The sequence below is a fragment of the Halichoerus grypus genome, chromosome 15 (genome assembly GCF_964656455.1).
Source record: "Halichoerus grypus chromosome 15, mHalGry1.hap1.1, whole genome shotgun sequence".
Taxonomy (NCBI): domain Eukaryota; kingdom Metazoa; phylum Chordata; class Mammalia; order Carnivora; family Phocidae; genus Halichoerus; species Halichoerus grypus.
This window is the reverse complement of record NC_135726.1, coordinates 33,760,215-33,832,303: the sequence shown is the minus strand read 5'-3', so window position 1 is coordinate 33,832,303 and position 72,089 is coordinate 33,760,215.

Below are 72,089 nucleotides of genomic sequence, written 5' to 3'. Positions count from 1 at the left end.
AGGAGGTGGGAGGAGGTGGCTGGGCTCAACTTTGGTCTCCTTACCTCCTCACCCCATGTGCACAGATCTGCTGATATATGGTGTTTCCATTCTTCAGCCCAATCCATGTTCATAAATCTGACCAGTCCATGGAGATTCCTCCTCCCTGGGCAACTGAAGAAGAGGATGGAGAAAGGAAAGAGGTCTTGAATATTAATTAATTCAAGGCAACATATTAATTAATTACATTAAAAAACTTTCATTGCACATTTCCTGTTGGCTAAACATACCCATATTAGGACTGGGGGGCAAATATTATATATCTAATGATATAGCAGGACATAATTTTTATTTTCCTAATAAACTGTGCATATTTTCAAAATTAAATCTGCTTGGCTGCCACCCAGTAGAGTTTGTAGAAAACAGCAATGATGATGATGACTAGGACAACAGTAGGTATTGCTTATTCAGTGTTTACTGTGTACCAGTCTCAGTACTAAATGCAATGCTCCACTCAGTTCTCACAACAAAGTAGAGGATGTGAATGCTATTACACTCCCTTTTGTAGGTAAGTTCAGAGAGGTGAAGTGGCTGACTTAAAGACACACAGCAAATGACTGGCAGGTTTGAATTAGTTCTGCCTGGGCTCATAGCCGGTTTTTTCTCTTGCCTCCTCGAGAAAAACATAATTTTGAGGAACAACAATAATAGTTCAAATTTACATGAAAGAGGATTGCATTTTAAGTTTCAATAATAAAAATTTTAATAATCATTATTCCAATCATACTAATTCCACTACTAATAAAATACATACTTATGTGTCAGATGTTGTTATGAGCACTTTACATGTTCCTTTCATTGAATCTTCATAACAGCACTGTGAGGCAGGCACCATTATTATCCCTATTCTTCAGATGAAGCAACTGAGGCTTGAAGTATTATATTTAGTAAGTGGATCCTGGTTTGAATTGTACAGACTGTCTGTATAATGATGATGGCATACTCACAATTATGGCAATTATGTGCATAAATAAATAAAACTGTATGTGTGTGCATATATGTGTTTAATAATCATATACACACCTTGAAGTGAAGTTGCAGAATAATAGGGCACATTTCATGATGGGCTTCCAGAAATCTCTTTACACCTGTGGTTTGCTGCACATGACTACACACATGAATGAAAGCTGTAGGAGGCAGGCATCTTTCTTTTATTCCCTGCTATTTCTGAACTGCTAGCATGGTGCTCTTCACATGGAGGGAACTCAGTGGCTCAGCTTTCCCTGCAGTTCTTCTATGTATGTATATGGTAGTAGTTATATGGTGACAAGGGAATGAGCACTGGACTGGGAGGAAGAACTGGATATGGTAAGTCTGCCTGGACTTACCTTGCTAGTTGGGTGAACTTGGCTAGTTTCTTCAATCTCTACTGCTCCTCTCTGTCTAGGCTGCTGTAGGACTTGGTGCCAATGGGCTGTGAGAGATCTGTGTAAACTCAAAGTTACATTATTTGCACCTTAGGGTTACTTGCAAATAATGCAAGTTACAAGACCTAGCTCATTTGACTGCTTTAGTGGTAAGGAACAGAACCTATAATGATTACTGTAGCAGTGAGGTTTTTCTAAGAGGGAGATGAGACTCAGACTTGTCCCAGGAGCTATCAGACAGTCAAAGTGAGGCATAGTTCAGGGACTAGAGGGTTATTTTGGCCCTTATGTTGGAATTTGCAGATATGCCATCTTAAGGTAATGTACCATCTCCTCATATTTGCCTTTACCATTCGTGCTATTACTGATATCCTTCCCCTCTCTATTCCCTCAGTGCCACTCCCCACCCCCATGTCTCCTCTACTGATGGCTCCTGCTTCTCATAACTTCAGATCATTTGTAGCCCCTGCTGCTTCAGGGCACCCCTCTGTGTGCACCCTTAGAACTTAGGTTTTGGCCACCAAAGATTCCAGATCAAATCCCTGAGGGATAGAATCTGACAGGCTACCTTGCTTTTATTTTCTCTCTCTCTCTCTCTTTTTTTAGCAGAGCTTTTCCTTCCAGGATACCTCATGGGTCAATGTCCACCCATGGTCCAATCACCTGTGCACAGCGAGGGGATGGCACTGTGGCTTCATTGTACTCTGTGTTGGATCACTCACTCTTGGAAAAGCCAGCCTCCATGTTGTGAGGACACTCAAGCAGCCTTGTGGAGAGGTCCATGTGATGAGGAACTGATTTCCTCATCTGCTGTAACAGCTAGCAGTGATTTTCCAGCCATGAGGGTGCACCTTTTTAGAAGCAGGTCCACCAGTCCACAGTCAAGCCTTCAGATGATTTATCCTTCGTTGACATCTTGACCACAACATCATAAGAAGAATTGCTCAGTTAAGCTGCTCCTGAATTTCTGACTCACAGATACTGTGAGATGTGATAAAAGTTTATTATTGCTTTAGGCCAATAAGTTTCATAGGAATTTGTTGTGCTATAATAGTTAACTAAACATGAGTGAGTCTTGAGGAAAATAGGCATATCCTTGCAAGACAGCAGGTGAATTTTTTCAACGTCTTTAAGTAGGGGAAGATTAGTCTTCTAGATACAGGAGGAGGCACTGCTCCTTTCTGTGAAAAAGAGCCTCAGAAATACCTTAGGCTTAGGATCCTCTGCTTCATCTGGATCTACCCAGATATCCCTATTTTAAGCCCCGAGTCCCACTCCCTCCCAATCAGTGCCTTAACTTTTACATGGTACTTGGTGAAACTGAGAATTAAACCTAAGTTGTAATTCTGCAACTCACATAATTAAGTTTTTTGTTGTTGTTGTTTGTTTTTTTGAGGTGGGACCTGCATGTGCAAGAAATAAGAATTTCTTTTAGGGTTGCCATCAAAGCTCTCTGGTTCTCTGACCACGATTTAAGCTCAGCATTTAAAGTCCTTAGTTTGTCATTTTCTTTCTTAATCTCTTCAGTGCAGTTAGAAGCAACCATCCCACAGTATGGTCTTTGAAGTGATTGTCATTTCTCTAAGAGTCAATTGTAGCAGCCACTTAGTCCCAGGGCAATTGCTTCAGTAGGCACCCCATCACAATCAATTACAGGTGACAATTTGATTCATCATGATGTCACTGCCCACTATGGGTTACTATTACTAACATCCCATTTCTCAGTGAGACATCAGCACAGCATTCAAGTCCAAACACATTACCAAACCAATCCCAGGATCCCATTGTGGAGGATAAATTTCCTAGGATCTGTCCCGGTATCAAATATTGGGTCAGTCAGAGTCAAGTCAGGGGAAAAAAAGCTCACTAATTTTCTCTACATTAAGTTATCTCTTTAAATGGACTTAAAAAGCAAAAAGGGAACACTGAGGTATCAAAAGATAGTAACTGCTTTAGCATAGATTACTCTTAGGGCTTGAGAAACAAAGTTAAGATGATGTGGTTATTGAAACCTAGATCTTGGAGGAGGGGCCCTCTGGGACTGGGACTTAGACCCCTGAGAAGGTTGTGCTGCCCCCTGGTGCTGGTATATATGGGTGGGTGGGGAGGATGCAATGAGGTTATTCCTGGGAGTGCTAGAAGAAGCAGGAAAATGGGACCAACTGTTGCTCTTGGGGTGAAGGGCCATGGCTGGGGTGATGCCAACAGGAAACAGCTAAACAGGAAAGAGTAAGTCTCTTTTCCCTCCTCCAGCTTTTCAGTCTCTCTCTCATCAGCACCAAACAGGAAGCCAGTGGGCAAAGGAGAGGATAGGTTGGAGAGTCAGCCCCACATCACAGAGAAGAGTATAGATTTGGGTGTGTTGCTGAGAATAATAGCTTAATAACCTGAATACTGGCTCCTGGAGGTTATGGTATCTGAAAGGCCTGATTGGGATGCTGATGTCCTGGGATAACCCTCCAATTAAGGGAATTTTATTTAAGACTAGGGCTCCCCTAAAATATGTCCTGGAACCCAAAGACAAGAGTATAGGAGAGACTCCATGCTATTTTGTCTCCATCCTCCTCCCTCCAATGGCCTTCTCCACCTTCCTCCTGCTCCCAACCCTGGCCCTGCAGACAGTGTGAGCTCAGTTAAGGGCGGGGGCACTCGTTTGTGGTTACCTCTGCAAACACTCCAACCACTGTGCACCCCAATTAGAGCTCTGAAGAGTATACTGCGGGGGAACATTTTTGTGCTTTTGAGTAGTATGAACAGACTTCCTTTCTTTTTTTAGCGCTTAAACTTTCTTTTCTCATTACCACAGTCTTCTGGAGGGAGAGGAGGGGCAGAAGAGCTAATTAGTGAACCTGGGTGACTGCCTCATACCTCCAACCTTTCCCAAACATCTGCCCCCTCTCCCTCCCCTCTAGAGGAAGCCAGAACCTGCAGCTAGTCGACTTTCTCTTTTGAGAAACTATCAAAAAACATTTGCAAATAACTATGATTGCCTTAAAATGGAGGAAAGAAGCACATTTTCCAATTACAGCCTGGGTGATTGCTCCGGCTTGTTTAATTAATGGAGTGTGCATCTGTTTGCTGAGGCCCTTTTGAATGTGTTTTCTGGAGTTCCTTAATTAGTTACAAAAAGCTGCAGGTGTACTGGCAGGGGAGAACAGTAGATCTGGGATGTCTTCCAGAAGAGAGAATCTTTTTTAATGTAAATATTTAGTCGTATGATGATGAGGTTCATTTTAAAGTTCTCTTCCCTATTTGGTCTGCGTGCACTGGTGTTGGAAGATATATTTGGGCTCCATTTGGATTGTTGACAAAATAAATTGAAATGGAAGACACCAATTTTCATTATGACAGACACTTATATGCAGTTAGACCATTACCAGGATGACAAGTTATTCTCGTGCTGTCACTATGAGGCTGCCGCCTGGTTTTTCAGGCAAAAATGCTTGCAAGGGGAGATGAGACGTTGCATACTAATTCCGTGGATTGAATTGCAACCCTATAGATGTTATATAGGGGGGCCCACCAGGGGAGCAAGAGAGGCCTTTGTCCTCTTAGTAACTAAGGATTGTCTCGGCAATGTAAATGTGTTGGAAAGGTTTACCCTTTTGTAAACATGGCTTTCTGCCTGTTATTGTTTATGAAAAACTGGATACGTTGCCTCTTACTGCAATAATTACCACCCCTGGATCTGAGAGATGATGTTACTGTTTGAAAGGTGTTCAAGGCTAACAAATAATGCAATATATGTTAAGAAAGAAAAAAAGAAGAAGAATGTAGCAGGAGGGAAAGAATGAAGGGGGGGAAATCGGAGGGGGAGAAGAACCATGAGAGACGATGGACTCTGAAAAACAAACTGAGGGTTCTGGAGGGGAGCGGGGTGGGAGGATGGGTTAGCCTGGTGATGGGTATTGAGGAGGGCACGTTCTGCATGGAGCACTGGGTGTTATGCACAAACAATGAATCATGGAACACTATATCTAAAACTAATGATGTAATGTATGGGGATTAACATAACAATAAAAAAAAAAAGAAACCTAAAAAAAAAAAAAGAAAGGTGTTCAAGGCTGAGTTTAAAGAGACTGTGATGATAGAGTGTGCGGGTGTTGGAGGATGCACTTTGATCAACTGTAGCAGCGGTCTGCAAATTATGGCCCAGGGGGCAAATTTGGCCCACTGTTTTTTTGTTTTGTTTTGTTTTATTATGTTATATTAATCACCATACATTACATCATTAGTTTTTGATGTAGTGTTCCATGATTCATTGTTTGTGCATAACACCCAGTGCTCCATGCAGTGGAGCTATTTAATACCCATCACCAGGCTAAGCCATCCTCCCACCCCCCTCCCCTCTAGAACCCTCAGTTTGTTTTTCAGAGTCCATCATCTCTCATGGTTCATCTCCCCCTCCAATTTCCCCCCCTTGATTCTTCCCCTCCTGCTATCTTCTCTTTTTTTTTTTTCTTAACATACATTGCATTATTTGTTTCAGAGGTACACATCTGTGAGTCAACAGTCTTGCACAATTCACAGCGCTCACCACAGCACATACCCTCCCCAGTGTCTATCACCCATCCACCCCATCCCTCCCACCCCACCCCCCACTCCAGCAACCCTCAGTTTGTTTCCTCAGATTAAGAATTCCTCATATCAGTGAGGTCATATGATACATGTCTTTCTCTGTTTGGCTTATTTCGCTCAGCATAATACCCTCCAGTTCCATCCACATCGTTGCAAATGGCAAGATCTCATTCCTTTTGATGGCTGCATAATATTCCATTGTATATATATACCACCTCTTCTTTATCCATTCATCTGTCGATGGACATCTTGGCTCTTTCCACAGTTTGGCTATTGTGGATATTGCTGCTATAAACATTGGGGTGCACGTACCCCTTCGGATCCCTACATTTGTATCTTTGGGGTAAATACCCAGTAGGGCAATTGCTGGATCATAGGGTAGCTCTATTTTCAACTTTTTGAGGAACCTCCATACTGTTTTCCAGAGTGGCTGCACCAGCTTGCATTCCCACCAACAGTGTAGGAGGGTTCCCCTTTCTCCGCATCCCCGCCAACATCGTCGTTTCCTGACTTGTTAATTTTAGCCATTCTGACTGGTGTGAGGTGGTATCTCATTGAGGTTTTGATTTGGATTTCCCTGATGCCGAGCCATGTTGAGCACTTTTTCATGTGTCTGTTGGCCATTTGGATGTCTTCTTTGGAAAAATGTCTGTTCATGTCTTCTGCCCATTTCTTGATTGGATCATTTGTTCTTTGGGTGTTGAGTTTAAGAAGTTCTTTATAGATTTTGGGTACTAGCCCTTTATCTGATATGTCATTTGCAAATATCTTCTCCCATTCTGTCAGTTGTCTTTTGGTTTTGTTGACTGTTTCTTTTGCTGTGCAAAAGCTTTTTCTCTTGATGAAGTCCCAATAGTTCATTTTTCCCCTTGCTTCCCTTGCCTTTGGCGATGTTTCTAGGAAGAAGTTGCTGCGGCTGAGGTCGAAGAGGTTGCTGCCTATGTTCTCCTTTAGGATGTTGATGGACTCCTGTCTCACATTGAGGTCTTTCAACCATTTGGAGTCTATTTTTGTGTGTGGTGTAAGGAAATGGTCCAGTTTCATTCTTCTGCATGTGGCTGTCCAATTTTCCCAACACCATTTGTTGAAGAGACTGTCTTTTTTCCATTGGACATTCTTTCCTGCTTTGTCGAAGATTAGTTGACCATAGAGTTGAGGGTCCATTTCTGGGTTTTCTATTCTGTTCCATTGATCTGTGTGTCTGTTTTTGTGCCAGTACCATACTGTCTTGATGATGGCAGCTTTGTAATAGAGCTGGAAGTCCGGAATTGTGATGCCGCCAGCTTTGCTTTTCTTTTTCAACATTCCTCTGGCTATGCGGGGTCTTTTCTGGTTCCATACAAATTTTAGGATTATTTGTTCCATTTCTTTGAAAAAAGTGGACGGTATTTTGATGGGGATTGCATTGAATGTGTAGATTGCTCTAGGTAGCATTGACATCTTCACAATATTTGTTCTTCCAATCCATGAGCATGGAATGTTTTTCCATTTCTTTGTGTCTTCCTCAATTTCTTTCATGAGTATTTTATAGTTTTCTGAGTACAGATCCTTTGCCTCTTTGGTTAGATTTGTTCCTAGGTATCTTATGGTTTTGGGTGCAATTGTAAATGGGATTGACTCCTTAATTTCTCTTTCTTCTGTCTTGTTGTTGGTGTATAGGAATGCCACTGATTTCTGTGCATTGATTTTATATCCTGCCACTTGACTGAATTCCTGTCTGAGTTCTAGCAGTTTTGGGGTGGAGTCTTTTGGGTTTTCCACATAAAGTATCATATCATCTGCAAAGAGTGAGAGTTTGACTTCTTCTTTGCCAATTTGTATGCCTTTGTTTTCTTTTTGTTGTCTGATTACTGTGGCTAGGACTTCTAATACTATGTTGAATAGCAGTGGTGATAGTGGACATCCCTGCCACATTCCTGACCTTAGGGGGGAAGCTCTCAGTTTTTCCCCATTGAGAATGATATTCGCTGTAGGTTTTTCATAGGTGGCTTTTATGATATTGAGGTATGTACCCTCTATCCCTATACTCTGAAGGGTTTTGATCAAGAAAGGATGCTGTACTTTGTCAAATGCTTTTTCTGCATCTATTGAGAGGATCGTATGATTCTTGTTCTTTCTTTTGTTAATGTATTGTATCACATTGATTGATTTGTGGGTGTTGAACCAACCGTGCAGCCCAGGGATAAATCCCACTTGGTCGTGGTGAATAATCCTTTTAATGTACTGTTGGATCCTATTGGCTAGTATTTTGGTGAGAATTTTTGCATCCGTGTTCATCAAGGATATTGGTCTGTAATTCTCCTTTTTGATGGGGTCTTTGGTTTTGGGATCAAGGTAATGGTGGCCTCATAAAACGAATTTGGAAGTTTTCCTTCCATTTCTATTTTTTGAAACAGTTTCAGAAGAATAGGCATTAATTCTTCTTGAAACGTTTGGTAGAATTCCCCTGGGAAGCCATCTGGCCCTGGGCGTTTGTTTGTTGTGAGATTTTTGATGACTGCTTCAATTTCCTTAGTGGTTATAGGTCTGTTCAGGTGTTCTATTTCTTCCTGGTTCAGTTTTGGTAGTTGATACATCTCTAGGAATGCATCCAATCCTTCCAGGTTATCTAATTTGCTGGCATAGAGTTGCTCATAATATGTTCTTATAATTGTTTGTATTTCTTTGGTGTTGGTTGTGATCTCTCCTCTTTCATTCATGATTTTTTTGATTTGGGTCATTTTTCTTTTTGATAAGTCTGGCCAGGGGTTTATCAATCTTGTTAATTCTTTCAAAGAACCAGCTGCTAGTTTCGTTGATCTGTTCTACTGTTCTTTTTGCTTCTATTTCATTGATTTCTGCTCTGATCTTTATTATTTCTCTTCTCCTGCTGGGTTTAGGCTTTATTTGCTGTTCTTTCTCCAGCTCCTTTAGGTGTAGGGTTAGGTTGTGTACTTGAGACCTTTCTTGTTTCTTGAGAATGGCTTGTATTGCTATATACTTTCCTCTTAGGACTGCCTTTGTTGCATCCCAAAGATTTTGAACAGTTGTGTTTTCATTTTCATTGGTTTCCATGAATTTTTTAAATTCTTCTTTAATTTCCTGGTTGACCCATTCATTCTTTAGTAGGATGCTCTTTAGCCTCCATGTATTTGAGTTCTTTCCGACTTTCCTCTTGTGATTGAGTTCTAGTTTCAAAGCATTGTGGTCTGAAAATAGGCAGGGAATGATCCCAATCTTTTGGTACTGGTTGAGACCTGATTTATGACCTAGGATGTGATCTATTCTGGAGAATGTTCCATGGGCACTAGAGAAGAATGTGTATTCCGTTGTTTGGGATGGAATGTTCTGAATATGTCTGTGAAGTCCATTTGGTCCAGTGTGTCATTTAAAGTCTTTATTTCCTTGTTGATCTTTTGCTTAGATCATCTGTCCATTTCAGCGAGGGGGGTGTTAAAGTCCCCCACTATTATTGTGTTGTTGTCAATGTGTTTCTTTGCTTTTGTTATTAATTGCTTTATATAATTGGCTGCTCCCATGTTAGGGGCATAGATATTTACAACTGTTAGATCTTCTTGTTGGATAGACCCTTTAAGTAGGATATAGTGTCCTTCCTCATCTCTTACTACAGTCTTTGGTTTAAAATCTAATTTGTCTGATAAAAGGATTGCCACCCCAGCTTTCTTTTGGTGTCCATTAGCATGGTAAATGGTTTTCCACCCCCTCACTTTCAATCTGGGGGTCTTTGGGTCTAAAATGAGTCTCTTGCAGACAGCATATCAATGGGTCTTGTTTTTTAATCCAATCTGATAGCCTATGTCTTTTGATTGGGGCATTTAGCCCATTTACATTCAGGGTAACTATTGAAAGATAGGAATTTAGTGCCATTGTATTGCCTGTAAGGTGACTGTTATTGTATATTGTCTGTGTTCCTTTCTGGTCTATGTTGCTTTTAGGCTCTCTCTTTGCTTAGAGGACCCCTTTCAAGATTTCTTGTAGGGCTGGTTTCGTGTTTGCAAATTCCTTTAGTTTTTGTTTGTCCTGGAAGCTTTTTATCTCTCCTTCTATTTTCAATGACAGCCTAGTTGGATATAGTATTCTTGGCTGCATATTTTTCTTTTTTTTTTTTTTTTTTTTTAAGATTTTATTTATTTATTTGAGACAGAGAGAATGAGAGAGAGAGAGCACATGAGAGGGGAGGGTCAGAGGGAGAAGCAGGCTCCTTGCTGAGCAGGGAGCCCGATGTGGGACTCGATCCAGGGACTCCAGGATCATGACCTGAGCCGAAGGCAGTCGCTTAACCAACTGAGCCACCCAGGCACCCGGCTGCATATTTTTCTTGTTTAGTGCTCTGAATATATCCTGCCAGTCCTTTCTGGCCTGCCAGGTCTCTGTGGATAGATCTGTTGCCAGTCTAATGTTTCTACCATTGTAGGTTACATATCTCTTCTCCCGAGCTGCTTTCAGGATTTTCTCTTTGTCTCTGAGACTCGTAAGTTTTACTATTAGATGTTGGGGTGTTGACCTATTTTTATTGATTTTGAGAGGGGTTGTCTGTGCTTCCTGGATTTTGATGCCTGTTTCCTTCCCCAAATTAGGGAAGTTCTCTGCTATAATTTGCTCCAATATACCTTCTGCCCCTCTCTCTCTTTCTTCTTCTTCTGGGATCCCAATTATTCTAATGTTGTTTCGTCTTATGGTTTCGCTTATCTCTCGAATTCTGCCCTCGTGATCCAGTACATCATTAGTTTTTGATGTAGTGTTCCATGATTCATTGTTTGCATATAACACCCAGTGCTCCATGCAGAATGTGCCCTCCTTAATACCCATCACCAGGCTAACCCATCCCCCCAACCCCCTCCCCTCTAGAACCCTCAGTTTTTTTTTCAGAGTCCATAGTATCTCATGGTTCGTCTCCTCCTCTGATTTCCCCCCCTTCATTCTTCCCCTCCTTGGCCCACTGTTTTTTAAATAAAATTTTATTGGAACATATCCACTCCTGTGTATTCACATTTGTGGCCATTTTCACCATATTGGCAGAGCTGAATAGTTGTGACTATATGGCCTGCATAGCCTAAAATATTTACCAAATGGCTTTTTACAGAAGAAGTTTGCTGACCTCTGAATTATAGGGATTCTGTGGTCTGCTGGATAAATTCTGGAAGAGGGACTGTGACTTCTGTGGTCTTCTTTCCAGGCCTCTGTTTCCAATGTCTAAATTAGGGCTAAGGTTCCTACCCTTTGTGTCTTAGAGTGCTGTGTGAGATAAACAGTTGGAAAATTTCCCAATGAATTTTTGTATTTTCTCACTGAAAAGCACACACTCAGTAATGGAGAAAATGGAAGGTATCTTTTTATTCTTTCCTTCTTGTCCTGTGAACTAAGATTAAGATAAGTGAGTCACTGAAACAAAATATTACTTGAATCAGCCCCTGTGTTTGCCATTACCTCTCCTCTCCCACACCTTCTGTAGCATTTGCAGGACAAAGACTCTGTTCTATCCTAGGAGAAAAGATGCACACACAGGACTGTCCCAAGGGCAGTTCATTGCTTCTCCCAGGCACCTCCCATTCTACCTCCAGGGTCCTCATTATTTTATTCTAGGAAGCACAAATGGAGTATACATTCCATACTGTAAATATTAATTTTTTAATGTTCAAAACATCTCACAACACTGTTCTTAAGATTTCATAAATCAGAGTTCCGATTCTCGGCCAGGATTAAAGTTTGAAGGCAAAACTGATTTTAGCAAAGCATCTTGTGAGTGTTTAGGCATAGCTTGGTGAGCAGAATTGATGCCCTCTTTTGTTTAACTCCAGCCACATCATGGTGCCCACATACATAATTCAATTAAGCAGCTGAGATAGAGAGGCTTATAGAAACTGCTCTTAACTAGCTAGGTGACCTTCAACAACTCACCTGCCTCCTCTGGGTTTCATCTTGCCCAAATGAAGGGCTTGGGATAGATGCTAACACACAAGTCTATTTAAAAAATTCTCTGTGTGGACATGATTCCTATTATCTGGGTAGTAGAATAATAGTGTCTTCCAACACATTTTTTTCCTTTCTAATTCCGCATACCCTATTAAGTTTGGCCTTTGCCAGTAGCTCTTACATGACAAAGCAAGGTAGGATAAGCTGGCAAAAAGGGGCATGTGGTCAGGGCCCTGCTGGACAGACAACAGATGTGTAAACAACAGAAACTGACTCCTGCAAACTTGAGCAAAAGTGACACTTTGAAGAGGATAGAGGGGAGCCCATAGGATTTACAGGAAGGCTGAAGAACAGGGACCAAGGGAGGTTGGGTAGCTGAGGACATAGCCAGCATTATACCCTGGAATGGACTGCTGGTGCCCCTACCTGAATCCCTGCTCAGGACCACCACTATTCATTTGTGTGGATTAGAGAAAGGGTCCTGCTTTTGCCAATGCATACTGGGAGGATCAGCTTGGCAGAATGGACTGGACTCAGCCCTCCACATGTCCTTACCCATGCACCCTAGAGTAGTGGTCAATGGCAGCCCTGTCCCCTCTCACCACTGCTGGACCCTCAACTCCACTAATGCTGCCTCTGATGATCTCCACTTAGCCTGCATTTTCATGTCACTGTGTTTAGATGTAGAATTCTAGGCAAGAGCACTGGTTGGCTTACTTTGACTGAGACTTGTCCACATCCAAGCCGTGGGGAAGGGGAAATATGTATTTCCTTTGGTGACCATAATGGGAATTGCGGTCCTGCCTTCCTGTAGTTTGGGTTCTCCTCAAATTGGAGGGATATTTCCACGTGTGGTAGCCAAACAAAAAACAATATGCAGCTACAAACAGTGCTAAGTACAGATACGCAGGTTGTTCCCCGCCGAGCTCTAGGGGGAGCCATTCACATCGTGGTTTCAATGAATGGTGCCCACCAGGGTTCTGCAGTGCACAGCAGCTTTGTGCGGTAATGAAAACCAGTTCATATTCACCTTCTCTTTTCAGCATTCTGTGAATGCTGACCCAGCAACCCGCCTCCCCTTCTCTTTGTCTTCAGAGAACATCACATCAAATTTGGAATTACACGAACATTTTGAATACATCGAACAAGAACAAGGATTTAATTGCTGGCTCCTTGATGTGACTTGGGTGGAAAATATGCCCATTGTCATTCAAATGTTTTCACAAATACAAAATGACAAATTGATCATTTGCCCATTTTCAAGGAGTTTGCTTCACTTAGGTGATCTTTCTTAGACCCTTACAAAATTCAGTTTCCTTTGTTCAAAGGAATTTGCTCTAGAAACATCATATGGATATTATGAAAGAAGTTAATATTTAAACTTGCAGCAGACATGCTTATATTTAATGTTCAATTCTGAATGCCAAAGGGGGAAAAGAGATTTCTAGTGATTGTATCAGTAAATGTGCCTCCAACATTTGTTAAGGGTTTGAAACTAGAGTTTAAAAGGAGATTCTTTTTCCTCCAAGTGCCCTAAAAAAATCCTATACTTTGCTCTCCTTGGTTGAGCTGTTTATGTTCATTTTCCTGAGTTTAATAACAGAAAATTCTCTTTCCATTATTTTATCTAGAAGCCTATATTTTGACATAAAACCAAGAAGCATTTCCACTTCTTACATTTTAGTTTCCTCACTTCTGAAAGCAAAAGTAGTTCAATTAAATATCATCTGAGGGCTCCTTCGAGGCAGAGACCTTTGGAAATTGCTCTAACCCTTTAACATTTAGAAAAGCATATTTATAGAAGCAGAATGTCTTTGCAGTATGTGCTCACCATTCAGAGAGGGAAAAACTGCCCGACTCTACTCTGAAGAATGAAGTAATTCCATTTCAAGGCTAGCCATTAGGAGTAATGGAGAGGCTGCCCAGATGGAGCCTCGAGTGTCACAGGCCCATTAGATGGGATTCATGTTTAGGTTTTAAATTAACTACAAGGAGAGTGTCCACTTGTGTTTCCACTGGATTAAGGAGGGGAGCGTCAAGGCGGATATTTGGGCAGTGTGTGTGTGGGGGGGTAGTTTCCGAAATCACAAGAAAAAATTTCCTCCACGCCAAGAGGGAAGGAGTACCACATCCATCTTCTCATTTACCTAATTGAATGATCCACCTGTTGGTCCGTTGGTCCATCCACTCATCCAACCCTCCTAGCATTTATTTGATACATATTTATTGAGGGCTTACTATGTACTGGATCCCATATGTGAATGGTACACAGAATAGAGAAACAGAATGCCAGAGGGACAGATTCAGGAATAGAAAGGGATAAAGGTAAATAAGGGAAGGCAGAATGGCAGAATGGGACTAGGGAGGTGGTTCGGTAGCAAGAGGAAGTAGGTCAAATGTATTTTTACATTAGCATTTTAAGCTTTTTCAGGTTCGTCATGCAATAGAGCTTCATGTGGATTCTCTTCTGTGTGGAACTTCCACGACCAAGTGCATTCTCATTGGATGAATTCATTTATTCATTCAACAAACATATATTGATAAAGGGACTGTGCCAGGTCTTGGGGATACAGCAGTAGACAAAAAAAGACATGCTGCCTGGCCTTATGGAGTTTACAGTCTAGTGGGAAACACATATACATACATAAATACCTATTTTTAATTGCAAAACACGCTACAATGATGATTTATTGAACACTTACTATAAGCCAGGCACATGCTTACATGTGTTATATTTCATTTGCTCCTTAAAACAAGCCTATTTTTAAACAAGTACTTATACTATTTTTCCAGTTTTATTGAGAAATAATTGACATACATTAATGTATAAGTTTGAGGCATGCAGCATGATGGTTTGATTTACATAAGAAATAATGACCCCAAAAGGTTCAGCTAATGTCCATCTTCTCAGATGTAATCAAAAGAAAAGAAAAAAAAAAAAGAAAAGAAAAGGGAAAACATTTCCCTGTGTTGAGAAGTCTTAGGATCCACTCTCTTAACAAATTTTCTATATACCATACAACAGTGGTAGCTATAGTCTTCATGTAAAATCAGCTTATTTTTATTTCCATTTTTTACAAACGAGGAAACAAATGCAAAACAATAAGTATGAGGAGACTATATTTTTTTAAAATTTTTTATTGTTATGTTAATCACCATACATTACATCATTAGTTTTTGATGTAGTGTTCCATGATTCATTGTTTGTGTATAACACCCAGTGCTCCATGCAGAACATGCCCTCTTTAATACCCATCACCAGGCTAACCCATCCTCCCACCCCCTCCCCTCTAGAACCCTCAGTTTGTTTTTCAGAGTCCATCGAGGAGACTATATTTTGATTAGGGGGTCAGAGAAGGCCTTTTGGGGGGCACAGACATGTATAGAAGTTAGCTGGGTGAGAATGTAGTGGGCAGAGGTAACAAATAGCTGGTGTGAAGGTCCTGGGGCAGGAGAGAGCTTGGGGTGGTAGAGCAGGTCAAAGTTGGCCGATGCAGATGGGGCATGGAGAAGACTAGATGCCGAGAGCAGGGGTAGGGCGGGGAATGCAGGGCCTTGTCATCTGGGCAGGGAAGAAGAATAGGGTGGCAATGAGTTTCAGAAGGGGCTGCTATGAGAGCACAGCTCCAGGAGGAAGCCCTGATATCAACAGGTCACATATACAACCTATCATGATATTTCTGTTCATTTGTGGCTGATGACTCTCTCAGTGGTGTCCAAGATAGCCACAGAGTGATCGCTCCAACAATTCGTATGTTTTGCAGATTAGAGTTTATCGCTTTTAAAATACTTGGTATGAAAAAGTTGGCTTGAATTAAAAAACATTTACATTATTTCAAGAAATTTCAACATTCAAAAGAGCCATTAGATTTTTAAAGTATAATTTCAACAATTTTAGAATTGTATTTTTTATTTATTTTTATTTATTAATTTTTTAATTTTATTATGTTATGTTAGTCACCATACAGTAGTACATCATTAGTTTTTGATGTAGTGTAAAGATAATTTTAAAATTTCCTCACTACCCGTGCATACATGTTTTCTCATTGATGATGACTATCAAGAATTTGGTCTTTATCAGGAATTATGTGTGACCATTTCAAGCATAAAATGTAATGCAAAAAAGTTATATTTTCCAAACTAAGCCCAGGGTTTGCAATGAAAATATTACAAAGATCTTAAAGGGAGGGTTTGTCAAATTCAATAGTTAATATGTTCCCTAAAACATTGCATTTTATTTGGCATATTATCATTACATGATGTGAGGAAAATAAAATGAAGTTTTCACCAAATCCTATGTGGATATCCCCAATTTCTCTTCAGTTTACCCCTGACATGCCATACACATACTAACATTTTCTACATGTGCCATGATGTGACAAAGGCAAGGATGTGACCGACATCAGCACCAGTCTGACTACGGTTCTCAATTCCAGAAGCAGCTAAGCCTTGACTTTCCTGATGTAGCTCACAAATCCTCTTTGGATTTCAACATTCTTCCGAGTGGAAAGTTCTCCTCCCTGTGAGCTTGGATGATAAGTCAGTCATGATGAACTACGTCATGCTGCATTAATGAACAACCCCTAAATCTCAAGTTTTATTTTTCTATGTGGCCTGTATAACACATGCACACACACACACTCACTCCATCCATATATACACCATATATATAGCCTGTTAGAGCTGGGGGAACCCTGTTTATTGTAGAGAAAAGAACCCTGGAAGGTCTCACATCCATGACTTCTGCTCAAAAAGCATTGCCTGGGACTATTCACATGATCCTATCCAATCACAAGGAGCGGGGGAGAAATCGTAATCCCACTGTGTGCCTAGACAGCAGAGAGCACAACTATTTGGCAAACAGCACTCTGGACTACCACAGATGGTTTCTTTGAGTGGCCCTGGTGATGATTCAGCTCTGTCCACTCTGTGAGCTCCAGATGCCCCTTCCACAGTTGTCCAGACACTGGTTCATTGGAACATGGATTTCCCCTTCTGTAAGAAGGCGTTTTAAGGGATGATGTGTCCCTCTCACTTGCCCAAGAAGAAACTCATTTTAATGGATCTGCAACTGGGGCCTCAATCTTCTAAGCTGGAAAGTGAGCCATGCGCTTGAGATCAGGAGTGGCCAGCTAGTAAGGGAAGGGGATGGGGAGTGTCAGCACTACCCACTGCCCACCATCCTTAGAAGACCGCAGAATTGCAGGCAGAGATGCCCATTTCTGTCCCTAAGGAGGCTGCCCTGGGGCTTCACACTCTGGGCCAAAACATTCCCTCTCACTCAGTCTCTTTGTTTTGCAAACACAAATGCAGCTCTAACCCTACATGAGAAAATCTGACCCTTTGCTCCTCACAGAGATCCTCCTGCTCAGTGTGGGCCTCAGTGTGAAAACATGCGCCTGTGGGAACTCCAGTGCCCTCAGCTCTCTGAGGGCCCAGGGCAGGCTGGCTGTTCCAGTTCCTACCAGTAGGGGTCATCATTTCCCTTTTGTAAATCTTCGGAGACTAAAGCTGGTACCTTCACAGGCCTAACTATATTTTTCCTTTTTTGTTTATGGCATTAATTCTGAGGTTAGGGTCGGCCTGTGGTGAGCAATAATACGTTTAACCTTTGACTTTGTGCACTAAGAAGTAATTGATCATTTGTGGTCTCCTTTCCAAGAGCTGGGAGCCTCAGTTGAGTTTAAGATAAATGGAGACAGGAGGACCCTTGGTTGCAGTGATGAGTTGAAGAGAGCAAAGCACACATCTGACTGACTTATTTTATGAACTCCACTATCCTTCTCATCTTTATTTAAAGAGGTACAAACTTCCAGTTATAAAACAACAAAAAAATTTTTTTTTTCACTACGTGATTTGTTATTTAACGTTTTACAACCACGGTTGGATCCTGGTGAGGGTAATTTCCCTTAGAATGCACATTAGTGTCTAGTTGGTAAATAAACTTGAGGCATTTCTGCATTGGGCATAAAATAAAGATGAAAACGTTGAATTCTAAATCAATGGTAGCACAGAAATAGAGGTTCTACACAGTGCATGCTGTGTTCTTATTCTTTTGCTTATAATCTCATCGCTGTATGTCTGGATTGTGAAACAATTATCCAATGTGTTTGCATGCAAACATAAAGAACCATTTCTGGTGAATTAACAGTAACGGTGACCATTTATTGAAAGCCCCTCTACTCTCTAATGGTCACAATGTTGAAGAGTAGAAAGTAGATATCATTAGATTTGATCCAGATACCTGGAGTAGGTATCACTAGGTTTGATAGACAAAGACAGGCAAAGAGAGGATAAACAGGGAAAGCAAAATTAATAAGGGGGTAGAATGAAGATTCGAACCCAGGTTTCAGGGGCTCAAAAGGCCTCTGGTCTTACCACAATACTACTTTGGGCTCTGAATACTTGCATGAATGTCTTGCCTTTCCATCTTTCCGTCCCCCCCACCTTTTTTTCTTGTTTTCCAGCTTGAGGCTCTGGACGTATGAACTTTTCAATTCCCTAATGTGTGTCTGGACTTTAATTTGGACTGAGACTTAAGGAACATCCCTGGGGTAGTCTAGTTAGTAGCTTGCTCCTCATAAGAGGGAAACAATATGTGCTGGTATATTTTTAATCTTCTAAATGGATGCAGCAATTGAATTCTGTAGGGATTTGGTTTCTTCTATCCATGGGGCATTCTCTCCTCATCTTTGAACAATAAAACTGGCTATTGAAAAAGAACTTTGGCCCAGCAGGGTCTGAGTAAGTAAAGAGCCCCAAGTAAGGAAGTTTATCCCCTGAATGACCAGCCTGCATCAGGTGGCTGGCGGGTCCCTAGTTAGTGCCCTTGATTGGACCACCCTGATTCTGAAGAATCTGTGGGCAGGGTCTATAGATTTAATGACTGGTGTGGGGCTTTCTGCAGGGTCATCCCTGGTTTCCCAGGATGATCCTGTCTTTGGCCAGGCAGATACTAGTCCATTAACTCCTGTCCTCGTTTTGATGCCAATTTTAGGTATGTACATCTAGGTTTTGTATCCAACTATGCCCCTGGAGAGTTGCAAGATGCCATCTCTTATATCCTCCTGCCCCTTGCACACTGATGCCACAGGAGCTTCTCTATTTTTAATGAAACTCCAAGATATAAGAGTTAAATATTTCTCTTCCCTTATAGCTAACTTAAATAGCTCATGCTATAATGTCAGCCCATCTCCCATTGCTTCCTTGGTTAGAAATCTGAGGAACGTCACTGAAGTTCCTTAGGGGATGTATCTACCTAATACTTTAATAACAATAGAAAAATATAAGATCCTCAAAGGTACAGGGTGCCTTCCTGGAACCCATGAAATAGGCTTTTAGCATGGGGTAAACTGAGGCTCAGAGAAGTTAGGGGATTTGCTTAGGTCTAGTTCTAGGAAGTTAGGGGATTTGCTTAGGTCTAGCTGGGTGCTTGAACTAGACAATAGGTTCAAAAGGCCTTGGAAAGAGAAGATTTGAGAGAGGATCAGGTAAAAATCCATATATCCACTAACGTAATGAGGGTGTGAGCAGGATTCCATTGAATGATGCTTGGGAGATCTTTTCTTGTCTCTGAATAGAAACTTAGCCTCCAGGGCCCCACTCCAATATCCAGAGTCTTTCTTCATAACCCCCAGGGGGAGCAATCACTATTAGGTGTTAGTGTTATGGCACTGAGTCCACAAAAATCATTCTTAGAGTATCCAAATCACTACTGTGCTATTGTTCCCTGCATTAGCCAGGGTTCTCCAGAGAAATATATATATATTTATTTTAAGGAATTGGTCCACATGACTGTGGAGCCTTGTCAAGTCCAAAATCTGGTGGGATAGGCTGATGGGCTAGAGACTTAGGGAAAAGTTGTGGTTTGAGCCTGAAGGTTTTCTGTTGGCTGAATTCCTGTTTTTTTGTTTGTTTGTTTTTTTTTTGTTGTTGTTGTTGTTTTTAAGTAGACTTCATGCCCAATGTGGGGCTTGAACTCACAACCCTGAGATTGAGAGTTGCATGCTCTATTGACTGACTTAGCCAGGTGCCCCTAAATCTGGCAGAATTCTCTTTTGATCAAGGGAGATCAGTCTTTATTCTATTCAGGACTTCAGCTGATCGGATGAGGCCTGCCTAATTATAGAGGGCAATCTGCTTTACTCAAGTCCACTGATTTAAATGTTAATCTCATCTAAGAAAACATCTTTACAGAAACATCCAGAATAGTATTTGACCAAATAGCTGAGCACCATGGCCCAGCCACATTGACCCACAAAATTAGCCAACACATCCCCATTCCAGGGTCTATCTTAATTGCTAGATTGTGAAATCCCCAACATAGGCACTATCTTTTATCTTTCTCTCCAGCACTCTCTTAGTGATGGATATACAGTAAGTACCCAATAAATGCATATTGATTTGAAAAAACAAACAAAAACCCAAAAGTGTTTTCAAAAATAGCATTTTATTCCTACCACATCTCTTTGGGGTGGACATACTCACCCCCACTTTCCATAGGAGAAAACAGAACCTTATGAAAATATGCATAGGATCACAAACCTCGTAGTGGCAGAATCTGGGCCCCAACTATGGTCCTTGTGCACTATACTACAATGTCCTTTTATTTGACCTGAATGTCAGAGGAGGTATTCTGGGGTACTCTGAATCAGTATTTTATGGAAACTGTTATTCAAAGTCTAGCCCAACTACCACCAACAACAATGAATATTTTATTGAGGTCTACCATTTGCTTGTCAATGTCAATTAGTTATTTACTGAATAGCTATAAGCAGCTTGCCCTGACTGGAGGTGGATGATTGACCTATTTCTCTATCCATCCATTCTTCTGTCTTTCCCTTCCTCTTTCCAGCTGATACTTATGGAGCATGTGCTATGCACCAGACCCCAGGGGAGGCACTGGGAACCCAAGGATGGTTAAGACCTGGTTCTTCCCTCACGGGACTCACAGTCAAGGGGTGTCCCAGACCCACTATCCACCTGCCACGAGGGCTTGATGGCAGCATATGTCTCCAGCGGTGGGGAAGCCTGTGAGCGCCATGATGCCTGGGGTCTCAGGAGGGACTTGGAACCAGCAAGAATGCCCTCACGGGTGAGGGACAGATTGGCTATGGGCAGTGAGGCAAATCCCTGGGCTTCTCAGGCATGTCACAGGAAGGAGAAAGAATGAATAATGCTGCTCTCTCCTTCTCCTTTTTTGAAGCTGAAAAAGACCACATATTTTTGCCATGAGCAACATTGCCCCCTGACTACCTGGTCTCTTTCTTATTTTTATCATTATTATTTTCAATTATATATCAGTATGTATTATCAAATGTTCAGGGTCATCAGTTGTAGCAGGTGGTCTGGAGGTTCTGTTCCTTCCATCTTCCCCCCTCAGCTCTTTACACCAAAGCCACAGAGGAGACAGCTGCCTACTCGCTATCAAGCCCTCTTTGTAGTACTTCTTTCCTGTGGGCAGCTCTACCTGCAAAGTCTGCCAGCTGGAAGAGAGCTTTCATCCACAAGGACCTTGGGGGACCTCAGAGCCTTCTCATGTACTCCTCCATGTGCTTGGCCACTCTTCTTACATGGCTCCTCCTCATCCTTTCTTGTCCTAATTCACATGTCACCTCTTTGGCAAGACTGTCCCTGACCTCTTCCCCCACATCTGAAGTAACTCCTTTCCCATTTGCTTCTTGCTATCTCTAATTTTCTGGCTTATTTAGTTGTTGACTCCCTCCGCCACTGGAATTCAAGCTCCCTGAGGACTTGCCTGTTCTGTTCCATGTGCCTGGCACTGTGCCTCGCATGCTGTAAGTGTTCCATCACCATTTATTGAATGGATGCAAGAATCTTTGGAGACACATATCCTGTCTCTGCACAGCACAGCACCTCTGACCCTTGTCCCTGCTAGAACAGCCTCAGTCACAGGGAACTCATACCTCCCATCCCTGTTTCAGGTGTTCTGATTCAGGGCTGAATGCACGTCCGTGGTGGAAATCAGAACCTTGAGTTGAGGTGGCTCAGTTCCACTGAACCATTCCTTCTGAACCCTTATGGCACCTGCACCTTCCTTATGGGCTGTCTGGTAATGTCCCTTGACTGATTCTTGCCCATGTTCCCTGAGCTTCTCAAGGACCTGATGTGCTCTCTCATATCTCTGACAGCATTAGGTGCTAAAGAAATAACTATGGAGTATCCAGACACAATTGCTTTTAAACTCATAACCATCTAGATTTGGATAGAGCCAAGCAACTCTCTGACCATCCCAGATAGGGTTATATCCCCCTAGTAGTAGTATATATATTCTGGGAGTGGATAAGGATTAGATCTTGGGAACTGGTCAGTCTGGGTTTGAGTTCTGGCTCCAATACTGTGAGTTTAGGCAAGTTGCTTAACCTGAGACTCAATTCTTCATCTGTAAAATGGGCATTATTATATACCCACAGTTTGGAGTTCATGGATGGAGGAGCATATCTAGGGCACATCTGGAGAGCCAGAGAGGTGAGGAAGAATTCCTGTCAAGCTGTTGCTCCATTACATATGCTTATTGAACATCGTGGTTTGTTAAGAGCAGGCAGAATCTTGGGGCGCCTGGGTGGCTCAGTCATTAAGTGTCTGCCTTCGGTTCAGGTCCTGATCCCAGGGTCCTGGGATCGAGCACAGCATCAAGCTTCCCTGCGGAAAGCCTGCTTCTCCCTCTCCCATTCCCCCTGCTTGTGTTCCCTCTCTTGCTGTCAAATAAATAAATAAAATCTTAAAAAAAAAAAAAAGAGCAGGCAGAATCTTGCTGCAGGTGGATGGAAGAGGATGGTGGCAGAGAAGGGAGCAATAAGAACATGATAAAAATCACAGTAGGGACTGTGGAGGATCGCTCCGTGATACAGGGCCATACAGCATCTGGGGCTCTCAGTCACAGCCTTAGAGCTCCAGGCAAAAGGTGGACTGTGCTAAGCCACCTACTCTGTTTAAGACACAGTGACATCCATAATGTTAAAAAGATTTCCGCCAGGAATGATTAAAAAATACATATATAAACTCACAGTCACATTTTGGCATGTGAATAATAAGACCTCTAAATATGCTAGGTTTTGAATCTTTGAGGGCAAGATTGAAGGAAGCTTCATCCTGGAAACCCTGATACTTGTAGGGCAGCAGACACGGCCAGGCACTTAGGAGATATTGCTTGGATGAGTGAATGAATTTGGAATTTTGTATTTGGGAGGCCTGTCATTCCTATCCCTTCCATGGCCATGGCAGCAGCTACTCATGGTCGGGATTGGGGTGGGGTTCAACTCTGTAGAAGAATCAGCTGAGGCAGGGGCCAGAGAGGAGGTGGGCTGGGTGCCTGACTGGGCTGGATGGCCAGAAGTGTGGTCTTGCCCATGCACAGAGCCTGAGGGGAAGCAGGGTGGCTGGAGAGAGGCTGCTTAGAACCTCGGAACTGGGAGGGTCCCGCAGAGATCTGTGGTACCAGCCCTTCCTTCGACCACATGGAAATCTGAAACTGCCCAATTCCTGAGGTCTCCAAAGATAGGAAGCCACCACTTTTCTCCCTTCCTTTTTAAAAGTTACATTTCCTTGGTGACTCTTTCTTTTCTTTTTTTTAAGATTTTATTTATTTATTTGAGAGAGAGAATGAGATAGAGAGAGAGAGAGCGAGCATGAGAGGGGGGAGGGTCAGAGGGAGAAGCAGACTCCCTGCTGAGCAGGGAGCCTGATGCGGGACTCGATCCTGGGCCTCCAGGATCATGACCTGAGCCGAAGGCAGTCGCTTAACCAACTGAGCCACCCCGGCGCCCAGTGACTCTTTCTTATGACTGACCACTGACCACAGTCTTTTGCTTTATTAGGAGGCTATGTCTCATTCTTTGGGCCCTTAGGAAAATATAAAGAAGAGCTCAGCACCCTCAAATGCGTTATTGAACTGATTTACTGCAATGTTTTTTTTTTAATTTTTTATTGTTATTTTAATCACCATACATTACATCATTAGTTTTAGATGTAGTGTTCCATGATTCATTGTTTGTGCATAACACCCAGTGCTCCATGCAGAACGTGCCCTCTTTAATACCCATCACCAGGCTAACCCATCCTCCCACTCCCCTCCCCTCTAGAACCCTCAGTTTGTTTTTCAGAGTCCATCGTCTCTCATGGTTCGTCTCCCCCTCCGATTTCCCCCCTTTCATTCTTCCCCTCCTGCTATCTTCTTCTCTTTTTTTTCTTAACATATATTGCATTATTTGTTTCAGAGGTACAGATCTGAGATTCAACAGTCTTGCACAATTCACAGCGCTTACCAGAGCACATACCCTCCCCAGTGTCTATCACCCAGTCACCCCATCCCTCCCACCCCACCCCCCACTCCAGCAACCCTCAGTTTGTTTCCTGAGATTAAGAATTCCTCATATCAGTGAGGTCACATGATACATGTCTTTCTCTGTTTGACTTATTTCACTCAGCATAATACCCTCCAGTTCCATCCACGTCGTTGCAAATGGCAAGATTTGCAATGTTTTTTTAAAATACTCTAACTGGACCTGTATATGATGCCCATTGTAGGCCTTAGTAATGAAGAAGGTTCAAGTGGACAGGAAAATCATGGTATTCTGGAAGCTCAACCACCAATCTTTAAAATTCTGACTCAGTTGAAGTTGTCAGACTAGGTGGCCAAGATGAAATAACCAAATGCTCCAAAGTTGAGTGGAACATATAACCATGAGGCTCCGTACACAACTAGGCCTACTGGGTTTGGAAGGTGATCTGGTATCTTGACATCTGGGAAGCCCCAGAGTAGCTGGTGGATTAAAAGAAGGGCTCCAGGTCTGGGGGATACAGTGTGAATAGCAAGGCCTTCTGGGAAAACTATGTGGGTGATTGGATTGAACTCAGAAGAGTAATTAAATGAGGGATTTCATACAAATAGCAGTAACTGCAACCAATCGAGCTTTAATGATAAAAATAGCTATTTGTTCTATTTGTTCATTTTTCTTTACAGAAAACAGCATGTTTTCTTTCTTGTTTCCCCAGCATTATTAAGGTATGATGGACAAATAAAAATTGTACATATTTAGGTTATTCAATGGGATTTTTAAAAGAAATACAATGTGGCGATTTAATACATGTATACATTATGAAATGATTACCACAATCAACTTAATTAACACACCCATCACCTCCCATGGTAGCCTTTTGTTTTAAAAGCTCTAGTATGTATAAGGTATTCTGCTAAGTCTTCTACATTGTACTATCTTATTTACTCCTTCATATTATATTACCCATTTACATCCTTTACGTTATCTCATTTACTTCTCACACCAATCTATGAATCAGGTACCATTCTTATGCCTATTATACAGGTAAGGAGACTGAGGTACAAGGTGCAATAAACTTGCCAGGCACTGTGTTAAATACTCCATACCAATGGCTAGGGATTTTGTGCCCCCCCTTCCTCCCAGGGGACATTTGACAATGTCTGGGGATATATTTTGGTTGTCACATGATGTTGGGAGGGTTGCTACTGGCATCTAGTGGATAGAAACCAGGGATGCTGCTAAACATCCTACAGTGTACAGGACAGCACCCCCAGTCCTACCCTTGACAATTACCCAGTTTACAATGTCAGTAGTGCCCATGTTGAAAAACCCTGCTGTCTACTTTAATCCCTATAACATCCCTGGTGAGAAAATTGAGGCTCACAGGGATGAACTCAGCCACCCAAGTTCTCAACTGGTCAGGGGCAGGGCTGGAGTTTGAAGCTATATGTGTCTAATTGCTAAGCCAGTGCTCTTAAGCACACAGGTAGATTGCTCCAAAGGTATTGGTATACTACATTTCAGGGATGGAGAAGATGCTTAGGCTTGAGAAGTCAGGTACTGGAGCACTGCTATCAAGATGTAGATATCACAGTGGGTGAGCTGCAATTTGGGGTCTCACATGGGAGCATGATGTTGAGTGTGGGGGAACTGTGTTCCTGCTTGATACCAAGGGGAGGGCACATCAACACTAAGCACCTTCTGACAGGAAGAGGATATCCCATAAGAAAGTTTGAATGGATTTGGCTGCAAATTCATTCATTCACTCATTCATTCATTCATCCATTCATCCATTCTGTGTTTATTGAGCATTGACCCTGTGCTTGGTGCTGGTGATATGATGGCAAAGGAGACAGGCCAGTTTCCTGTCCCCATTGCACATATATTCAAGTGAGGAGATGGACAACATTCCAACCAATAAACAAATAGATTAAGTACATTGTGATTAGCACCTTTTGAAGAGGATAAACAAGGTGCTGTGACAAAGGATAACAGGTTGGTGGATATTTTACATGGGGAGTCAAGGAGGCCTTCCTGAGGTGGGGCCATGTAAACCATATGAAGGCTGAGAAGGACCCAGAGGAAAATAACAGGCAGTGGGAATGGCAAGGATAGAGATCATGTGGTAGTTATAAACTCAAAATGTTCTAGCAACACATAGAGAATAATATACAGGACTATTTGAAGTGCCAGTCTGTGACTCCATGCCAGAGACGTGGTAAGAAGCTTATCCCAGAGTGTGCAGTAATGCATGGCTTCATTCATTGAGAAAGTCTTACTATGATAAAATGTCAGTATACTCTAGTAGTGTGTTTTAATGATGTAGTTGTTTGACATTCTGGCCCAAGCTTCTCATCTCATCACAGACTGGTTACATTTTGTGGATGGTAGCTGGTTTGGGGACCACACTCTGACTAGTCCTGAAGTACCAGATGCTGGTGGTATTCCAACCAGATCCCCTCAGTCTATCCAGGCAGTCATGGCTTCCCATGTCTTCCTGTCTAAGAGTATTTTGTTTTGTTTTGTTTTGTTTTAAAGATTTTATTTATTTGACAGAGAGAGACAGTGAGAGAGGGAACACAAGCAGGGGAAGGGGGAGAGGGAGAAGCAGGCTTCCCGCTGAGCAGGGAGCCTGATGTGGGACTCGATCCCAGGACCCTGGGACCATGACCTGAGCCGAAGGCAGACGCTTAATGACTGAGCCATCCAGGCGTCCCCTAAGAGTATTCTTCAGCCCTGGATGGACACCTGACAGAGCACTGGGGAGTTATGTCCCTAGAATGATGCTCAACAGTGAGGGATGGGACATGGTGGATAAACTCCCCACCTTCCTCACTCTGAGCGGGATGACTCTGAGGCATGTCCACACAGAGGGCCCCCAGCAGAGCTGAGCCCCATTTGTTCACAGAGGTAATCCACTCATTAATGTGCCCTTACACTTTCCCTCTCCCTCACCATGCTTCCTGGGATCTTCTCTCAAATTATCTACTTGAACCAAAACTCTTGTCTCAAGGACTGCTTCTGGGAAAACCCTAACGGAGAGCATGGCTGAACTATAATGCACAAAGGGCAAATGATGGCAGTGGAGGTCAGATAGCTGTGCAGGGCAGATCATGCGGAACTTTGTTGACTGTGCTAAGAACTTGGACTTTAAGCTTGTGGGAGCTTTTGAAGAGCTTAAGTAGGGGAGCGATATTACATGATCTGTTTATAACTCAAAAGCTCCTCAGGTTGCAATTTGTTTAATGGATTGGATAGAGCAGGAGGAGAAGCAGGGGACCAGTTGGTAAGCTGTTTGCAGCAGTCCAGGGAGGAGCTGGAAGTAGCTAAGGGATGGTGGTACAGATAGAGGCACATGCATAAGTTTGAGATCCATTTTGGAGGATAAACCAATAGGACTTGATGGTAGATGGACTATGAGGGGGGGCAAAAGAGAGTCAAAGATGACACCTTGATTACCTGATTCCCAGTGTTGATTGAGGGAGCCGGGGGTGGGGGGTGGGGATTTTTGCCACAAAAGGCACTCAAGAAGTCAATGATTAGAAAGAGCTTCTCTGCTTTGATAGTTCCCCCAATTTAACTAAGCCATGCTAGCTGATCCAGGAATCCACAGCATGCAGTAAATAAATATAAAATGTATGTATCTGTGTAGAATCTGAGACAAGATTAAAACCACCATTACAGCCTCAAGGAGAAGCCGTTCCCTCTATTTCACCAAGCACGGGAGCATTAAACTTAACAGGCTAAAAAATGAAGTGCAGGACCAGCCCAGTGACCGCAACAGCTACTGACAAGCTCACACTGAGAGAATGCCCTCAGAGTGAAACGGGAGACACAGGAGAGGTAGAGAAGGCACCTGGGACAGGGCCCCGAGCTGCAATAGCCAGGGCTGCCAAACCATCCTCAAGGCCACCTGGAAATGCACACGTACATTTTCCAAGATCTGACTGCAGTGGGAGGGAGTAGAGACCTGGGACCATATTCTATTCAGACTGTGACCTCTGCTGCGCAGGACATCTGGAACAAACACAAACCAACAGTACCCTTGTTTCAACAAACAGACCAAGACTTATGTGCCCCAAATGAGGGTTTCTTTAGAAAGTGGTCTCCTTGGGAGATAATAGGTTTCCACAGTCAGAGATGTCCAAAGTTAGCATGGGCTGCCCCAAGGTGCAAAGAGCATCTGGCCACTGGATGGGATAAGTATTTGGCAGCATTTTGAGAGGGGCTCTGATGGAAATGTCTGATTCCAGTCCTGAAATTCAAACTGCTTTCATACTCCCAGTTGATGACACTCACAAAGCAACCAGTTTCCATACATTCTATGGCACTTGGATTTAACCACAATTATGATATCTGGATTTATACCTTGCTTTGTTCACCAGATTGATGTCTATCTATCTATCTATCTATCTATCTATCTATCTATCTATCTATCTATCTATCATCTATCTATCTATGTATCTATGTATCTATCTATCATCTATCATCTATTAACTACCTTTTCAGTGATGTTTGATTCTTACCAAAACCAAAATCATATTCATCATAAAGCCTGACCACCAATGAACATTGTTCAAAACAAAATATAGAGATTATGAACTCATGCTCTAGAATTAGATTAATGGAGTTCAAATCCCAGCTCTGTGTCTTACTTGCTGTTCAGTCTTGGGCAAGTTAGTTAGCTACTCTGTACTTCAGTTTCTTAATCTGTAGAAGGGGAAATATCTCAGCGCTGTTATGAAGATTAACTGCATTAATATACCTAAAGCCTTAGAGTAGCACCTGGTCAGCATTCAGGTCTTGGTTAAGGGTCTGTGATTATGATTGTTGTATCTTTGGGGTCTGAAGGTATATCCTGAGGAGTAACTCAGTGGAGTCTGAGCCAGTGCAGCATCCCCACCTGGAGGGGTGTGCATCCTCAGCTCTGGGTGTTCCTACCAGATGAACCTTCTAGATGCTCCTTTTGATGGCCTGTGACCCCAGAGCTCAGTGATTTCCCAGGTAAGTGTTATCTATACTCTGCTGATCTGCATGCACAGACCTTTTGGCACCTGCTGGTAAAGTTGGGACAGAGATGGGGAGGGCTTTGAAAGATACTTTATTTTTTATTATCTTTTTAAAGATTTTATTTATTTATTTGACAGAGAGATAGAGAGAGAGCACAAGTAGGCAGAGTGGCAGGCAGAAGGAGAGGGAGAAGCAGGCTCTCTGATGAGCAGGGAGCCCGATGCGGGGCTCCATCCCAGGACTCTGAGATCATGACCTGAGCCGAAGGCAGCCGCTTAACCGACTGAGCCACCCAGGTGCCCCGAAAGATACTTTAAATGTTGTTTTCTGTCACTTTATAAATAGTATTTCCATTGGTTTTGAGATGGTTACAAAAGGAAAGTATATTCTTCATGGCAAAATTGCAAAATCTCAAAATGAACAAAGAAGAAAATAAAACCACCTGTATCCCACCACCTATAGATAATTATGTTCAACAGTGTATGTAAGCCTCCTATTGTTTTTCTGGGGTCATTAGTAGCTGTAATTATTAAATATTAACTATGCAGGGGCGCCTGGGTGGCTCAGTCATTAAGCGTCTGCCTTCGGCTCAGGTCATGATCCCAGGGTCCTGGGATCGAGCCCCACATCGGGCTCCCTGCTCCGCGGGAAGCCTGTTTCTCCCTCTCCCTCTCCCCCTGCTTGTGATCCTGCTCTCACTGTGTCTCTCTCTGTCAAATAAATAAAATCTTTAAAAAAAAAATAAATATTAACTATGCATTTTATTAACCTATGTTTCTCTTACTCTGATCTCATCTTATCCTTACCACAACCTTGTGAGGCAGGTAATCATTTTTGTCATTTTATAGGTAAGAAAATTGAGGTTCAGAGAAATGTGACTTGCTCAAGGTCAAACATTGCTTCATAAACTGCCTTTTCCCTTTAACGGTGTATTGTAAGCATTTCCCCATGTAGTTAAATATACTTCTACAACATGATTCAAAATTTTAAATATTTAATTTTGTTACCAAGGAATACATTCACATGGTTAAAAAGAATACAAAAAGACTTACAGTGAAGAGCCTTCTTTCATTCCTGCACCCTATCTGACTATTCCTCTCACCAGTAACTGTCGTTCATTTCTTGGGTCTTCCACCAGAATCTCTTTATGATTATATAAGGAGATACGCATATATGTTTTTATTTTTCTGCAAAAGGTTGCACACTATAAATGTTGTTCCTATCTGGGAGAACTCTCTATATCAAGTATACAGAGAACTTTTTCATTTCTTTTTTGCCACTCTACAGTAATCCATTACTGAATATAAATATGCCACAATTTGTTTAACCAGTCACTATTGATGGACATTTGAATGTTTTTCTCAGTATTGTCTTTCAAATAATGCTAAAAGAATAACATTGCAAATGAGTCATTTTTCACTTTTTAAAGGCTGCCTAGTATTCCTGCTGAGTGACATGACACAATTTACTTAACCAATCTACTATGGATGGATGTTTAGGTTGTTTCTGGGTTTCCCTTTGATAAATAATGTCCCATTAATAGGGAGCAGCCTCTATTCAGCTCCATCAACTATGTCTATGCTGGAATGTGGGTTCTGAGGTACCAGGTCTGATTATTTTCAAGAGAAGCTAAAAATCCAGATTTTATTTGGTGAAATAGCCATTTTAAAATGTTGACAATTAGGTAAAATTTTTTAAGATTTTATTTATTTATTTGACAGAGAGAGAGAGAGTGAGAGAGCACAATCAGGGGGAGCTGCAGGCAGAGGGAGAAACAGACTCCCCGCTGAGCAAGGAGCCTGATGTGGGACTCAATCCCAGGACCCTGAGATCATGACCTGAGCTGAAGGCAGACCTGACCCACCCAGGTGCCCCGCCAATTAAGTAAAAATTAAAGAAAGAAAACCACTTTCCAGGTCAAACAAAGCATAGCTATAGGCCTGTGGCCTCAATTTAAAGACTTTGGGCTAACAGAATGAGCCTTGGAGCCAGATGAAACTAGGTCCAAATCCCAGCTCCTTTTCTTACCCACTGTGTGACATCAGGAAGGTAATCCAAGCTCTCCAGTCCTCAATTTCCTCCTTTATAAGTGGGGACAATGATAGATTACACTACATGGGACTGTAGTAAGGTGTATTTAGTACATAGCAAGCAATCAATAAGCAGTGGATATCATTATTATTGCTGCTGCTGATTACCTCCTACCTGTCAGCCTGGAGCCTGGATTTGTGGATAGAACTGGTAATGTGGAGCTCTGAGAATAGCAGTTGGTGGTTATGATTGAGTTGATTTGAAATCCTCTGAAGGTTTTGCTGTGAGGATGAATGTTATGGCCATCTTTGAGACCAACAGAGAATAACATGAGATGAGACACCTGGGCAGGTGAATAATTGACCTGCATTATCTGGAAGATCCAGGCAGCTGCTGAACAGCTGTTCAGGTCATTCATTCATTCATTCAGTATTTCCCAAGCCCCTGATGGATACTACCTTCTAAGAAATCTGCTGGGGTGCCAAAAGGAGTTCCTGCCCTGAAGAGTTCACATGTAGGCAAGGAGTACATGAAGAGAATGGCACAAAAAGAGATAATGTCAATATGTATCTGAGCTACTCACTAGCTGTGTGATGTTCTAAGAAATCTGCTGGGGTGCCAAAAGGAGTTCCTGCCCTGAAGAGTTCACATGTAGGCAAGGAGTACATGAAGAGAATGGCACAAAAAGAGATAATGTCAATATGTATCTGAGCTACTCACTAGCTGTGTGATGTTGGACAAGGTACTTGACCTTTCTTTATATCATTTTTTTTCTTATCTGCAAAATGGGGATAATTGATGCATCTACCTATGGGGCTATTATGAAGCATTGCTAGGTTAATACATGTAAAAGTGCTTAGAGGGCCAGGGACAATGTCACAGAGGGCCTGAGGGTTGAGCTGATGTTTTGGGGGGGTTCCCCAGAACAGGCTCTGAAATGAGGACCTCTGTACAAAGGGTTTATCAAGGAAGGGCACCCAAGAATGGGTAAGGGTTTGGGGAGGTAGGTCTGGGAAGGAGAAGTTGCCAAGCAAGAGTTCAATTCTAGACAAAGTCTCATGGAGGGTGGCTTCAGCCTGATGCCATAAGGGAGCCCTGGAATATAAGTTATATCTCAAAGTTGTCTTGACCACAGGGGGAGTAAGTTCTCAGAAACTCACAGCTGCCTGCCTGAGCAGACAGAACATCTCCAGTAGCCCAGGGACAGGCCTTCAAAGAAAAGGTGCAGGTGAAGGCCATCAGAGGCAGAAACATACCCAGAGTGGGGAAGAAGTACGCAGAAATGACTTGGTGGATCCGAGGGGATTTGGACATCCAACAGAGTCAGACTCAGTTGAAGAGCACAAGCATGATTCTGAACAGTAAGGGTGTTTGCTGAAAATTAGTGATTCAGAAAATTTTGTGGAGAGACTACTGAAATGACAGACTTAAGATGTCAGTTTGATCTGAGCACCAGGGAAATTCCTTGGGCAATAATAGCACAAATTGTTATTACAGAAACTAATGTTTATTGAGCACATACTGCTATGGACTGAATTGTATCCTCCCCTTCCACTCATGTTTATATGTTGAAACACTAAACCTTGTTGTGACTGTATCTGGACAAGGGTCTTTAGGAGGTAATTAAGGTTAACTAAAGTCATGAGGGTGGGTCCTTGATCCTTCCAGGTTAATGTCCTTATAAGAAGAGACATCAGAGATCTCGATCCCTCTCTCTTCACCATGCAAGCACATAGCAAGAAGGCAGTCATCTGCAAGCCAGGAAGAGAGCTCTCACTAGGAATTAAGTCCTGCTGGAACCTGTCTTGGACTTCCCAGCCTCCAGAACTGTGAGAAATAAATTTCTGTCCAATATATGGTATTTTGTTATGGTGGCTTGAGCTAAGATACATACTATAGGTACTGTTCAAATCACCATGTACATCATCTCATTGAAATCTTACAACAAATCCCAGGAGGCAGATTCTATTAATATCCCATTTTACAGATTAGAAATATAATGCCCATTTTTGAGCATTTATTATATTCCTGGCACTGTGCTTAACACTTGACATTTATTTTCTAACTCAATGCTCCGAACACACCCAGATAGTATTATTATCATCCCATTTTATAGATGAGAGCACTGAGGTTTATAGAAGAGGGAACTTGTTCAAGGCCACAGACCTGTAAGTAGTAGAGCTAGGGTTCAAATCCAGGATGTTCCAAATCCCTGCTCCATATATTGGCAGACAGATCACACAGCTAGTAAGGGGTGTGGCCACTTTGATTCCAGATCCATTGCATGAGCTTGTCTTTCCAAGACTTCTCACCTATAAAAAGGATGATCCTCCCTCCTTCCTTCCCTCTCAAGGGAATCATGGCAGTGACTCATAATTGAGAAAGGTTAGAACCAGTGATTTAGAGTTATCTTTCCAAGCCACATGCAAACCCCTCTAAAACCTCCGTGGAAAGAGCATCATTACATCTCTCCTTCGTGCTTATAGAAGAATCTCAAGGAGAAAACCTGTTTCCTTATGCACTCTTCCTTGCGCGCGTGCTCTCTCTCTAAGAAGAAAAGAATTTCCTCTCCAATAGTGAAACTAGATGAGCATGTTAAGCCCTGAATAGAAGATTATTAACACAGTCTACAGTCAGCCTTCCAGCTCACAATCTAATTAGTTGGAAGAGGCCCCTTAGAGTCTGCATCAGAGAAATCTTCTAAGGCCCCAGAATGTCATCTAATGAGAAAAGATGGAACCATAGAAGGAGAGGGAGAAACTTGTGTTTGTGTGTCTGTGGGAGGGAGGAGAGGCTCCAGCTCCTGTGTATACCTCAATAATCACTTCCATGGGTACCTCCAGCCAGAAAACTAAAAAATGTAATCACACAGCTCTCAGCTAGCACAGCTTGGATGGTTGTCGCCCTGGAGCCTGGGATAGAGGACACCTCCTAGGATTTTCCGGAGAGAGGAAGATTGGTTTTCTTTAGAGCTACTGTGAGCCCCAGGTAGCCAGCCTCTTCTTACTACTATAATAGATCAGAGAGGAAGAAACAGACTAAACAGCCTGCACCCAGAGCCCACGATTGTGTTAGGGAGTCCTCTCACATTTGGAGAGTCATAAGTGACCTGTGAAAGGGGATAGGCAGGTCAATCAAGTATTCTCTGAGTCACTGCTCTGTGCTCTGAGGACAGCAGGGAGCAGAGCTTGTCCTTGAGGACTCTACAATTATGTTGTTCAGACCAATCTCTCAACCATTCATTCACTCTCAGCAAATATTGAGTGAGCATCTCCTCTCAGGCAGGCACCGTATTAGGCGCTGGGATGTGGAATTGAATAAGCCCTTATATTCTGGAACTAGAAACAAATAACACAAGAAATACTAATGAGATAATCACAGAACATAAGAAGTGTGCCACATGGGAAAATAAAGCAGGGTTTTGTAGGACAGAGAGTGGACTAGGTTGGGTGGCATGCTACTCAGATCATTCCTTTCAGGGATAAGCATCCAGCACTTCTGGGCTCTGTGGTTCCAGGGCAGGGTGTGGGGGGTGGTGCTGCCAACAAGGAGCCATAGCAAGAATCACATATACCTTAAGCTATGGCACCACCTGGTCACTTCAGGCTCCTGGCAATTGCCTCTGATTATCATCAAGAAGTAGGCTGCTACTGCCCAATGGGAGCAGGGAAGAATGTATTGGTCACCCAGATGATCTATGGCAGCCTTTCTTGCCTGATTTATTAGTAAATGGGTAAATGAAGCAGTCATGGCCCAAGAAGGCCATGGTGACATAGCTCAGGCCCCTCACCAGGTAAGCCATGAACCAGCATGCTTGTTTTAAAGGGTGGGGAATCCAGAATGAGTAGGACTGGGGGAAGATCCTGAGGGCAGCCATGGTGGTGGGGGCTGGATTTATTCCACTAATTTTCTTCTTGTGAGTTTGCCCAAAAGAAGAGCTCAAGAATCTCCAAAGAGTTGTTCACAGAAGGGAGCAAACAAAGAAGTAGATCTCAGTAGCACAAGGGGTGGAGTATAGCACATGACATGATGGTCCTGCAAAATATCCCCCTTTAGGATACTGGCGCTCATTTTCCCCATTACTGGGACTGTTGTTGGCTGACAGCTCTGAGCTGAATCACTCTCTGAGAACTGCCTTCCATGAGAGGGTCGCCTTTCCTAAGGCAATGTCCCCTTCACATGAGCAGCCTGCACCCAGAGACTGGCCAGTGTAGGGGTACAAGGCCCAGCCCCCTTGAGTCAGAAGAGGGCAGATCTAAAGGGCCACCTCCACTCAGGGCTTCCAGTGGGATCAATTCAGTTTTTTGTTGTGAATTTATGTCAGCTTAACCCTTCACTCTGCTCACTGTTGTTTCTTTCACACTCCCTTCTCCTGCGCCTCCCCTGCAAAATGCTGGTCCTGTAAACTTTCTGCCAACAGGTCTCTTTCCTGGAGAATTCAACTCAAGACAGTGAATGACTGACGGAAGGAGAATTGATTTATATAGTGTTGTCAAGAGAAGACCTCTCTGAAAGGGTAACGTTTAAGCTGAGTTCTGAATGATGGGAGGACCCAGCTGTGAGAATACACTTGGGGAAAGTATCTCAGGAATAGGGGATGATTAGTATAAAGTCTGTGAGGTGGGAACAATCTTGGTGTATTAAAGGCCTGTGAGGCTCAAGGGTAGTGAAGGGGAAGGAAAGTAGAATAAATGGAGAGAGAGAGGATGACAAGGCCAGGTCTTGCAGGGTCTTATAGGCTGCAGTGAAGAGTCTGAGTTTTATTCTAAGGGTGATGAGAAGTCATTGGAGGGGGTCAAGCCGAGGAATGAAAGGATCCAATTTACATTTTAAAAAGATCACTCTGGCTACCGTGAATTCAATTTCATCAGGGAGACAAGACTAACTGACACGGAAAATTAGAGAATAACCTCAAAGCAATATGATTCTGTGGCAATAAAGAGCAGGCATCAGACTCTTTGACATGAGTATATCTCATGTTCATTGACTATTTGTTTAATAATAATAATAGTTAAGGATCTATCATATGCCAGACACTGTACTAGGATCTGGGATACAACAAATAAACAAATAATAGTCTGGACCTCATGGAGCTTGTATTCATACTGATAAACTTTAATAAAGTGCTCAAATGGATGGCATGGATTTTAGGCAAGTCACTGGAAAATACATAGAAGGGAAAGACTTCATGGAGAAGATGGGACTTGGGTTAAGTGGGGAAATAAGAAGGGAGCATCCATGACAGAGAGAAGAAATTGTAAGAACAGTAATATGGCAGTAGTGGTGAGCATGGTAAGAGTGACAGTGTTACCATCAATTGAGTACTTACTGCATGCCAGAGAATTTTGCATTTTTTATGTTGTATAATCTTTAGGGACACCATAAAAATGAATGTTATTTCTCTTTCATTTTATAGGTGATAAAACTGAGACTTATGGAAATATCTTGTTCAAGGTCACATACCTTGAAGGAGTTGGATCTGGATTTAATTCCATGTCTGCCTGATTCTAAAACTGAATCTCATGCCCCTAAGGGCATCTTGGTTGGGCAGAAGTGGCCCTCTGGCTGTTTAACCTTGTCCCTCTTTCCCAGGACAAGTTCTGTGGCAAGACTTCTTGTCTGCTGTTGTGTGGACATGGCTCTGGGTTCAGTCTTTACTTCTCTGCCTATGACTCTATCTTTACCACTGTCCCATCTGTCATTCAGCAGAGATTGCTAAACTGTCACACTATCAATAGTTTTCTCTTCTTTATGGCACATGGTTTAAGGATTTCCAGCATCCTTTATAGTTACATGTGGTCATATGACTGAATTCTAGCCAATGGAGCATGAGTGGGAACGGTGTGTGCCACTTCCATGTCTGGCCCCAAATCTCTCATGCACAGTCTCCACTTGTTTCTTTTTTTGGATGTCTTAGAAGCCATTGTTGAAAATGTCAGGGCCACTCTCAGCCTGTGTCTTTGAATAACTGAGAAGAGCTCAATCCTTGACCTGAATCTACCTTGGGCTGTTACATGGACTGTGATGTTTTATTTCTCAGAAATAGAATATAGTGCTTATTTCTTTTATTTAGTATAAATATAATTCTATTGCACTGAATCATTACATGATTGAATCTATGTATTCATTTAGCCAGGCCCACACTAGCTCATACACCTACTTTCTGTCATGACTCCTGAGGATCCAAATCTCCTCTCAAACATCATTCCAGACTTTGTTCAAGGTTTCTGGTAAAGCCAATGATAATTTGGACCATTCTAATAAAAATGAGCTAAGTCCCAAGGAGTCTATGATCAAAATCAAGGAGTGAGTGAATGAAAGCTTTGTGTTTGTTCTGGTTATAGTGGTAACACGTCGCAGGAGAAAGGTCATGGAAGAAGGGAGACATAAAGACAGAAGGAAGAGATCTGGAGGAAGAAAGAGAAGAGAGAACAGAGCTATGAGAGAGAAAATAGGGAAGAAAGGAGAATAAAGGGAGAGGGGAATAGGAGAGGATACAGAGAAGAAAAGAGTAAATAAAAAAGTCTGAGGGGGCAGGATTAAAAGTTCTAAGAAGATAAGGCTTTCCTGGCATGACTTCCCCAGGACCTCATCACACTCAACCTTGGTATTAAATGATGTTTCTTTCCTGGTCTGGGACTGTATATCTTGTCCATCGCCCTGTCACGCCCTCACATGGGCACACACTATGAATAGATGTGGTATTGTGCTCAGCAACCTTCGGTTCTCTGTCAAACCTGGGATTAGCCCCCAATCAAGCTCTTAAGGACACAGAATTTCCTCCTGGCATGTGAAAGAGAAGAGGGATAAAGGTTACATCAACAGGAGACAACCTTGGCTTCAGAGCTCTAGATTGCAGTGGCTGGGAGTTAATTAGGCTTGGTGGTTTTTCTACTCTCCACCGCTCCATCCTCTTTCTCCTGACTAATTAGTTTGAGAATGGGTTCCAAAGAAAATCAGTGATTCTCAGGACTGGTCAATGGGGTAACGGGGTGGTTGAAACACTTTTGCCTTCTCCGGGCTTTTAGAAGTCAGAATCTTTGTCAGAACTCTGGACAGCTCCAGACCTGCCTTGTGGGAGGGCCACAGGCGAGGCCATGGAGGTGGCTTTAATAACATGAGGCCTAGAAACTCCTGGATAGCTGGTTCCTACCGCCTGCCATCTTATTTAATTATGCAATGATCAGCAACCTTTACATTTTAATTAGGGAGTCACTGTAATGAAGCCATCCTGCTTCTACGGGGGCAGGCCCGTTCATTCTCTCATCGCTCCGGAAGGGTCTTTGGCACTAATTGGCTGTTTGGTAGCTGGATCTTGACAGTGTGAGGTAGGTAGTGATCCCCTTGCTTTCCTTCTAATGCATTCTCTGGTCTCATTGCCCTCCTCCTCTTTGATTTGCCTAATTAGTGCTAATAATTTAAAAGCTGCATGGTCCTCTTTTGATCCTGCTGTCGATGGCAGACAGAGCCATTCCATTAGCAGGTATTAAATAGTGCTAATATGTGGTGACACACGGTTGGAGCTGGCTTGCACACAGTTCCAGGCTGGGACCTCGGGGCTGACTTTGACACATGCATGCGCACACGCCTGCACGCACACATACACACACACACACCTCATCCACTTTATTCCTGGAGAAAAGTCATTCTAAGCTGCAGCAGCTTAGAGTGCTGTGTCTTAATAACTGTTTGAGGCCCCCTTTATTGTGGGCTGGCATTGAAAACCACATGATTTATTCCACATTTCAGAATTTTAATGATTAATTCATGAATGTATCTGCAAGAATGCCAAGGTCTCCAAAATAATGAAAGCCTTTTTTTTCCCTAAAGTTGTTTGTTTTCATTTCAAATCAAAGCAATCTGTCTTGAGCATTCATTTCACTCCCCCTTCACTCCCTTCACCCTGAAAAGGAAAAAAAAAAAAAAGCGGAGCTCATTTCATTGGGGTCTTGATAACATTTTGACAAGGAATAGAATTCATTTACATTTATCAAAATAAACAGGTAAGTCTTCCATCTTCTCTCTGTTGAGCTGACACACACGGGTCTCACCTCCAACAGTCATCAATGAGCTCGAGGTCATGTGCAGCGATTCAATCTGTGTGTTCCCAAATATTTGAGGACTTTTGTGGCAATGTAAAGGGGTGCTCATACTGAAGGATCCCAGATGAGCTGTCTGCAGGACCTTCCCTAGGCCCTGGGAAGGCAGACATTGCAGCTCTCAGTCTGGCCTGGGCTTGTAAACCATAAACTATCTCTTACTTATTTAAAGGCTGTAGGATTCCATGGTTAAGAATATTGGTTTTGGAATTAGGTTGACTGGGTTCTGATTCTAGCTTCATCTACTTTACTTTCCCACAAGGGGTGTGACTTTAGGCAAGTTACTTAAAATAATAGCAGCTAGATCATAGAGCTTTTAGGAGAGTTAAATGAGATAATACATACAAAGTGCTTGACACTGCACCTGGCATATAATAAGTGCTCCAAAATATTAGGAATAACAATGATGCTGATGACAATGACAATGATGATGGCGATTGAATAACCCGAGGTTCTTTTATTGAGCCTTTTCTATGCAAGAGAAGATGGCAAGTCAATTGTTGTAAAGTCCAGATAAACTCTGATGTTTTGGAGCACTGAAGTTAATTTTAATTAAAAAAAATCATGCTGTTAAGACCGTTACTGAGAGACTACCTCATTTTTAAGGATCTGTTATATTTTCCTAACATAGTCCCATTATCTTAATGCTTGTGTTTTATGGACTTAGACACAAGCAAAATAATCTGAAATTGTGCTAGAGTGGGAAATCAGAACAAGGGCCTGATTCTACATGAGGAAACAGCTCTGCAGTCATTGCATCCTGGGCCAAAGCAGACTGACCCTCTGGACCTGGGTCTCTGCACAAGGGTCTGGGTGTGTGGGAATCACAGTAAAGAGTAGCATTCAGGATCCTTAGTGTTACCAAAAGTGTTCTCTTTGTATCCCTATTAGGTTTTTAGGAATTAATGAATTTTATTTCTTATAGCATTCAAGTTTACAGCAAAATTGAGTACAAAGTACTAAGAGTTTCCATATACCTCATGTCCCTACACATGTATTACACCCTGTGCCAGAGTGGTACCTTGTTAGAATTGACACAACATTATCACCCAGAGTTCACAGTTTATATGAGGGTTCACTCTTGGTGTTGTACATTCTATGGATTGGAAATATGTATAATAATGTGTATCCACCATTATAATATTATACAGAATAGTTTCCCTGCCCTAAAAAACTTTTGTACTCTGCTTATGCATTTCTTCCTCCCTTCCCTTAAGCTTTGGCAAATGTTTTCCATAGTTTTGCCCTTTCGAGGACATCATGTAGTTGGAATCATACAGCATGTAGCCTTTTCAGACTGGCTTCTTTCACTTCACTTCTTTAACTTAAACTTCATTTAAGTTTCCTCTGTGTCTTTTCATGGCTTAATAGCTCATTTCTTTTTCAGCATTGAATAATATTCCATTGTCTGGGTGTACCATGGCTTACCTAACCATTCGCTCACTGAAGGACATCTTGGCTGCTTCCAAGTTTTGGCAATTGTAAATATAGCTGCTAGAAACTTCCATGTGCAAGTTTTTGTGTAGACATGCATTTTCAATTTATTTAGGCAAATGCCAAAGAGCATGATTGGTGGGTCTTATGGTAGGAGTATATTTAGTTTTGTAGAAAACTGTTAAACTGTCTTCTAAAGTAGATGTACCATCTTGAATTCCCACCAGCAATGAATAAGAGTTCCTGTTGCTCGACATCCATCTGGTGTTGTCAGTGTTTTGGATTTTAGTCATTCTAGTAGGTGTGCAACAGTATCTCATTGTTTTTGAAATTTTCAATTCCCTAATGACATGTGATGTTGAACATCTCTTCAAATGCTTAATTTCTATCTGTATATCTTCCTTGGTAAGATGTCTGCTAAGGTCTTTGCCTCATTTTTTAATTGGATTGTTAATTTTCTTATTATTGGGTTTTAAGAGTTCTTTATATATTGTGGATAACAGTCCTTTTTCAGATGTGTCTTTGCAAATATTTTCTCCTAGACTATACCTTGTCTTCTTTTATTTTCCTGACTTGTCTTTCACAGAGAAGTTTTTAATTTTAATAAAGTTTGGCTTTTCAATTGTTTCTTTCATGGTCTTGCCTTTGGTTTTGTATCTACAATGTCATTGCCATACTCAAGGTCATTTAGGTTTTCTCTTATGTCATCTTTTAGGAGTTTTGGTCTGTTTCCATATATTGAGGTCTATGAGCCATTTTGAGTTAATTTTTTTTGAATGGTTTAAGGTCTGTGTCTGAATTAATTTTTATGTATGGGCATGTCCAATTGTTCCAGCACTATTTGTTGGAAAGACTATATTTACTCCATTGTATTGCCTTTGCTCCTTTGTCAAAGACCAATTGACTATATTTAGGTGGGTCTATTTCTGGGATATCAATTCTGTTCCATCGACCTATTTGTCTATTCTTTTACCAGTACCTCCTGTCTTGATTACTGTAGCTTTATACTAAGTCATGAAATCAGATAGTGTCAGTCATTTGACTATGTTTTCTCCTTCAATACTAAGTTGCTCTTCTATATAAACTTTATTTTTTTTAAATTTTATTATGTTATGTTAGTCACCATACAATACATCATTAGTTTTTGATGTAGTGATCCACGATCCATTGTTTTCATATAACACCCAGTGCTCCATGCAGTACGTGCCCTCCTTAATACCCATCACCGGGCTAACCAATCCCCCCTCCCCCCTCCCCTCTAAAACCCTGTTTGTTTCTCAGGTCCATAGTCTCTCATGGTTCATCTCTCCCTCCAATTCCCCCCACCATTTTTCCCTTCCTTCTCCTAATGTCCTCCATGTTATTCCTTATGTTCCACAAATAAGTGAAACCATATGATAATTGACTTTCTCTGCTTGACTTATTTCACTTAGCATAATCTCCTCCAGTCCTATCCATGTTGATGTAAAAGTTGGGTATTCATCCTTTCTGATGGCTGAGTAATATTCCATTGTATATATGGACCACATCTTCTTTATCAATTCATCTGTTGAAGTGCATCTCGGCTCTTTCCACAGTTTGGCTATTGCGGACCTTGCTGCTATGAACATTGGGGTGCATATGGCCCTTGTTTTCACTACATCTGTGTCTTTGGGGTAAATACCCAGTAGTGCAATTGCTGGGTCATAGGGTAGCTCTATTTTTAAATTTTTGAGGAACCTCCACACTGTTTTCCAAAGTGGCTGTACCAGCTTGCGCTCCCACCAACAGTGTAAGAGGGTTCCCCTTTCTCCACAACCTCTCCAACATTTGTTGTTTCTTTCCCTGTCCATTTTTGCCATTCTAACTGGTGTAAGGTGGTATCTCAGTGTGGTTTTGATTTGGATTTCCCTGATGGCTAATGATGATGAACATTTTTTCATGTGTCTGTTAGCCATTTGTATGTCTTCTTCAGAGAAGTGTCTTTTCATATCTTCTGCCCACTTTTTGACTTGGTTATTTGTTTTTTGGGTGTTGAGTTTGAGAAGTTCTTTATAGATTTTGGATACCAGCCCTTTATCTGTAGTGTCATTTGCAAATATCTTCTCCTGTTCTGTGGGTTGCCTCTTTGTTTTGTTGACTGTTTCCTTTGCTGTGCAGAAGCTTTTTATCTTGATGAAGTCCCAAAAGTTCATTTTTGCTTTTGTTTCACTAGCTTTTGGAGATGTATCTTGAAAGAAGTTGCTGTGGGCGATGTCAAAGAGGTTACTGCCTATGTTCTCTTCTAGGATTTTGATGGATTCCTGTCTCACATTGAGGTCTTTCATCCACTTTGAGTTTATCTTTGTGAATGGTGTTAGAGAATGGTCAAGTTTCATTCTTCTGCATGTGGCTGTCCAATTTTCCCAGCACCATTTATTGAAGAGACTGTCTTTTTTCCATTGCATGTTTTTTCCTGCTTTGTCAAAGATTATTTGACCATAGAGTTGAGGGTCTATATCTGGGTTCTCTATTCTGTTCCATTGGTCTGTATGTCTGTTTTTGTGCCAGTACCATGCTGTCTTGGTGATCACAGCTTTGTAATATAGCTTGAAATAGGGCAACGTGATGCCCCCAGCTTTGTTTTTCTTTTTCAACATTTCCTTGGCGATTCGGGGTATTTTCTGATTCCATACAAATTTTAGGATTGTTTTTTCCAGCACTTTGAAAAATCTCATTGGAATTTTGATCGGGATGGCGTTGAAGGTATAGATTGCTCTGAGTAGCATAGACATTTTAACAATGTTTATTCTTCCAATCCATGAGCATGGAATATTTTTCCATCTTTTTGTGTCTTCTTCAATTTCTTTCATGAGTGTTTTGTAGTTCCTAGAGTATAGATCCTTTACCTCTTTGGTTAGGTTTATTCCGAGGTATCTTATGGGTTTTGGTGCTATTGTAAATGGAATCGTTTCTCTAATTTCTCTTTCTACAGTTGCATTGTTAGTATATAAGAAAGCAACTGATTTCTGTGCATTGATTTTGTATCCTGCCACATTACTGAATTGCTGTATGAGTTCTAGTAATTTGTGGGTGGAGTCTTTTGGGTTTTCCACATAAAGTATCATGTCGTCTGCGAAAAGAGAGAGTTTGACTTCTTCTTTGCCAATTTGAATACCTTTTATTTCTTTTTGTTGTCTGATTGCTGTGGCTAAGACTTCTAGTACTATGTTGAACAACAGTGGTGAGAGTGGGCACCCTTGACATGTTCCTGATCTTAAGGGAAAGGCTCTCACCTTTTCCCCATTGAGGATGATATTCGCTGTGGGTTTTTCATAGATGGATTTTATGAACTTGAGGAATGTTCCCTCTATCCCTATACTCTGAAGAGTTTTAATCAGGAAAGGATGTTGTATTTTGTCAAATGCTCTTTCTGCATCAATTGAGAGGACCATATGGTTCTTCTCCCTCCTCTTATTAATGTGTTCTATCACATTGATTGATTTGCGAATGTTGAACCACCCTTGCATCCTGGGGATAAATCCCACTTGGTCGGGGTGGATGATCATTTTAATGTATTGTTGGATCCTATTAGCTAGGATTTTGTTGAGGATTTTGGAATCCATATTCATCAGGGATATCGGTCTGAAATTCTCCTTTTTGATGGGGTCTTTGCCTGGTTTGGGGATTAAGGTAATGCTGGCCTCATAGAATGAGTTTGGAAGTTTTCCTTCTGTTTCTATTTTTTGAAACAACTTCAGTAGAAGAGGTATTATTTCTTCTTTGAATGTTTGGTAGAATTCCCCAGGGAATCCATCAGGCCCTGGACTCTTGTTTTTTGGGAGGTTTTTGATCACTGCTTCAATGTCATTACTGGTTATTGGCCTATTCAGGTTGTCAATTTCTTCCTGTTTCAGTCTTGGCAGCTTATAGGTTTCCAGGAAGGCCTCCATTTCATCCAGATTGCTCAGTTTATTGGCATATAGTTGTTGATAATAATTTCTAATAATTGTTTCTATTTCCTTGGTGTTAGTCGTGATCTCTCCCCTTTCATTCATAATTTTATTAATTTGGGTCCTTTCTCGTTTCTTTTGGATAAGTCTGGCCAGTGGTTTATCAATCTTATTAATTCCTTCAAAGAACCAACTTCTAGTTTCATTGATCTAATCTACTGTGTTTCTGGTTTCTAATTCATTGATTTCTGCTCTAATTGGTTGACCCAAACATTCTTGAGCAGAGTGGTCTTTAGCTTCCAAGTGTTTGAATTTCTGCCAATTTTTTTCTTGTGATTGAGTTCCAGTTTTAGAGCATTGTGGTCTGAGAATATGCAGGGAATAATCTCAATCTTTTGGTATCGGTTGAGACCTGATTTGTGACCCAGTATATGGTCTATTCTGGAGAAAGTTCCATGTGCGCTCAAGAAGAATGAGTATTCTGTTGTTTTAGGGTGGAATGTTCTGTATATATCTATGAGGTCCATCTGGTCCAATGTATCATTCAAAGCTCTTGTTTCCTTGTTGATTTTCTCCTTAGATGATCTGTCCATTGCTGAGAGTGGAGTATTGAGGTCTCCTACAATTAACATATTGTTATCAATATGACTCTTTATTTTGGTTAACAGTTGGCTTATATAGATGGCTGCTCCTATGTTGGGGGCATAGATATTTACAATTGTTAGGTCTTCTTGTTGGATAGACCCTTTAAGAATGATATAGTGTCTTTCTGTATCTCTTATTACAGACTTTAGTTTAAAATCTAAACTGTCTGATATAAGAATTGCTACCCAGCTTTCTTTTGAGGTCTGCTGGCATGGAATATGGATCTCCATCCCTTCACTTTCAGTCTGGATGTATCTTTAGGTTCAAAATTAGTCTCTTGTAGGCAGCATATGGATGGGTCCTGTCTTTTTATCCAATCTGCAACCCTGTGCCATTTTATGGGAGCATTTAGGCCATTCACGTCGAGAGTGATTATTGAAAGATATGAATTAATTGTCATCATGTTGCCTGTGAAGACGTTGTTTTAATAGATTGTCCCTGTAAATTTCTGTTGTATATCACTCTTGGGGTCTTTCTCCTTTTATAGAACCCCCCTTAATATTTCTTGCAGGGCTGGCTTAGTGGTCACATATTCTTTCAGTTTCTGTCAGTCATGGAAGCTCTGCATCTCTCCATCCATCCATTCTAAATGAAAGCCTTGCCGGATAAAGTAGCCTTGGCTGCGTGTTATTCTCATTTAGTACCCTGAATATGTCTTGCCAGGCCTTTCTGGCTTGCCAGGTCTCTGTGGATAGGTCTGATGTTATTCTGATGTTCCTCCCTCTGTACGTAAGGAATCTCTTCCCCCTAACTGCCCTTAAGATGGTTTCCTTGGTTCTAAGATTTGCAAGTTTTACTATTACATGCCGGGGTGTTGGCCTGTTTTCCTTGATCTTAGGAGGGGTCTTCTCTGCCTCTAGGACTCAAATGTTTGTTTCATTCCCCAGATTAGGGAAGTTCTCAGCTACGATTTGCTCAAATACATCTTCTAGTCCTCTCTCTTTCTCCACTCCCTCCGGGATTCCAGTTATTCTGACATTGGGACGCTTCATGGTGTCACTTATTTCTCTGATTCTATTTTCATGGATTCTGAGTTGTTTTTCCCTGGCCTCCTCTTTTCCCTTTTTATCTATTATATTGTCTTCCAGGTCGCTTATTCGTTCTTCTGCCTCACTTACCCTAGCTGTTAGATTATCTAGATTGGATTGGATCTCATTGATAGCATTTTTAAGTTCTGCCAATTCACCTTTTATTTCTGCCCTTAGAGACTCTATGTTGCCATTAATTGATTTCTCCATTCTAGCCATTGTCTTCACAATTGCTAGCCTGAATTCCATCTCCGACATCTTGGTTATATCTGCATCCATTTGTAAATCTGCAGCATAAGTCACAAACTCTGAGTCTTTTCTGTTTTGGGGGCTCCTCCTTCTAGTCATTCTGTTGATGGGTGTTTGAGGGAATGTATAGAGTCCAAATTATTGACCAGAACCCAAGCAAGATGCACCTGTTTTCTTGGGACCTTACGGTTGCTGGCCTCTTGTTTTCCCAGCCTGTCTTCTGCAGGAGGGGCCTGCCACGCTGTTAACTCAGGCAACCCTGTTCCGGCGGAGTTGCCCTGTGCCCCTGTGGCGGGGGATGGGCTCAGCGGGAATCAGTTTTTGGGGCTTTTGTTCTCTGGCACCTTTCCCTGGCGGTTTTCCATGTCTCTTCCGTGAGTCAGAGCAGAAGAGACCGTTTCCAACCCTCTGCCTCAGAGCAGAGAGACCGCAGTCTGTTCTTTAGTGAACTCTCCAGGCCACACCGTCTCCGTTTCTGTCCGTGCTGCTATAAACTGCAACGGCCTGGGTTGTGCACCCCTCTGCAGCGCTCCCAGTCCTGCCTCCAGGTCGGAGCACGTCTCTGCCCTTTGTGCTTCTAAAACCATCAGCCGCTCCCAGTTCACCTGCGCGCAACCCCGCCGCTCTGGGTTTCCGTCCTGGGGGTGCAGTTCGCAGGCGCGACCCCACCGCTCTGGATTTCCGTCCCGGGGGCTGCAGTTCCAGGACATGCGACCACTCCACTCCGGGTTTCCATCCCGGGGGCTGCCCTAAAGTCCTTTCCCTGCCGCTACCGGTCTGCGAGTCTGTGCCCGTCTGCAGTGCGCGAGGCTGTCACTCACCGGCGGTGTAGGATCCCCATGGCCAGGCACCCTCCTGCTGCCGTTTATCCTCCAATATCTGCCCACAGAATCACGGCTCTCCGCTTCGTACCTCAAAACCAACCACCTGCGATATTCTGTTTGTAGAGATCCAGATCTTCTTACATCTCAGGCTGGTTTCGTGGTGCTCAGAGTGGTCTGGTAGATATCCAGCTCAATTCCGGGGACCAGCTGAAATAGGGTCCCCTACTCCTCTGCCATCTTTCCCCTAAACTTTAGAATCAGTTTGTCAATATACACAAAGGAAGCTGCTGGGGTTTTGATTGGGATTGCATTAAATACGTAGATAAATGTAGGAACAACTGACATCTTGACAATATTGAGTCTCTTTATGAACATGGAATATTTCACCATTTATTTAGGTCTTCCTTGATTTTATTTATGAATTTTGTAGTTTTCTTCATATAGATGCATGAATATTTTGTTAGGTTTATACCTAAGTATTTTATTTTGGGGGGGTGCTAATGTAAATGACAATTTGTTTTTTTTATTTCAAAGTTCACTTGTTTATCACTGATAGATAGGAAAATGATTGACTTTTGTATGTTAACTTTGTGTCCTGCAACCTTGTTATAATTACTTATTAGTTCCAGGAGGGTTTTTTTGTCAGTTTTTGGATTTTCTACATAGATGATTGTGTCATCTGTGAACAAAGACAGTTATAGTTCTTTCTTCCCATTCTGTACACCTTCTATTTTCTTTTTCTTGTCTTATTGCATTAGATAAGAATTCTAGTACAATGTTGAAAAGCAGTTATGAGAGGGGACATCTTTGCCTCACTCCTTATTCTACTAAGGAAATTTCAGGTTTCTCACTATTTTTTTTAAAGTAAGCTCTACACTCAATGTGGGGCTTGAACTCATGACACTGAGATCAAGAGTTGCATGCTCTACTGACTGAGCCAGCCAGGCACTCCCAAGTTTCTCACCATTAAGTATGATGTTAGCTGTAGCTTTTTTGTAAATATTCTTTATCAAGTTGAAGAATTTTCACTTTATTCCTAATTTCATGAGAGTTTTTTTTTTTACCATAAATAGATATTGAATTTTGTCAGATGATTTTCTGTATCTATTGATACAATCATGTGGTTTTTCTTTTTTAATCTATTGATGTAATAGATTACATTAATTGATTTTCTGATGTTGAACCATTCTTGCATATCTGAGATAAAGCCCACTTGATTGTGGTGTATACTTATTTTTGTATATTGTTGGATTTGATTTACTAATATTTCGTTGAGGATTTTTGCATCTATGTTCATGAGAGATACTGGTCTATGGTTTTTTTTTCTCATATCATTGTCTGGTTTTGGAATTAAGGTAATCCTAGCCTTGTAGAATGAATTAGAAAGTATTCCCTCTGCTTCTGTTTTCTGGAAGCTATGTAGAGAATTGGTATAATTTCTTTCTAAATGTTTGGTAGAATTAACCAGTGAACCCATTTGGGTCTGTGCTTTAATTAATTGAAGGTTATTAATTTTTAAAAAGATTTATTTATTTATTTTAGAGAGAGAGAGAGAGCATGAGCAGGGGGAGGGGCAGAGGGAGAGGGAGACAGATTCCCCATTTAGCACGGAGCCCGATATTGGGCTTGATCTCACAACACTGAGATCGTGACCTGAGCTGAAGCAAGAGTCAGACGTTCACTGACTGAGCCACCCAGGCACCCTTAAAGGTTATTAATTATGAATTCAATTTCTCTAATAGATATAGGCCTATTCAGGTAATTTATTTCTTTATGCATGAGTTTCAGCAGATTTGTGTTTTTCAAGGAATTGACCCATTTCATCTAGGCTACCAAATTAGTGGACATAGAGTTATTAGTAATACTCTTTTATTACCCTTTAACATCCATGAGATCTGTGGTGATGTTCCCTCATTCGTTTCTGATATTAGTAAGTTGCATCCTTTCTCTCTTTTAAATTAGTCAGTCTGGCTAGAGGCTTATTGATTTTATTGATTTCTTCAAAGAAACAGCTTTTAATTTTGTTGATTTTCTCTATCGATTTCCTGTTTTCAATTTCATTGATTTCTTTTTTTACAGCATCTTTCAACTAACATGTTCTTTTTAAAATTTTTAAATTCAATTTAATTAACACATAGTGTATTATTAGTTCCAAAGGTAGAATTAGTGATTCATCAGTTGCATATAACACCCAGTGCCCATTATTTCATGTGACCTCCTTAATGCCCATCACCCAATTATCTCATCCTCATACCTAACTCCCCTCCAGAAACCCTCAAGTTTGTTTCCTATAGTTAAGAGTCTCTTATGGTTTGTCTCCGTCTCTGTTTTTATCTTGTTTTATTTTTCCTTCCCTTCCCATATGCTCATCTGTTTTGTTTCTTAAATTCCACATATGAGTGAAATCATATGGTATTTTTCTTTCTCTAACTGATTTATTTTGCTTGGCATAATACCCTCTAGTTCCCTCCATGTCATTGCAAATGGCAAGATTTCATTCTTTTTTTTTTTTTTAGTTTTGTATCCTTCATTTTTTTTTAATTATGTTATGTTAATCACCATACATTACATCATTAGTTTTTGATGTAGTGTTCCATGATTCATTGTTTGTGCATAACACCCAGTGCTCCAAGGAAAACATGCCCTCTTTAATAGCCATCATCAGGCTAACCCATCCCCCCACCCCCCTCCCCTCTAGAACCCTCAATTTGTTTCTCAGAGTCCATAGTCTCTCATGGTTCATCTCCCCCTCCAATTTCCCCCCCTTCATTTTTCCCTTCCTGCTATCTTCTTCTTCTTCTTCTTCTTTTTTTTTTTTTAACATATAATGTATTATTTGTTTCAGAGGTACAGGTCTGTGATTCAACAGTCTTACACAATTCACAGCGCTCACCATAGCACATACCCTCCCCAATGTCTATCACCCAGCCACCCCATCCCTCCCACCCCCAACCACTCCAGCAACCCTCAGTTTGTTTCCTGAGATTAAGAATTCCTCATATCAGTGAGGTCATATGACACATGTCTTTCTCTGATTGACTTATTTCACTCAGCATAATACCCTCCAGTTCCATCCACGTTGTTACAAATGGCAAGATTTCATTCCTTTTGATGGCTGCATAATATTCCATTGTATATATATACCACATCTTCTTTATCCATTCATTTGTTGCTGGACATCTGGGCTATTTCCATATATTGGTTATTGTGGACACTGCTGCTATAAACATTGTAATTTCATTGATTTCTGCTCTAATTTTTATTTTTTATTTTCTTCTGCTTACTTTGGATTTAATTTGCTCTTTTCCCCCTAATGTCCCAATGTGGAAGCCTAGATTATTGATTTTAGAGGTTTCTTCTTTTCTTTTCTTTTTTATTAACATATAATGTATTATTTCTTTCAGGGGTACAGGTCTGTGATTCATCAGTCTTATACAATTCACAGCACTCACCATAGCACATACCCTCCCCAATATCCATCACCCTGCCACCCGATTCCTCCCACCCCCCTCCACTCCAGCAATCCTCAGTTTGTTTCCTGAGATTAAGAGTCTCTTATGGTTTGTATCCCTCTCTGGTTTTGTCTTGTTTCATTTTTCCCTCCCTTCCCCTATGATCCTCTGTCTTGTTTCTCAAATTCCTCATGTCAGTGAGATCATACAATGCTTGTCTTTCTCTGATTGACTTATTTCACTTAGCATAATACCCTCCAGTTCCATCCATGTTGTTGAAAATGGCAATATTTCATTTTTTGATGGCTGCATAATATTCCATTGTATAAATATAACACGTCTTCTTTATCCATTCATCTGTTGATGGACATCTAAGCTCTCTCCATAGTTTGCCTCTTGTGGACATTGTTGCTATAAACATTGGGGTGCAGGTGCCCCTTCGGATCACTACATTTGTATCTTTGGGGTAAATACCCAGTAGGGCAATTGCTGGATCGTAGGGTAGCTCTATTTTCAACTTTTTGAGGAACCTCCATACTGTTTTCCAGAGTGGCTGCACCAGCTTGCATTCCCACCAACAGTGTAGGAGGGTTCCCCTTTCTCTGCATCCTCGCCAACATCTATCATTTCCTGACTTGTTAATTTTAGCCATTCTAACTGGTGTGAGGTGGTATCTCATTGAGGTTTTGATTTGGATTTCCCTGATGCCAAGTGATATTGAGCACTTTTTCATGTGTCTGTTGGCCATTTGGATGTCTTCTTTGCAGAAATGTCTGTTCATGTCTTCTGCCCATTTCTTGATTGGATCATTTGTTCTTTGGGTGTTGAGTTTAAGAAGTTCTTTATAGATTTTGGATACTAGCCCTTTATCTGACATGTCATTTGCAAATATCTTCTCCCATTCTGTCGGTTGTCTTTTGGTTTTGTTGACTGTTTCTTTTGCTGTGCAAAAGCTTTTTCTCTTGATGAAATCCCAACAGTTCATTTTTGCCCTTGCTTCCCTTGCCTTTGGCGATGTTTCTAGGAAGAAGTTGCTGCGGCTGAGGTCGAAGAGGTTGCTGCCTGTGTTCTCCTTTAGGATGTTGATGGACTCCTGTCTCACACTGAGGTCTTTCAACCATTTGGAGTCTATTTTTGTGTGTGGTGTAAGGAAATGGTCCAGTTTCATTCTTCTGCATGTGGCTGTCCAATTTTCCCAACACCATTTGTTGAAGAGACTGTCTTTTCCATTGGACATTCTTTCCTGCTTTGTCGAAGATTAGTTGACCATAGAGTTGAGGGTCCATTTCTGGGCTCTCTATTCTGTTCCATTGATCTATGTGTCTGTTTTTGTGCCACTACTATACTGTCTTGATGATTTGTGGATGTGGAATTGTGATGCCACCAGCTTTGCTTTTCTTTATCAACATTCCTCTGGCTATTCAGGGTCTTTTTTGGTTCCATACAAATTTTAGGATTATTTGTTCCATTTCTTTGAAAAAAGTGGATGGTATTTTGATGGGGATTGCTTTGAATGTGTAGATTGCTCTAGGTAGCATAGACATTTTCACAATATTTGTTCTTCCAGTCCATGAGCATGGAACGTTTTTCCATTTCTTTGTGTCCTCCTCAATTTCTTTCATGAGTATTCTATAGTTTTCTGAGTACAGATCCTTTGCCTCTTTGGTTGGATTTATTTCTAAGTATCTTATGGTTTTGGGTGCAGTTGTAAATGGGATCAACTCCTTAATTTTCCTTTCTTCTGTCTTGTTGTTGGTGTATGGAAATGCAACTGATGTCTGTGCATTGATTTTATATCCTGTCACTTTACTGAATTCCTGTATGAGTTCTAGCAGTTTTGGGGTGGAGTCTTTTGGGTTTTCCACATAAAGTATCATATCATCTGCAAAAAGTGAGAGTTTCACTTCTTTGTCAATTCAGATGCCTTTGATTTCTTTTTGTTGTCTGATTGCTGTGGCTAGGACTTCTAGTACTATGTTGAACAGCAGTGTTGATAGTGGAAATCTCTGCTGTGTTCCTGACCTTAGGGGTAAAGCTCTCAGTTTTTTCCCCTTGAGAATGATATTCGCTGTGGGTTTTTCATAGATGGCTTTTATGATATTGAGGTATGTATCCGCTATCCCTACACTGTGAAGAGTTTTAATCAAGAAAGGATGCTGTACTTTGTCAAATGCTTTTTCTGCATCTATTGAGAGGACCATATGGCTGTTGTTCTTTCTTTTATTAATGTATTGTATCACACTGATTGATTTGTGGATGTTGAACCAACCTTGCAGCCCAGGAATATATCCCACTTGGTCATTATGAATAATCCTTTTAATGTACTGTTGGATTCTGTCTTTCTTCTTTTCTAATGTATGCATTCAATGCTATCAATTTTCCTCTAAGCACTGTTTTTTCTGCATCTTACAAGTTTTGGTAAGTTGTACTTTCATTTTCAGGTAGTTCAAAATATTTTAAAATTTCTCATGAGATTTCTTCTTTGATCTTTGTGTTATTTAGAAAAGTTTTATCTAATGTCTTTTTTTAAACTTAATTTATTTGGAGAAGTAATATGAAGTAAAGTTCAAATGGTACAAAAAAGGGGGATATAGTGAAAAGTCAGGTTTTTTCCCCCCAATTTTGATTTACCAGTTTCCCTGTTCTCTCCAGGAGGTGGCCCCAATTATCTGGCTCTTATGTATTCTTCCAGAGATAGTAAATACAACACAAGGTGGAAGAAGCATACTCTCCTCCTTCCTTTTTCTTTCAAAAAATGGTGGTATGTTCTTTACTTTGCTCCTTGCGTTAAATAATAAAGCTTGAGAACATTCCAAATCACTATATTTCATTTCAGCCATTTCTCCCTTGATAGACATTTAGGTTGTTTCTCCTTTTTTCATTATAATGTGGTCTTAAAACAGACTAAGAAATAGAGATTCTTTGGTTGGTTTTATAGGAGACATATAATGAAAGGAGGGTGTAGCAGAGCCCTATGTTTGTCTCTACCTCCAGCATTCATTGTTTCTATTTTTTATAACAGAACCCTGGTTTTCCTTTGGGCAACAGCCCTTTACTCATTTTCTGTCCATGAGATTTGGTTGGGATAACTCTACCCTTGATTCCAAGGATGGGCATGTGACAGAAGCTCTACCAATGTAAAGCACTAAATCCCTTGGTTACCATGATTGGCTGCAGAACTGGTGAAAGACGAGTCAATAGGAATTTATTTCAGAGACGAAATAACAGGCCGTGGATACATTTTGCAGTGAAGGCAAGAAGAAGTGTGTAGAAGAGGTTGGATATAACACTGAGGGTCCTAGTGAAAAGAAATGAAGCCATCTGACTGAATGTTGATATTGAGAGGCGAAGCTTGCGGGGTGGGTGTACTATTAGCCTGTTTTTTTTTTTTTTTTTAAGCTCTCTGTCACAGGGAGCTACAGTTCCCAGGCTCCTTTGACCTCTAGTTTACAGAGCTATTGATGGAAGATTGGAGAATGGGAGGAGAGTTTTTCTTCTTCTTTCCCTGTTTCTAGTATCATATCTGGTAGTCTACATCTCAACCCTGGTTCCAATTGAAGTTAGACAGCCTCTCTTTTCATGGACTTAGCTTCAACAAACAGCTCCTGCCATGACTGTAGGGCCTCTGGAAAGCTCCAGCTTCTAGGCTCTTTTTGATATCACCTCCTCCTACTGTTCCTCTAATGCTAGGGTTGGTAGAATGTTCCTGCTGTGTTTAATCTCTGGGTTGTCTTAGTGTCCCATGTTTTGACTTCTTGGCTTTTCCATCACCTGAGTAACCAGTTGCTATTAAATTCTCTCTGTTTATATGGAAAGAGCCAAGATGTCCATCTACAGATGAATGGGTAAAGAAGATGTGGTATATATACAATGGAATATTATGCAGCCACCAAAAGGAATGAAATCCTGCCATTTGCAATGATGTGGATGGAACTGGAGGGTATCATGTTGAACGAAATAAGTCAATCAGAGAAAGACATGTATCATATGACCTCACTGATATGAGGAATTCTTAGTCTCAGGAAACAAACAGGATTGCTGGAGTGGTGGGGGGTGGGAGGGATGGGGTGGCTGGGTGATAAACATTGGGGAGGGCATGTGCTATGGTGAGTACTGTGAATTGTGTAAGACTGTTGAATCACAGACCTGTACCTCTGAAACAAATAATACATTATATGTTAAAAAAAAGAAGAAGAAGAAGAAGAAGAAGAAGAAGAAGAAGAAGAAGAAGAAGAAGAAGATAGCAGGAAGGGAAAAATGAAGGGGGGTAAATCGAAGGGGGAGACGAACCATGAGAGACTATGGACTCTGAGAAACAAACTGAGGGTTCTAGAGGGGGTGGGGTGGGGGATGGGTTAGCCTGGTGATGGCTATTAAAGAGGGCACGTACTGCATGGAGCACTGGGTATTATATGCAAACAATGAATCATGGAACAGTACATCAAAAACTAATGATGTAATGTATGGTGATTAACATAACATAATAATAAAAAAAATTCTCTCTGTTTAAAACACCTAGGATGGTTTCTGTTTTGCTGGATGAATCCTAACTGATAGAGGGAAGAAGAGGGAGGGGGAGGAGATGTGTGAAACATGGGTTGGTGCACAGATGAAAGGGGTACACAAAAAATACAGGTCTGAGACTTAGTCATAAGATGGAAGATGCTCAAGGAGAAGAAATTTAGAGGGAGAAGAGGATAAGGACAGGACCTGGGGACATTTTCAGATAATTGGTGATGGATAAAGAGGCATCAGTCAAGGTGACTTATATAATACTAGCTTCCAGACATGTGGGAGAATCACTCAAATGTAATCTCACTGGTATCAGAGAAGAATTTTAAGGAAGAGGGAATCAGAAGGATCAGTTGATCAATATGTAGGAGTCAAAAGGAATGAGGACACTAAGCAGACTAATTCCAAGCTAATTGACTTAACCATAGTGCTATATCACTCAAAGCAAGAAGTTAAGAAGGGAGAAATTGGAAATTGGTGGTTGATAGTGGGGAGATGACTAATATCTTTGTTATGAGGTAACTGCATTATAAAAAGGTTTTATTGTATATATTTGGAAGCATGTGACTTGGCTCATGGTACTGCCAAATCTTACTTAGTCATGAGCCATGTCACTGTGATTTTTACTCTGGTTTTGAAAAAAGATGAAAGGTCTTTGTGATCTCTGGTTCATTGTCTAGTACAGAAATCTAACTCTAGAGATCAAACCCAAAGGAAAGTTACCATCAATCATAGATCCATAAACTTCCAAAGTTGGAAAGGGCTACTTATGGAAGATCAAACTGAGGCCCAAAGAGGGTCAAGTATTTGCTAATGCATGGGCTACACTAAAGAAAGCCATTTTTAACACTTGATACAATGTCAGGTAACCAGCAGATCTCTCTTTCTTGCATACTCTCTCTTTTTAAAAAATTTTGTTATGTTACATTAATCACCATACATTACATCATTAATTTTTGATGTAGTGTTCCATGATTCATTGTTTGCATATAACACCCAGTGCTCCATTCAATACATGCCCTCTTTAATACCCATCACCAGGCTAACCCATTCCCCCATGCCCCTCCCCTCTAGAACCCTCAGTTTGTTTCTCAGAGTCCATAGTCTCTCATATACACTCATGACTCCTTAAGAGCTGGGATTGATTTTGCTCATATAGGACAGAGCAAGGACCAGTCCAGGACTCAATAAATGTTGAGTGAATTAGTACACAAATTATGAGGAATAGTTGATGAATCTGACAGTTCGAAGACTCCAATGTTGGAGGATTCCATGGAAGGACATCTCATAGAGAAAAAAGTGACACCATTTCCTGAATTGAGACCTTATACACAACTAAGTAGAGATTGTCTGGGAAGCCACAGCATGAATGTTGGGAGCAAACAGTGATTGATGGATAGTGAGATTGGATGATGAATCAGAAAGATTTTGGGTGCAAGAAACAGAAAACCCAATTCTTTTTGGTTTAGAACAATCATGATGTTGGATTGACTCACAAAACTGGAAGTTCAGGTGCAAGGTGGGCTTCACAGTTGACCAAATTCTATAATTCTGTCTGCATTTTCCTGCAGTTCCCTTGGTTCTGTCTCCTCCATGGAGAAGCTTCATATTCAGATGGGTATGGAGATGCTGCAGCAGTTACCCTTAACATCTACTCCTAATGACACCAAAGACAAGGGAGGGAGCTTCAGGAAGCTCTTCCAGCAGATGGAGGAAGGACTTTTTCAGCTCTTGTCCTGGCTTTCTTTCAGTCTGTTCCCCAAACCTCAACAAAGTGATCCTGTAAATATATGTCTGCTCAAAATCCTCTGGTGTTTTCCATTTCATTCTGTATAAGAGCCAGTCTTAACCAGACCCACAGAGCCCAACAGCATCTGCCCCAGCGTCACCTCTTTGCCTTTCTTTCACACTCTTGTCGCCCTTTTCTATTCTACTCTAGCCATACTGGTGTCCTTGTGGCTCCTTAAACACACTAAGCCCTATTCCTCTGGACAATTTGCCTGCAGCACTCTCCCTGCAGACTTCATTAGGACTAATCCCTCACCTCCTTCAAGTGACCTTCCCTGAGGACCTTATTTAAATATGCAGCCCCTGGACTCTCCCTCTCCTGTTTCCTGTGCAATCAAGTATTTTATATATATATATCTCAAGTATTACACATATAAAATTATATATATAATGATTTGTTTTGTTTTGTGTATTGTCTGTTTCTCCTCACAAAGGCAATGATTTGTTTTTTAAATTTCATGAGTTCCTCATCTGCACAGCAAAGGAAACAGTCAACAAAACAAAGAGGCAACCCACAGAATGGGAGAAGATATTTGCAAAAGACACTATAGATAAAGGGCTGGTATCTTGGGGTGCCTGAGTGGCTCAGTTGTTAAGCATCTGCCTTTGGCTCAGGTCATGATCCCAGGGTCCTGGGATGGAGCCCCGCATCAGGCTCCCTGCTCCGCGGGAAGCCTGCTTCTCCCTCTCCCACTCCCCCTGCTTGTGTTCCCTCTCTCGCTGTGTCTCTCTCTGTCAAATAAATAAATAAAATCTTAAAAAAAAAAAGGGCTGGTATCCAAGATGTATAAAGAACTTCTCAAACTCAACACCCAAAAAACAAATAATCAAGTAAAAAATGAGGCAGAAGACATGAACAGACACTTCTCCAAAGAAGACATACAAATGGCTAACAGACACATGAAAAAATGTTCATCGTCATTAGCCATCAGGGAAATTCAAATCAAAACCACGTTGAGATACCACCTTACACCAGTTAGAATGGCAAAAATTGACAAGGCAAGAAACAACAGATGTTGGAGAAGTTGTGTAGAAAGTGGAACCCTCTTACACTTTTGGTAGGAATGCAAGTTGGTACAGCCACTTTGGAAAATAGTGTGGAGGTGCCTCAAAAAATTAAAAATAGAGCTACCCTATGACCCAGCAATTGCACTACTGGGTATTTACCCCAAGGACACAGATGTAGTGAAAAGAAGAGCTGTATGCACCCCAATGTTCATAGCAGCAATGTCCGCAATAGCCAAACTGTGGAAAGAGCGAAGATGCCCTTCAACAGAAGAATGGGTAAAGAAGATGTGGTCCATATATACAATGGAATATTACTCAGCCATCAGAAAGGATGAATACCCAACTTTTACATCAACATGGATAGGACTGGAGGAGATTATGCTAAGTGAAATAAGTCAAGCAGAGAAAGTCAATTATCATATAGTTTCACTTATTTGTGGAACATAAGGAATAATATGGAGGACATCAGGAGAAGGAAGGGAAAAATGAAGGGGGGGAATCAGAGGGAGAGATGAACCATGAGAGACTATGGACTCTGAGAAGCAATCTGAGGGTTTTAGAGGGAAGGGGGGATGGGTTAGCCTGGTGATGGGTATTAAGGAGGGCACGTACTGCATGGAGCACTGGGTATTATACAAAAACAATGAATCGTGGATCACTACATCAAAAACTAATGATGTATTGTATGGTGACTAACATAATAAAATTAAAAAAAATTTTTTTTAATGAGTTCTGTACTCCCAGCACCTATAGCAATATCTGCAACATACTAGGTTAATAACAAATAAATATTTGTTGAATAAATAAACAAAATTCTCTCCCAAGCTTCTCCTTTCCTTTCATTGACAAGCAAAGTGAGAAAATCATGTACAAACCCAGATTGCAAAATCAGAGGTGCTAACGACAATCCCAAATAGGACTTTTCCTGAATGACAGTCTAATTTTCCCATTATAGTGGAGAGACCTACAGAAAAAATAGGAGCTCCTCAGCATGGGCTTCTATGTGCTAAGGTTTGTGAGTGAGAAAGGTGTGAGATGTCCATTTCTGCCTGGAAACTGCCCAAGATGTTCCTCAAGGATCCCCACTGTGTGAAGTCCGGAGCCTGCCTCAGGGACCATCGTCTAAGCTGGGGCTCGTTGGAATAGCTCAAGCACCATCAGCAGCTAAAATGCATGAGAACATTTCACCTTTGCTCAGTAGTGGCCATAGAGAGAGGACTTAAAAAATACTCAGATCAGGAATGGCCTCATTTAGCACCTGAGAAGGTACAAGAATGTTCATTCTTTGATTTAGCAGTAGGTTATTCAGCTCCTGCTACCTAGTAGGCACAATTCTAGGCACTGATACACACTTACCTCTCCACAGAAGCAACTAGGGTGCTCTTTTACAATTGAAAATCCAAATCCTTTCACTCCCTACCTTGAAACTCTTCCTCCTCCCCACACTCTGAATAACCCCCAAATTTGGTACATGGCTCCTGCTCACCTTGCCAACCTGGTGATTACTGTGCATCAGTCACCCTGGCTGGTTCTTCCTTCTCCTAATGTCCTCCATGCTATTCCTTATGTTCCACAAATAAGTGAAATCATACGATAATTGACTTTCTCTGCTTGACTTATTTCACTTAGCATAATCTCCTCCAGTCCCACCATGTTGATGTAACCTACTCCCAGCTTCTCTTCCTGCCACAGGTCTTTTGCACATGCTGATGCTGTCTTCTGGAACACTCCTCCCTTAGATCTACTCATGGTCAACTTCTCATTATTCAGATCTTGCTCAATACTGTGCTCTTGAAGATGCCCTCCTCAACAATCTAAAGATGCACCACACACCAGTGGTGGCATTAAACATTTCTAACATCAGGGATGGCACAATCACTGGTTAATCCAACAGATACTAGCCATGCACAACTGGGACGGCCACATCTGTGCACACTGGCTGAATGCCACCCTGATTGTGTGCCATATTCCCAGTCAATATATCAGCCATTTGTATTCCTTTGTAGTATCTGTCACTCTGACATTATCTTGGTTTTCTCTTCTACTTAAAGAATTTTCTACTTTTCTCTTTCTTAATTGCATATCTCAATCCATTAAAGCAGGAGTTTGTCTGCTTTGTTCAGAGTCTGGTGTAAAGTAGGCTCTCCATAAATGTCTGTGGAATGAAGGACCAAAACATCCCAGCCCTTGGGCAGTTTATATTCTGGGAAATGGGATTAGTGGTGGCAGAGTTTCAGAAATGTGTGCATGGACCACTGAATTCACTTAGAATTTCAATTTCTGGAATCAGAAGTCCTTTGAAATTGGAAGTAACTGTAAATTGGGGGACAGAATGATGCCATTAAGAGTGTCTGGGAGGTGCATATCTGTACAGGTTCTGGGGAGACATATCTGGGGCAATGGCTGGAGGATACAGACGTTGAGTATAACAACCCCATCAGTTTCACCCTGAACTGTGATGGCATTCACTTTTGGCAATGGTGGCCCTTTTGTAGATTGGTACAAAATGACATGAATTCAGTTCTTGATAGGTCAAATGCCTCATTTGTTTATCTTACCTCGAATGTCTCATTTAATTCTTTATGATATCTTTGTGAGATAGGTACGTGAAATCAGCTTCATCTTTTGTACTAAGAAACTGAAACTCAGTGAGACTAAATGACTTGTCCAAGGTCAAAGAGGTAAGGCTTAAGCTTGGTCTTTCCATTGTGCCCAACTGTGAATGTTTTGATGGCAGGGGCCATGTGTCTCTTGCCTTGTCTCCTCCAGAGTGCTCCCTTGACTCTGCTGTGGAGTAGACTCAAGTAGATTTCCTATCTTCATAAACTTAGAGAAGAATGTGGACAGAGCCATGGAATTTTCTTGCCTGGTGTCAAGGCAGCAGCTCTGCTAGGCTCTCTCTAAGTGACCTTGGGCAGATCCTATGCTCTTACTGGCCTCAGCCTTCTTATCTGTAAAATGAAGGATTTGGATACCAGCCTTAAGTATCTTTCCAGCTTTGATGCAGGATTCTGTCATGTCAAAAATAAGAGAGATTGTATTATTGTGGATTGAAAAATAATTATCTTTTATGCTCCACATGTAACTTCCTATTTCTCAGGCTACCTGTTATATAGTGTCAACGTCACCTCATATATCAGACACTGCTGTTAATAAGTATGCAATTTGTGGCTGCAATTTCCATTTTATGGCAATATCTGATTTACACGAGGTGTTTTTAAAGCATGTCACTTGTAACGTACACACCTGCCAAGAGTTCGCTCTTTCATAATGACTTTCCAGCGAGGTCAGAGAAAGTGCCCAAATTTAAGTAAACAAACAGCGGGCAAGTTTTCAACAATGAAGCCTCCTTCCCACACTGGGGAGGGGTGGTGCATCTCTGTGGGGGATGGTGACAATTCTCCCATATTCAGATGCAAAGGCCTTCTGGCCAAAACAATTGAGGTCATTAAGGTCATGGAAACTTTTCTGACAAGTGCTCTCATGACTGACTGGGGGAGGGAGGAACTGATCAGAAGTCCTTGTATGCATCCAGGTGAGGGACTGTTATAGGTCAATTTGTGAAAATCAGTAATGAATTAATTCGCTGAATAAACAGTTCACTGAATGTCCAATTTGTTGATTGAAAACAATTTTTAAGGTAAATATTCCAAGGGCCAAGGCAAGGTGAGAGGCAGGGGCACCTAGAGAAAAAAATCCTAATTTGGTGAGTTTTTACTGTTTATTAGACTTTTGGAAAATTGATTATTTTGCAAGGTAGCTTTTGACTAACTTATTTTTGGCAAGTTGGTCTGGTTTTGAGGGGTGATTCCAGTCATTTGGAGGTCGGAAGCTTTGAGCTTTTGATGCTGCTGATTGCAGATTTTAAGCCCACAGAGTCTGTCCCTCTGCAGGCAGGCACAACATCCTTGAGCCAGCTCAAGCCCCACAAAAGAGAATCATGGATAGTAAGATAGGTTGTGCATGATGGATCTAATCCTTGCCTTGCACACCCTGAGTGAAAAGGATTTTGAGGAATTTTTCTTCTTAATTCTGGCGGGAATTTAGTGGCCTTTGAAGCAGAGCCACACAGACATAAGCTTCTGGGAAACCAGATCCTTTTGTAAGCCTCCAAAGCCCTTTCAGCCAGCCCTCAAACACCACTACTCCTGTATTATGCTACAGGGATTTTTATAAAACTTCCCATACTATTGCAGTTACAACAAAAGTAGCTAGAGGCCAGGAAAGACAAGGGAAGTGAGGATGTCTTTGGATAAAGTATCTACGAACCCAACATATCTTGGACACTTTGAAGTCCAGTTAATGTACTTGACATAGATGGCTGCCCACTAGGACAAAGGATGGCTAAGAAGATGGTGTGCTTCTGTCCCAGGGATTGGGCCACTTGTTCAAAATCCTCCCAAAGGTCATTCATCTGGCTAGGATTTCTGCTTGAGCCTTGCCTGGCTTGTGTAGATTATCCTGATGCAAACTGGCCTCTGAAGCCTACCGCTCAGGTCTGCAATTCTCAGCTACTCATTGCTACAGCTCCAGGGCCAGCATATTGCCAGGCTTGATGGAGAGGCTCAAGAAACATTCATAGAGTGAATGGTGGCCCTGAAAGTCATGTAGCTAGCATGGTGCTTACTTTCCTTCTTTCACTACTGGCTACTTTGTCACAGCTAAAGATTTTCTTAGACCAGTTACAGGGTATTGGGAAGACAAAGGGGGATTTCTCATTCTTGTAATGAGGTCTGTTTCCTGGTAGTGGCACTACCCATCATGCCCTTGAAAATGCTATTCTCTTAGCCTGGAATGCCCTCCCCCCTTGTCTGTTAACTTGTCTGAGCTTCTTCCATACCCAGCTCAAATGTTGCTTTCTCTGTAAAACCTTTCCAGTTCCACCAGGTTCAGATTTCTTGGAATTGGAATTGTTTGTGCACATCAGTGTCCCTGCTATATTGTAAAACCTTCAAAGACAAATGCTTCCTCTTTATTCTCATTTATTCACTCACCTGTTTGGCGATAGCATAATATAATGGTTAACAGCACAAACTATAGATCCAGAGAGAACCTGGGTTTAGGGCTAGCTGTACAACTTATTGATTATATAATTTACAGTGAATGACTTAACCACTTTAAACCCTATGTTTCTTATATGTATGGATGGATGTAGTGGTAGTATTTACCTCCTAGAGTTGTTGAAAAAAATTCACGGCATATGTCATTTATTGGGCCCTTCTTATAAACTAAGCATTATGTTGATATTAGTAATTATTATGATTATTTCTTTATTCAACAAATATTTATTCCACAAGTATTGGGTGCCTGATATTGTCCTAGGTGGTACCTCCTGGATCTAGAATGATGTTTGACATGGAGTTAGGGCTTGCTAAATGTTCACTGAGTGAATAAAGATTGAACAAATCATGGACTAATTTTCTAAGTCAATGCATTAGTTAGGTACGCTGGTTTAAACTGTGTAACTAATACTCCTCCACCCCTACTCCTACCAAATCTCAGTAACTTAACTTAACAAAAATGTATTTATTGTTCTTATTATATGTTCACTGTAAACTGCCTGGGATGGTCTGCTCATTGGGGTCAGAGAGCCAGGCTGACCATAGTGCCATCTCAACAGGTACTACTATGATCTCTATGGCAGAGGGAAGGGATTGGTGTGCTAGCTCTTAAAGTTTCCACTTGAGAGTGGTACATATCATCTCTGCTCATAGTTTATTGGCTAGAGCAAGTCACACACCCCTGCATAACTTTAAAGGAAAGAGAGAACGGCAACTGCAATCTTACTGTGTGCCCAAAAGGAGAGGGCCAGAATATTTCTGAATATTCCTTATGACTATCATAGGCTGGGGGCTGATGATTCTGACTACTATATATCTTTGGCTTACAGAGAACCTCTCCCCCCCACCCCAATTCAAGGTCAGTATCAGTAGTTACACCCAGGCTTCTGGTTTGGAGTTAAACTTTCTGAATAGATCTTTTATTCTCTTCTCACTTCCCCACTCAATTATATTTTAAGCAGATGGGTGATCCTGTCAGCCTTAAGAAAACAACAGAAAGAAACAAATTTATGTAAAACATCCTACGTTCTAATTAAATTTCTCTGCTACCCCAAGGTTTGGTCTTGGATGCTGATTTGCACTTTTAAAAAATCAAAACAGAAGCCCAAATTCAAGAAAACTTGAAAAATGCTTTCATGTTGTTCTCCATGGCCGACATGTAAATGAAAAGAATGCTTTCATTCGCCGCCCCCCCCCCCCGCCCCCAACGAACACCTTTGTTTCTGTTACTTGATGGCTTGGAACGGGATTCTGTTTCAAGACTATTAAAGGCAGTTTCTAAATGCAGACCCAGTGAAGCAGGCCAAGGGGAAGATGTACATGGAGTGTTAAGTGGGACAAATCTTAATCAGGCAGTTATGGGTCTCTGAAGAAACTTGGCCAGGCCTGAAAACTCTGAGCCAAGCCCCAGGCTCCAAAAATCTATCATCATAACTCTATGGATCCCCCCATGGAAATTAAGTAAGGGTGTATTAGCTGTCTATTTCTGTGTAACGAATAACTCCAAAACTTAGCAGTTTGAATCAACAAATATTTAGTGTTTCACACAGCTTCTGAGGGTCAGAAATCTAGGAGTGGCTTATTTGGGTGGTTCTGGTTCAGAATCTCTCGTGAAGTTGCAGTCAAGCTGTCGGCTGGGCCTGCTGTCACCTGAATGCTGGACTGGGGCTGAAAGATCCCTTTCCAAGATCCCTCACATGGTTGTTGGAGGGCCTCAGTTTCTTGCTAGCTCTTAGCTAGAGGCCTTAGTTCCATGGTGCTCCTCTCTATAGAGCCATTCATGACATGGCTATTGGTGTTCCCAAGTGATCCCACAGATGATAGATAAATAGATGATAGACTGAGAGGGAAGTCATAATCTTTTATACCCTGTTTTTTGAAATGATGTATATCACTTCTGCTATACTCTCTTGGTCACACAAACTGACTTTGGTACAGTTTGGGAAAATACACAAGGATATAATATCAGGAGGTGGGAAATCATTGGGGGTTATTTTGGAGGCTGGTTACCACAAGAGGGTAAACAAGAGAACAAACTAACTACTATGGCCAAGAACAGGGCTAGGTGATTTACGTAGATTATCTCAATCCCATAATAGGCCTGCAAGGTGAGGTGTTATTATAATGCCCACTTCACAGATGAAGAGACTGAGTTTCTTTTTTTTTTTTTTAAGATTTATTATTTGAGAGAGAGAGGGAGAGGGAGAGAGCACAAGCAGGGGAAGCAGCAGAGGGAGAGAGAGAAGCAGGCTCCCCACTGAGCAGGGAGCCTGATGCAGGGCTGGATCCCAGGACTCTGGGATCATGACCTGAGCTAAAGGCAGATGCTTAACCGACTGAGCCACCCAGGTGCTGAGAAACAGAGTTTCAAAGAGGTTAAGTTGCTAAACTCTGTCTGGGTAGAGAGTGATAGAGCCAGGGCACAAAACAAGATCTGACTCATGCAAGACATTTCGTGGAGCCACATGGTTAATGGGCAAGGAAAGGATGGCATAGTGTGGTCTTGAGGTGGACTTTGAAGTCTGCCCTACCTGGCCTCGATTCTAGATAGTGCCACTCACTAACGGTGTCACCTTGAGCCAGTTACCTGACCTCTCTTAGCCTCCAAGTTCTGGTCTATAAGATGGGGATAGAATTAACGGTATCCTGTGCCTGAGGCTGTGCGGAATTTAGGTCAGGTAGTGGATGGACACAGCTAGCTCAGTTCCAGCAATTGAGTGCTCAGTAAATGTTGAATTGTGAGCCCAGAGCTCTTCCTCTGACTAGAACAAATCCCTTCTCCTAGCTCTACCTCAATTTTGCTATCTGAGAAATGGAGGAATTAGAGTATATGTCCCATGTCACTCCAATTCATAGTCTATAAATTTTTTTTAACCAAACATTTATTTCAATCTTGGAGTTGTGCTAAACAATGTGAAACCAAACTATCCTCTAATTATGTCATCCTGAAAAGTTAAGATTTCCTTGACTTTAGCTGGAATTTAAGGAAAACAGGTTGTAGCTTTCTGTTTGATATTCTATATTCAAAGTGTGCAAAGGAGGTCTTAAGGTATAGGGGAAAGCAGGCTGGGTAGAGGACTCTGGAGTCAAGCCCAAACTTTGATTCTGATTTGCTTTGTGACCTCAGGGAAAGCTTTTGACTCTATTCTTATACTTGCTCTTTTTTTTTTTTTTTTTTTTGGATGAGGTTAAACTTCTTTGGTTCTTTAGAAGGGTGCTTTATGGGCAAATGAATTTGGGACACACAATCCAAATGAAGCACATTCTTAGAGATGAAACTTCTAGGGAGGCACGAATCCAAGAGGCTTTGGAGGATGGTATCTTGTCCCCTTCCCTCCTAACAAATATTCCCAGGCCTTTGGGCACACAGGGGCAGGAGGGCTATGCCAATAATTTCTAGAGAAAAATAACAGTTTGAAAATTCTGAGGATCTTTTAACACACCTTTTTAAAATGGATTTCTCAGATTAAAGGGCATAGAGGTGTCCAAGGCAGTGACAAAACAACCTTACATTGTCTTTAGCCTCTGGGGGCAGCAATGCTGGCTGTCCTGGATGGACTGAATTTTGTCTATTCAGTGAAGAGCAGAAACAAGGGCCAAAACAAGAAGAAGAAGGAGAGGGAAGACAGTAAAGTGTGTGTGTGTCTGTGTGTGTCTGTGTGTGTGTGTGTGTGTGTGTGTGTGGTTTTCCCTCCCCTGTGTTCATCTCTCCAGGTTGGGTAGCTCAGAACCAATTCTTATATTGGCCACTTTGGCCTCTCATCCTGCATGGATATTGCAGATGCCATTTGCAACCAGTGACTGTGGGTTTTCTCTGCTTCTCCATCTACCCTGTCAAGATTTTGTTATCTATACTTGCACTGTGGATGTTGAATTATGACCCATCATGGATGAGAGAAGCCTGCCCTAGCCCTCTGTACCCTGCCCTAACATGAATGCACTTGGTCCCTGTTCCTATATGGGGATTGATACCCAGTCACTCTGCCTGACCCTAGTCCCAGAGTACAATAGACCCATAGCTTCAACAAAGCCTCTACCTCATCCCCTTATAGCTGTTTCTGTTCCACTTCTGATCTTGTTTGGGAGATGTTTGCTTTGGTTTTGAGTGAAGCTATGGTACACACATGCACACAGGTATATATTTTAGTACTTCTTCTATTTTTGTTCTGTATTTCTCTATTTGGTTCAGAGGATGATTTGATGAGTCAAATATAGCAAGCACTGTCTTGGCTGGATATAAAATTTTTTGCCATTTTGAAAAACCTCTCACAGTTTTTTAATTATAAATTTTATTGAGATAATTGTAGATTTTCAGGCAGTTGTAAGACATAATACAGAAAGATTCTCTGCACTCTTCATCTAGTTTCTCCCAATGTAAGCATTTTGCAAAACTATAGTATAATATCACAACCAGAATACTGATTCTCTCACAGTTTCTAAGAGAAGTTTTTAAAAATTTGCTCTCAGGGAGGTTGAAGGGGCAGGGCACATGTCCCCCACCCTCAGGCTCTGCCAGTACTGTTCTTACAGCCCTGGAGTCAGGAGACCAGGTAGGAGTCTGACCCAGCTCTGTTGGCAGTTCCTGGGTGGCCTCCCTGGGACACAGCTTCCTCACCAGTAAAATGAGGGGGTAGGATAAGAAGGTCTACAAGGTTTCTTCTATTTCTACCATTTGATGATTTTACACATAGCTCATGATAGCCCCTGGGGACAACCTGCCCATGTATTTTTATTAGCTAAATTTTATCTCACTTTGAGGCTATGGACTCAAAGAGGCTCCATTTGGACATCTCTTTCTGTTGTCTGCCTTTCCTCTACACTGCATTCCATCAATGGATTCTTCCCCTTCCCTGCTTAGCCTCTGCAATTTAGTGGGACAGATATACCCTTCCTGGACTCTAGGGCTGGGGATATGATTGGTTTCCTAGGTCTAATGAAATCTTTCCATTCCTTTTGGTTGGTTCTGGTGTGGGGGCGTGACCTAACCCAGCCAGTGAGAAGCCATCCAATGACATTTGTTAAAATGACAGAGAGTACTAGGGGGTTAGGATGTAGACCTGGTGCTTCAGGCAGTCACCTTGCCACTTCATACATTTAGTTCTGTGAGTGGCTCCGAAGGATGGCTTAGGTTGGAAGGAAAAGAGCTTGTATCCACCTGCAAGCTTAGAATTAATCGTGAACTGGGAGGGTGTTGCACTCTCTTTGAAGATCTCAAAGATCTTCACAGGAGTTTACAGACATGATCTCATTCGTTTTCAGCTGTAATCAGGTGAAGTCACCTTGATGCAGAAGTGCTTCCCTCATTCCCATTAGGAAACCAGGTTATGGCCCCAGCCTCCTTCCACTCCTCCCACAGCACATTAAGATGTACATGAGCTCATCTGACTCCATTGAGCCCTGTTTGGTGGGCCTGTCTACTCTTCATGCACTATGTACAGTGACTTACAGATCTCATCCTGAACCATTTGTGAGGGAGACAGGGATTTATTGAGACGGATTCCATACTGCACGCACTCCAGCAGCTGGTCCAAGCCTCATTAACACCAGGTCTTTGGAGGGCAGCTCTGATCACAATAGGTAGAGGCTGTGGCCAAGAGGTTCTCTTACCTCCTGTTCCCCCCTCTGGGGTATTCTAGAAACTCTTGGCACTTACTGAGGTTGGAACAGTAACTTTAGAACACAGGGTTTCAACTGGGCATGTGAAATGTTTACCTGGAGAGCTTAAATCTGTCCAACTGTCCATCCCTCCATCTGTCATCTCTATTTAAATAGGGAATGCAAGCCTAAGGTAAAAAATAGAAACAAAGTTTCCTCATCTGTAAAATAAGCATAATAATAGCATCTACCACAGACAGTTGTTATGATAATTAAATGAATTACTATATATTAAGTGCCCAGCACAGTGCTGGCTCATAGGAAGTACAAAACATGTGTTAGCTATTATTAGTAATATAAATCTTGCACCCCGTCCTCCAACCACCCAGTTCCCTTCTCATTGCAGATTCCAGAGATCATATACAAACATGGATATAAGTGTGTGTAAATACATACACACACACACACCCCTCCACACACACCAAGGGGATATCAGTTGAGCAACTTCTCGATTCCAGGCCCCAACTCTGGCTGGACTGCAGGGCATTTCTCATGCCAGTCAGGGTTGAACCTCAAGTTTGGAAGCTAAGAAAGACTCTGGGGAACATCAGGAAATTAGAGTGAGGGGCCACTAAGAAAAGGAGGAAGTGACCATGCTTCTGCAAATGCCTCACTGGGAGGACTGCCTGGAAGAGGAGCACTTAGTTAAACATGGTCAGTGTGGCTGGGAAAGTTACAATAACAACAATAATAATGGAATTGAGGGACACTGGTTGGGGTGTATCCTGTTACCTCAGAACTCTGGTTAGAGCTCTAAGGTCAGGACAGTAAGCACTAAGAACTTCATAGCCCCAGAGCAGCAAAGGAGCCAGTGGACCTCTCCCTCCCCAGGACTTACTAAGAGGTGACAGAAATGCTCCTGCCACCTTCACCAGTGCACTTTCCTCTTTGGGTGGAGGGATAGACCTGAAAAATTTGTAGGGGTCATGAGTCACAGTCTGGTGTTGGTGATGTGTCATTTTCTTTTCCTTCTTCAGTGGGGGGACTTCAGCCCCAAGCTAAGTGAGGTGATGCCAAGCAAACTCTATAAATAAAGGGAGGCTAGCATCTCACTCCTTGCAGGACACTGTCTGAGTTGATGAAACCTCTGGGTGCTTCTAGGGCTGCCTGTGGAAGGGGAGTTCCTGGGTAGCCTGACAAGCATCCTTGGGAGACTGGGAGTATCCAGCATTGGGGAGACTAGAGCCAGCTCCTTGTCTAGAGATCCTTAAGGTGAGAGGCCCATGGGAGTAGCCTGTACTAACAGGGTACAGGGCAAGAGGACAGGAGTGTTATAGGTGCTTTGCACCATTTGGTATGGCAAAGATGCCTGGGCTTCCTTTGGGCCCAGAGGATGCTGGGGAAGGTAGGCGGGCTTAGGTTTCCTCAGCGGTTCTCATCCAAGGGGACTGCCTGCCAGTGAGGGACCTTGGCAGCAAGAGGCTTGTACAGAGGGAGCTCAGGGGTGGGACTCTGTGGGGGTGCTGGAAGAGGTGAGCTGGGGAGCATCACCCATGTCAGGGGGGTAATGCAGTAGCTTCCTTCCCAACATCCTTCCCACGAAACCCTGCAATACTTAGATGCTCCCATTGGGGTTTGAAGGGGACAGGAAGACTTCAGCAGTCTTGAAGGGAAAGGACTCTGCCTCCCTTTCCCTATTCATCCACAGGTGGAGCAGGAGTGTGGAACAAGGATGTTGGAGACATGAGAGTTGGCTGTTCTCACTCCATACTGGTGCGTCTGCCACTGTGGAGGCTAAGACCAGGCAGAGGTGCTAACTCCAGATGAGATTTCAATGTGAGTAGTTTCTTTGCAGGTGGTACCAGGATGCACTGGTAAGAGGGGGGGAGCCAAGATGGTCAAGGGAAAGAAGCCAATGAAAGGTGCCAAATTTAGCAGGTTACCACATGGCTCAGTCCTACCTCAGAGCCGTTCCCTCTGTCACTGAGGAAGGCTGCTCCTGGGGGTACCACCCTTCCCCCCTTACATCTATTGGCTTCATGTGTGTGGCGAGAAGGTCCTCAGGGCACATGTGCTTGTGGGAGGCCCCTTGGCATGTGCTAAAATGATGAGTCCCAAGTGGGCACTGATGGCCTTTGCCACAAGGGAGGAGGCTCACATAGGATTTGAGATTAAAGTCTTGAACCTGATTACACTGGGCTGAGCAAGACTGTTTCGGGAAGCTGTGGGATCAGCAGGTAGGTAGGTAAGGGACAGACAAGGGAGATTTCAGAGACTATGAGCCAAGGAGAAAAGTAAAGCTATTTCCGGTCATCTGTGAAAGGTTCTGACTCTCTGGCATTAAGTGCATGCCTGGCACTGTGAGGGCCACTCTAAGGACTTGTCTCTTTTAATCCACACAGTGACCTCATGAAGCCACTTTGTTATTATCCCTGACTCACAGACAGATGGGCTGGGCTCTGGGAGGTTAAGTGACTTGCTCAGAACCACTTATCTACTTGGTGGCACAGTCAGTTTCCCTCCAGAGCCCATGGTCTTCACCACTGTGGCAGAGACTACTGGTTGCCTGTCTACTGTCCATTTCCAACTTCTTTCTTAGTCACAGAACTTTGGTTTTATTTCAGCTGTCAATGTGCCTAGCTACACAACCACATTTTTCAGCTTCTTTTGCAGATAGGGGTGGCCATTGAGATATAAGATTTAGGTGGGATTTCCATGAAAGTCCTTAAAAAACAAGCTTACAGGTAGTATATGCCTCTTGTGCCCTTTGCTACTTTTCCTGTTGCTTCTTCCCTGGATCACAGATGTGATGGTTAGAACTCTAACAGCCACCTCAGATGACAAGATAACTTTGAGAATGGGCACCACATATAAAGAAGTGTGGAGAAGAAAGTCAGCAAGAACCTGGGTCTCTGATGTCTTTGCCCTAGATTGCCCACCTCATCAGCCTTGTGCAAGTCACTCTTCTTTCTGGTCTCTGTTAGCAGCAGGGAAATGCAGATTCTAACTGATACAATCACTGAGCATTACTGAGGAACTTCTTTGGGACCAGCCCTAAATGGAAGGCCCTGGGGACAAGTCCTGAAGCAGCCCTTCTTCCTGCTCTTGGACACACCCCAATCACCCTGGCCTATAATCATCCCCCTCCCCCACTCTACTCCCAATCTGTCAAAGCCCTGGCCACTTCCACCATGAATCTGACAATGGCTTCCACACTACCTGGTGGTGATGTCTTGTGTTTCACTGT